This window comes from Corvus moneduloides, chromosome 5, assembly GCF_009650955.1.
Source record: "Corvus moneduloides isolate bCorMon1 chromosome 5, bCorMon1.pri, whole genome shotgun sequence".
Lineage (NCBI taxonomy): Eukaryota > Metazoa > Chordata > Aves > Passeriformes > Corvidae > Corvus > Corvus moneduloides.
Window position 1 is genome coordinate 49947309 of NC_045480.1, and position 60948 is coordinate 50008256.

General features: G+C 39.1%; 2 protein-coding genes and 1 long non-coding RNA gene across 14 annotated transcripts; 2 read left to right on the forward strand and 1 right to left on the reverse strand.

The window, feature by feature from the left end:
• Positions 1-16855: 16855 nt before the first annotated feature.
• GASK1B (golgi associated kinase 1B) lies at positions 16856-33786 on the reverse strand. Of its 2 annotated transcripts, none has more exons than XM_032109489.1 (5): positions 33516-33786; positions 31642-32925; positions 24467-24681; positions 20495-20721; positions 16856-20184 (listed from the first exon to the last, which is right to left on the reverse strand). In XM_032109489.1, exons 2-5 carry the CDS (start codon positions 32636-32638, stop codon positions 19977-19979), a joined length of 1647 nt encoding a protein of 548 aa, XP_031965380.1. In that variant the 5' UTR covers positions 32639-32925; positions 33516-33786; the 3' UTR covers positions 16856-19976. The 2 variants fall into 2 exon arrangements, with proteins under 2 accessions (XP_031965380.1, XP_031965381.1); XM_032109490.1 differs by having other exon boundaries at positions 31642-32982.
• LOC116444254 lies at positions 31430-36135 on the forward strand. The gene is made up of 3 exons (XR_004240254.1): positions 31430-31674; positions 35117-35250; positions 35786-36135. It is a non-coding gene; the product is annotated as an uncharacterized LOC116444254 (long non-coding RNA).
• Positions 36136-37808: 1673 nt separating this feature from the next.
• Positions 37809-55106, forward strand: TMEM144 (transmembrane protein 144). Of its 11 annotated transcripts, none has more exons than XM_032109791.1 (13): positions 37809-37881; positions 40132-40214; positions 41322-41518; positions 42679-42801; positions 43796-43895; positions 44494-44574; positions 46561-46642; positions 47364-47437; positions 48340-48458; positions 49748-49867; positions 50346-50443; positions 52370-52423; positions 53322-55106. In XM_032109791.1, the coding sequence occupies exons 3-13, from the start codon at positions 41380-41382 to the stop codon at positions 53403-53405; spliced, it is 1074 nt and encodes a 357-aa protein (XP_031965682.1). In that variant the 5' UTR covers positions 37809-37881; positions 40132-40214; positions 41322-41379; the 3' UTR covers positions 53406-55106. The 11 variants fall into 11 exon arrangements, 10 of the variants coding, with proteins under 10 accessions (XP_031965682.1, XP_031965689.1, XP_031965687.1 ...); XM_032109796.1 differs by having other exon boundaries at positions 37860-37881; positions 40135-40214; XM_032109794.1 differs by lacking the exon at positions 37809-37881 and adding an exon at positions 37889-37948.
• Positions 55107-60948: the final 5842 nt, after the last annotated feature.

Below are 60948 nucleotides of genomic sequence, written 5' to 3' on the forward strand. Positions count from 1 at the left end.
TTAATCTCTGCTGAAGTGAACATATTGTGAAAAACTGTAGGTCACTGAAGGAATTTATAAATGCTAACACATTTATTTTATTCAGAAAACAACTAATAGGTTGCTTATTCGAGCAGGATCTGTAGAGGTGGAAAAGTTACGATAAAAGATTTAGTCTTGACTGTGTGGGAAAGTTTTTTCGGTACATGACATTATGTCAAAAAATTGAGGCAAGAAAACCATGTGGCTTGTGGCTTTAACTGCTGTATTTTGCTTTGGCTTACCCTCTATCACTCCAAGAGGAGTTTTTGTATGCACAGCTGTGCACCTTGGCTCCAGGGGTAATTATGCTGGTATAACTGACAGTCTCTCTTGCAGGCAAACCCCTGGTTCTCTGAGGTCTGATGCACGGGGAATAGCTATGGCTTCAGGAACTTCCTGAAACATTCACCCCAACAGATCTTGCCTAAACAGCAGTTTAAAATATCTGGTGGGACATACTGAACTACCATTTGAGTGACGCACTGTGATCTTCTCCATCAAACCTAACTAAAGCAATTAACTGAATAGCATTGGTCTGACGGCCTTCCGATTTTGCATTTGTACCCTTCTTACAGGCACCAAAAGGATTGTGCCTGCTTGGATGAGCAGTGACAGAGAAAATGCTTCTTTCCATTTTCTCTGGCAGAAAAATGTCTCTCTGTAGTCTTCTTTTGCACGTGATATACATCCTTCAGCTTATCCAGGCTTTCCAATGTATCACTATATATATTTCACTATAACAGCCTCTGCTCTACTGCTTTTAAAATTTCAGCATAAATAAAACATTAATCATCAGTCTTAACTTTCCTGTATTTTTTGTCTTCCCTGTGAGCAAGTCATTACAGTATGTCTGATTATTAGGAACAAGGAATAAACATTTCCCCTCTGTGAAGAACAGGAAACAATGTTTGGAGAACAATCAAGTCTATTCTCCATGGAAAAAAATGTAGCAATAGGAGAGAGGCCTGATCTTTTTCCAAATTTAAAAAAAAAAAAAAATCCACTTTCATCTGAAGAAAAAGAAATTAGCTTATGTATTCACCCAGTCTGACCTCTTTTCTAAACATGTATTTCATTGTAAAGTACACTTAAATATCAAGTATGACTATGAAAAGAAACCAAAACACTCGGGGTTTTGGACTAGGTATTATGCTTTCATCTTGTGAAATTCTTGTTTATATCTGTCTGCCATGGTAAATTATGTTTTCAGCTGAGCATGAAAAAAAATGCACAAGATACAAAGAGGGGCCATTCCCCTACATGAAGAACACATGAACATGCACTGCCACCTGCACACAGCTGTGGTTTACATGGGAAAGTCATTCTGGGAAATAATACCAGCAAAACCAAGTGCTCTGACCACAGTCCAGCTGAGGTCTTGTAAACATTGACAGATCTCTGCGGTTTTCATTTTGTTCTGTATTTTTTCCTAATATTTATTAAATATCAGGGAAAAGAAAAAAAGTTAAAAGCCACCACTGTGTCTGGCAGCGCGTTGTGCAGTAGTACACCCGCTGGTTACTTAATCAGACCAGTCCAAAGCCATACATCTGTGTGTGTCTCCTGTCACCTGTCCCATCCCATTGCAGTTTGTATTACAGATCTCTGTTGCATGGCATAGTTCTTCCCTTTGTACTAATAACTAAGTCTTCAGAGTAGGGCAATATGTCATTTTGTTGCCAGAGCACCCAAGGGGCCACAATATGGTTCCCATTTTGGCCCAAAGGGAGGAAGTAATAGATGCCAATTTTTAACTGACGAACAATGCTTCCCTGTGTGTCAGCTCAGACATGTGGTTTGTGCATCTGGGAGCTAAACACGAGGTTTAAGCATTCCCACTCGCACCCCACACAGCAGAAATTTGATGGAAATTTTTCTCCTCACTGTGCAGTCCAACAGCTGCACTGGCTGTCGCAATATTGCCATTAAAAGCCCTGGGCTGGCGCTCCCTCCCTGGCCCCACAACAAGTGCCATGAGAACGCTGCCATCTCAGTACACCACATTTCAGAAGAAAAAGCAAATTTACCAGTCACATGCAGCAATGATGTTGCCAAAGCTGACGGTTTTAGTTTTGCCTTTTTGGGTGGTATTTCCCAACTTACAACAACAGAATCTCAGGGAATGGAGATGCCTTTTTAAACTTGTTTTAAAGCATATTTCCAGATCTTTCAGTTAGGGGGTAAGAAAAGTCTTGGAAAAAAATGAAATATACACATTTGTTGGGCACAGAAGACAGGAGGCCACAGCAAAGAAGCTAATACTTAATTGTCATATTTTTTAAATCAGTATTTTACCTCTGAACTCATTTTCACAGACAAAATCTTGGAGTTCAGACACCCGAGTTATTGAAACTGTAAAGGCTCCTTGCAGACCCTCTGCATGCTTAAAGCTGTCACATTTCCATCTTTGAGCTCCCAGCCTTCATGGCTGCTTGACAGGAACAGTGTAGCTGCTCTGATCTTACCATGACCAAAAACAAGATAACAAGAAAGGGCAGCAAGAAGATCTGAACTGTTTATTCAAAGAGGAGAAAAACATGCTGCAAAGGAAAATACAATGAGTGGTGCCTGTCAGGTACAAATTCCTACTTAGAGCTCACAGAACACTGAGGAAACATTGTTCTTTAAAAGGCTTCACACTTAAAAATTGCCACGAACCGGTAACCCTGAAACTCATTGCCATTATGCTACAGAGCTTAAAACACATCAAGAAGATGATTAATGCATATGGGAAAATTCAAACACTGACATGCACAAGGACATGAAGACGCTACAGAGAATTTGACCTAGTAAGCAGGAAATGTATGAAGCAGTACCTGCAGCATGTAAAGATTATGGGGGTTTTATTCCAGAAAATAATACTCCATTGGTGCTTGCCAAAGCACTCAGCCTCCATCTGACATCAGCATCCATCTGAGACCTTGTTGATTCATATGTGTAGGATAACCTTTCTGGCACATTCCTTTAAAATTACTGGTTGCGCTGTAGCTGTGTTTCAGATTTTACCCCCTCTAGAACCAGACAGTCTGTTAAATGCACTCAGCAAATAATATGTTTACTGACTTTCATGTTGTATTAAAAAGCTATTATTCAAAGGAATGTTCTCAATGGTTCATTCAGCTCTGGGCAAAGCTCTGCCATATGCACTGTTGTTGACTGAATTTGCAAATCCTCCTACACATGCAGCAAAATACCAAGGCATCACAAGAACAAATTAACTTTATAAATCTCAGTCACCTTTTTGCTTTCCTTGAAACAATGCTGCTATTTGGTTATTTGTAAAATTCCACTTGGGATATAATGATCTTTAGTCCCAAGATATCACTGCACTGCCACAGAGATACTAACTTTCACTTAAGCAATTAATCTTGCAAACTCAAAACATTTTTTTCTTCTTGTCTAAGAAATCTCGTATCTGGGGGCTACTTTAAAAATATAAGGAGCAAATCTGTAAGTAGTTGTCTCAAAACAGAGTGCAGAGCAAAAGACGGACAACTATATCTTAGAGATTTAGCTGAACATTTATCATAAACTGTGGGAATATTCTAGCAAGTTATAATTAGCATTCATTAATCACAAAAATTGATTTATATTTTCACTTTCCATGCAGGTTTTAATGCAGATTATGGACTGGATTCCACCCACCTTGTGGGTCTTTCCTATTTTAACCCAGTTTTCAAACTGGCTTTTTTGTTTTGACTGGCCTCTGCTTGATACCATTTGTAGAATTAGAGTTAAAAAAAAAACTAAACCAGAAGTTGGCAGTTGTACACTCCTTCGTATCTTTTTAATCATACTAAAGAAATTACATATGACTCAAAAAGTTAACTTCCATTTCCACTGGTAATGGAAAAACATTTCTGAATTAGCCTGATAGCAAAATATTACTGTCATTCTGTTACATCCTGCGAAGAATTGGGTGTGCAACCCCTTCTGACCAGTAGGAATCCTGAATCCACTTACCCACCTTCATTTTTTGCAACACTGGGCCTTGTTCTTTCTGTACCTCCTGCTAAGTGTCAAATATATTTTCCTTTTTTAACAATACAAAATTAGGGCTATCTATGGACCTGTAAAAGAGGCAATCCTCTGGGAAAACAATAGCACAGTGGTAGTGACACCGTTTCAAATCTGGCACTGCACAGCTCAGGGCCTGTTGGTTTTGGCACCAACGTAGGAAGGATTTGCCATAGAGACATGTCATAAAGTTCTTGAAAGGAAAGACAATGTTTGCATTTGGTGTGTTCAGGTATTGAAAGCTACCAGAAAGAGAGCTGCTGTGGCCATAACCTTTGCTAGTTTCATAGAGTCATAGAATATCCTGAATCATTGAGTCCAACCCCTGCCCTTGCACAGGACAGCCCCAAGAATCACTCTGGGATGTGATGCCTGAAAGCACTGTCCAAATGCTTCTCAAACTCTGTCAGGCTGGTGCTGTGACCACTTCCCTGGGGAGCTGTTCCAGTGCCCAACCACCCTCTGGGTGAGGAACCTTGTTGTAAAATCTAACCTAAACCCCTCCCGACACAGCTTTATGCCATTCCCTCAGGTCCCATGGTTGGTAACCACAGAGAAGAGATCAGTGCCTGTGCCTTCTCTTCCCCTCATGAGGAAGCTGCAGGCTGCAGTGAGGTCTCCCTGCAGTCTCTCGCAGGCTTAACTGACCAAGTGACTTCAGCAGCTCCTCGCAAGGCTTCCCCTCTTCCCCCATGTTCACACCTCTCTTTTGGACACTTTCTAGTAGCTTTATATCTTTTTTTTACTGTGGCACCCAGACCTGCCCCCAGCACTCAAGGTGAGGCAGAGCAGAGCAGGACAATCCCCTCCCTTGCCCTGCTGCCGATGCTGTGCCTGATGCCCCCAGGACATGGCTGGCCCTCCTGGCTGCCAGGCCACAATGACTCACATTCAACTTGCCATCGACCAGGGCCCCCAGCTCTCTTTCTGCAGCGCTGGTCTCCAGCCTCTCATTCCCCAGTCCGATATTATGAATGGTTGCATGTATGGAAATATTGCAATCAGCAAGCACAGCCCAGATACAAGACATGACTCCAGGCATGACATGAGAGCTTGTACAAAACTCTCAGCTGTGAGTGGAAGAGAGAAGACTGTGTCCTGTAGAAACTGCTCAGAACTTCAAAGCTGAATCTGACAGCAAAGTTGCAAGTCTGAGTGACAAGCTGGCTGTTGATGTTGCCCACAGTGACAGTGGACATGTCTAAGAGGATTTGAGGAAAAAGATGAATATCTTCATTCGACTTTAGCAGCTGGCAAGAATCCCATAAGATGATATCAGGCAGAGGCCAGTCAAAACAAACTGGAGGTTTGATATTTCAAGCCAGTTTAAAAAATAGAGACAATGAGGAACTGTTTGAAACAGTGATGAATTTTCAAATTACTTTTATAGTTTGTCTTGAATTTTTCCCAAAAGAACACTATCTTGGTGTGGAAAATGGCATGCAAAAGGTAAAAAATTCCTCCATTTCTGCATTTTCAAAGAATGGAAAAGGATATAGGATTAATATATATATTTGGTGCAAACTCACCTCCACTCCTCCTAAGTGATCCTTAGCAGCTGTCCATTTCACTGTCATCTCCCAACAGAAACTTTCATATGTTCATGTTCTGCCTTCCACAGGAGAAAATCTGACCTTGTCTGAGCTATACTGTATATTACATTTGCCACACTGCATACATGCTGTGCCTGGCCTCGCACCTGCTGGTGACTGCATGGATTTGCCTGGTGGTCACCATGCTGCTGGCTTGGTTTCACTGGACCTACTCTGTCCCTCTGGCTGGGGAAGGGGGACAGCATTTGTCCCTGCCAGCCTGAGCTGCCAGTCTGCCTCCACTCCTGTAGGTCCCTGAGATAAATGCATGGGGACAAGCTCATCTTCCAGTGTTCTCCTCCTTGCTCTCCCCACCCCCAGAAGTGCAATTCTTTCTCTGTGGCTAGTGCTGGGAACCTGCCTTTCAATGCACGGCTTTCAGCTTACACTTACTCTTGCTCTTGTCTTCTCTGCTTGGTTCCATTTTCCAGCTAACTGTAATGCAGCCCAGCCTAGATAAACAATCCCATACCTCAACCTAAAAAAGACAATTGTTTCCCAGTTCCTGTGTGGCTTGGAAGGTGTCAACATCCTTCTGCATGATTTTGGCTCTGGCATTGTCTGTCTCACAACGGAAGGCTCCCTTGCCTCACAATGTCTCCTTGATTAACACTGAGTTGTTCAGAGGATTTACAAAGTCTTGCATTCACTTCCCAGAAGAGCAAGAGGCTCAGGAGAAACTTTACTGATCACTTCAATCAAAGTGAGCAAAAGTTTTCAAGGAGATGCTTTATGGTATTCATTTTCCAGCGGCTGACTTGACTTGCCATGCTCCATTAAGACAGCCTTGTGTACTAAGCATGCCTCAGAAATGGAAAATTGTGTCTTACGGTAAATTAGACGCCATCCCCCCAAAAAATCAAGATTAATTCCTACAGGATATGTGCTGGCACAGTTCCAAGCAGCTGGATTTGCACAAAGCAGCCTTTTTTTCTTTAATAGATTCTGGTGAAGTTTTGTCCCTGTCTGTAAAAATTGCCTGTATTATCACGAAAATAGAAGCAATTGAGCTTTCCCTGACCTGATCTGGAGGAAACATAAAAAAGTTGATTTAGTTATGAAACCTATTCAATTTATGCTCTCAAAGTTCTTCACAAAAGCTTTGTTGAAAACTATTTGGGAAAGCAAAGAGTGCCTCAAACATGCTGTTAATTACCATCTGCTTTGTGGCTGTCACCCATTCTGATTCCTGGGGAGTGCTCTAGAAGTTTTCTGTGTGCAACAATTGCACAATAGTATCCAAACCAGACACAGAATTTCCTAATATACTCCAGTTTCATGCTGGAGAACTATTAAAAACAACTATTTGTATGGCTTTCTGGGATGCAAGGTTAGGTTTCCAGCATCATCATATTGCTTTTGCAAATGCTAGAACACAAGCAAGGCTCTGCCCTAAACAGAGATCCTCATCTTGCATGAATGTTTTTCTACAACAAGAAATATCTTTCAAATAATCATCCTATGTTGAGTAGTCAAAAGACATTTAAGGATTTATTCAATTTTTAATTAATGCTTTCATCCTGTTTCTTGTTTTCAGTCAGGTCAGCTTTAAAATGTTTATAAAGCAAGATTGAAAAGCTCAAATAGTGAGTTCTGCATGACTGAATTAAAATACAAAAATAAACAAAACTATAATTCTAATACCATAATTATCTAGATGTCCCTTTGGATTTTTAATTTTCTATGGGGTTTTGTTTTCTGGGATTCTTTTTTCCTTTTTTGAAGCCTGTCTTCAAAGTATTGCTCTATTTTGGATCTTACCTCTTGCTTTTAAACAACTTAATTTCAAATATGTCTATAAAACGTGATTTTTTAGGGTATCACTAATGTCATTCTCAACATTACATGTATTTCAACCCCTCACCAGATCTCTCCTTATTTGTTGAAAGTCTGATCAAGCCTGGATTAAGGGACTGAGGCTAAGGAAACATTCAACTAGAATGTAGGAAGAAGTCTATGTATCTGATATATGCCTCCCTTTATTGTACTAGGCATCTTCATTTTGAGCAAAGCAATTTAAAGAAATAGGTGATAGTTCTTGAGACATTATTTGATACACTTGGAAAAAATATTCAAATTTTCAGGTGCAGAACCCTAATCAATTGTAATAAAATGATAGCTCTGTTTCCATTTCTAATGTAGTTATTATCACAGGTCAGTACACCAGGGAAGAATCACCATTTCCCCAGGCAAATCAAAGTGCTATCCAAATTATATTCAATTAGACACTCAACTACACTTACAAATCTGTGCTCTGTTTGCAGAGAGACATGCAGGGCACCCTGAAGTGCAAGAGACCTGACAACTTGTACCTGAACTGCACACCCATTCCCACACAATATAACTTTTTCTTTCTGCCAATGCTTTGTATATGCACATAGTTTTTTAACTACTTGCATCCTACCTTCAGGCAGAAAGAAAATGACACACAACAGTATCTGTGTAAAACCTGCAGCTAGACCTCAGACAAACTCTGCATGCAAACTAAATCTGAATTTGAATCCTTCTAAGTTAACAAGTGTTTCCAAGACTCGAATAAAAACCATCTGAATGCACGTAATTTTTAGAGTGCTCTGCTTTTTTCAGTCCGTAACATTTCCTAAATGCTTTTTTATATGTACCTGTCGTGGATGTGTGAAAAGTTTCATACATTTGAAGTTCTGAACTATATCCAAGCTTCATGAAACAGGCCCATTTAACAGGAGGTAGATCTGTGTAGGTGTAGATAAACTACCTGACAGACAAAACGCCTTCAGCTCTGATTCTAGGCTCTAACACTGAAATTGCTAACTACTGAAACACACTTTCATCTGCTCTCAGAGCTACAACAAAAAACTATCACTACAGGAAAGCAGCTGCCTGTAGAGATACAGAAGAAACCCACAGAAATGTAGGAGATAAAAGGGAAATATGTGTTAACAAGAGCCAGTGCAAGCACACAGGGCTTCATTACAAGCCTTCTGGTCTCTTGGGGACTTTGCTTCACAACCCAACATGCCCTGTCTGAGCCAACCAGCTGGCAAGTGTCACCCCTTCCAGGACTTGGCTCTGAATCAGAATGGCCTAATTAAAGATTAATGCTCTCTGACAAAAACTAGTAACTGCTTCTCATGCTTCAGAGAATTCATAAAAATATTTTCATACTTTTATAAGAAAATTAAAACCATCTAATTGGATTGCAGCTTCAGGAACTGCAGGTACTCACCAGGACATCCTCTTATGATAGCTTCAAAGCTGATTTGAAGCTGTATTTTCAATCATTGTCAATCACTCAATTGACTGTCTTCCAAAGCTGCTATCAGATCCTAAGTCAGCTGTAACTCACAGCATTTTAGGAAATATTTTTCAATAGTATCAGCTTCATGTGAAATTTTCTAACTAGAGCTTAAAAACACGCATCACATCATCAAAGTGAGAACTGAAAGGGAAGCCAACTGTTTCAGTGTGTCATACTTTTACTAGAGTATATCTAAAATGGTAACTAATGAATGTCCATTTTAAGAACTGTTTGATTGCATCGTTTTGTAACTAATTAATTAATCTGATGTGGCATCTAAGACTATGTCTTTAATGAATTAGAAATCAAACAAATTATATGAATGAGCCCAGAAAAAGGTATTATGAGCAGGCAGCATCAGAATCAATGCACCGTTCTATCCTTAGATAGTTTTTCCTCTGTGATGCCAGGCAGAAATGACTCCCATTTTGTGATTAAAAGAAGTTTTTGTCTCAGAATTCATTGTAATGCTCGCACACACTTGCCAGCAGACATTTTGTAACAAGCAGAAAAATAGTTTTTCAGATGGCTATGCTGAAAAATGTTAAATTTTCAGTTTTCCAGCATCTGCATATTGTAAGAAAACTCACCCACACAAAACTGAGCTTTCTCCAAGAAAACTTTCTAGTATCTAAGCCTGTTTCATTTATTCATCTTTTCCATTCTATTTAGACTTAGTTTGCTGCTTTATTTTACTTCTTTGGGTTTTGATTTTGATTGTCTCCTTGGAGCAAACTGCTTGATGGCCTTCTATTTTGGAAATCATAGTTCTAACACACCATGCCGGGAAGAACAGATTAGCCTGACTCTCAACTGAGTGTGTACCATCATTATCAGAAGCCTGAGCCAAAGGTTACCATATTCCCTGGGACTCCTGCCATTTGGTCCCCAGGCAATGTTCTACCGGATTTTAAATGAGGAATGACCTCTAGATAAAATGGCTGCATCTAAACAGTTTAGACATCCTGTTTTAGCTGGAAATGGATGTTGAGCTGAAATTAAAGGGTTTTTTTCTGATGTAAATATTCTGCTATACTTGATCCATATGACTTTGCAATGGGAAACTGCAGCATTATGTAAAATGTAGCACACAGGTTAGCAGCTTTTGAACGGATTACAAAACCTGAACAAGTAGAGAGCTTTAAACTGACAAAAATACATGACACTGCATATTTTTATTAATTGAAAGGTGAAAGATGTGTCAGACAGCACTAATGTCCTTCCTCATGAACTACATTTGCAAATTCTAATTTATCATATCCTTTTACATAGGAGGCTGTTAAATTGGTTTAAATGAAAAACCACTCTGAACTCTATTTGCAAAATATGTCGAATAATACTTGGATCCACAGAATCGTACATCCTTGAGTTGGAAAGGACCTTAAATATCATCCAGTTCCAGCCCTCCTGCCATAGGCAGGGACACTTTCTTCTAGACCAAGTTGATCAAAGCCCCATCCAACCTGGCCTTGAATGCTTCCAGGGCTGGGGCATCCACAATTCTTCTGGGAAACCTGTTCCAGTGTCTCGCCACATCGACAGTGAAGAATTTCTTCCTAGTATCTAATCTAAATCTACTCTTTTTCAGTTTAAAGCCATTTTCACAGGTGAAAACTTCATGTGTGGATAAGAATATATTCATTTTTCATATGTTCTTGTAAGACCCTGGGAGAGCATTCACAGGATATCTCTGTGACATATCTTTCCATTAACTCCAGATATCTGGAGTTAATGGAAAGATGTGTCACACCATGCCTAATCTAGAAATTCAGTGTTACCTACTGTGCTTCTGAGATGATAGTACTTATTTTAGCAAGTATAGAATATATCTTGGGATCATTTAACATGCTGAAGCACCTTACACTAAAGTTACTGTAAAGAATTCTCTTTTAAAAAACCACCAGCACAAATGAGAATCAGAACCCCATTAGGAACACATAAAGAACTAACGTGGATAATTTAGTTTCCATTTTTGGGAAATCATGCCCAGGGGTGTATTTAAACATTGCTAATGTTTAGGGAGGAGCTGGGTAAACTGAGACAGAACCTAGATACAACCTACCATTATCTAATCTTCCATTAGCTATCTTCTTTCCAAATTATCTTGCTAGCCCCTTTATTGCCTGTGACTCATGATGTGAGAGACACATCACAAAACACAGAAGTCTGACTGGGCCATCTCCTAATCTAGCCAGAAGAATATGGTGAAAGCTGGATGTCTATATGTAGGCTGGAGGAGATCACCTATTTTCATTGGGAATTAACAGCTGCAAACTTGGGCCAAAAGGATCCTTTTCTGAAGGACCCTGGTGGTTTTTCTCCACTGAAAAATACAAAAATTGCATAATCCATATTCATTTCACTCCAGAATACTTGAATGGATCTTGGTGACATGGGAAACAATGGCAGAAGTTTCCCTGGAACTGGAGGTTCAGAGTTGACACTTAAAGAATGCAGCCTTTGCTTTCACTAACGCAAGTAAGGACTTAATTAAGGACTTGAAACATATGCATGAGAAGGAAGGAATCTAGCAAAGCTGACCATACACTGGGTTGCAACACAAGCCTACTGTGGCTCCAAGAGGTTGTAAGAGTGGCCCCCAGGGATGGGGGCTGGAGGAAAGCAGATTACAGACAGCTACGTGAGAAACTATGGCCTCCCTTTATCTGGATCCCGCAGTGAAAGTCATCCAAAGTGCAGGACTTTTCCAGGCTTTAGTCAACATATAGTGACTGGGAGGGTGGCAGTTTATAAAGAAATTTGGTCAAGGAAGTTCTCTTTATTTTCTTAAACATTCATCCAGTCCTTAAAAAGTAGAATAGTCACAATATTGAGCTCCACAAGCTGTTTTTAAAAACTGAATGAGTATCAGACCACATTTTCAGATCTACACTTCTGAAGTACGCTTTTCTCTGATGATCTGCAGTCCCTTCTTACAAGGCATATTTACACAGTTTTTGGTAGGACTTATTCCCAAACCAAGAGAAAAAATTACTTATTTTTCTTTGCTAATTATACTATTACCTATGCTAAAAATCAGGGAAAGCAAATAGGTTGAAAATTTGACCATAAACTATATGTGGGAGGCAGGCTGCCAAGAAGTACTGAAACACATGTAAGTTTTGTTTTCTTAGCAGGAAAGAGAGCAATTGTGAAAGCCTGGGGATATCTACACTGGGTGGTAAAGCTAACAGCAGAAAATCAAAGAAATCTTAGCACTAAGCCAACAGTGTAACAAAAAATAGGAGTCAGCTCTTCATGGCCATGCAGATTATCACTCTGATAAGACTGTGATAGAGAGTAAGAATTCTTTCCCAGTATGGTGTTGACACTGCATAAGCTTTAATCTGTTGTTCTTTGGCTTTCGGATCTCTTGCTTCGCAACACAAACACTAACAAATTGACAAAAGCTGTGTTTGCACATTAGAGCTACTTGCAAACTAGCATTTCAAGTTCAAGTTTGGACATACGAGCACGCAAAGCAAAATGAAGTGGAAAGCTGTGATTTTAATGGGGATTTAATCTCTTTTGTTCTTTGACCTTTTGCGGCTCTCAGAATACATCAACGCTTCTGTCGCATGAGTTGCCTTATTGGCTTAGTTCATGCTGATACAGCCAAGCAAGCATTCAAGTGCAAGTGCAAGTGTAGGGTTTGATGGTATATGGCACTGTTTCCAACAGCAAGTACAAGAGTGCTAGCTGCATTACCCAATGGGGTACAAATCCTGTGAATCGGCCCAGGCCCAGCTGCGAGCCCAAGCGCAGTGGCTCCTGCAGCTGGACAGAAAGAGCCTCAGAGATCAGTCAGAAAGTAACTTTAGAAGGAGTGGCTCAGGCAGCTGGCAGTGCACTGAGTCTGGGGGAACCGCCAAGCCAGCTGAGTATCTTTCCTGCAGAAGGTCAGAAAAAGGCAGAACAGCACTGAAACAGGACTATAACACAATTTTCTCTGACTATAACACAAAAGTCTGATTATTAAGAAAACAGCACACTGCATTTTAATGTATATAATAGGGCCGTTTATTTCCCCTTCCCTTTTAAGCCACAAAGCAACTAGCAACCCTGTAATGGAAGTCTCTAGTCAAAAGTGCAGCAGGAACTGAACTACAAGAGGAACCCACAGGAGAAAAAGAACCCACAGCAGGAGAAATGAGGGTCACAACAGTGATCAGTCAAGATGAAGCCAACAGTACTTTGTGGATTACCTGTGTGATAACAGGTCTAACATTCTTTCACTGAACTATTCGAGAAAAGAAAAGAAAAAAAACCCCAACAACTAGGCCTCTCAGATTTCTCATAACAATCTATCTCTCACATGAGCCCTCTTTGCAAAAATTCAGCTGGGTACACTCTAATAATATACAAAAGAAATAAATTGGGAGATTCTTTCCAAGCATTTTTCCATCCAGGCTGAAATTGAAATTCTGGATAGTAGCAGTGATATGTGCTATAACAGGAATATTATATGGAAGAAAAACATCTGAGTAAGGGAAAAAGATGTCATGTTTGTTGTTGAAATCTGAGAAATGACTGGTATCACAATGACACTTCAAATTTTTAGAGATCACCAAGAGAAAAATTCCTGGTTATTGATCAGCTGCAGAAGAGATTCACATTTTGTAGGGATCAGATGCAACATAAAAACTGCAGGTGTAGTGTTCAGACTTCTCCATGTAAGTGATTCAGTCCCAGAGGAGAAAAAGAGGGAGAAAAAGTTAAACCTATTACATTGAAAGAGTCAGCAAAATTTAGGAGTATACTGGGTAGTCAAACACACAGAGATGTCTGAGTTCAAAAACCTTCATGTTATAGGCCAGTGAGCTGTGATGGAAAAATTGTCCATGTGATCATTAAAAGTAGTAGAGTGAGTGAATGGGAGTTTGGGGAGAGAGCTGTTACAGTCATGTGGGCCTAATCATATCTCACATAAAATCCTCAGATATTTTCCTCACATAATGAGGGTTTTTAAAGTCAGATCTTGTCATATATAACAGGATGAATCCTTTCGTCTTCCTTCAGGATGATATTTCTGTAAGGCATGTCTAGCTTTTGTTTGGGTGTCACCTTTTTACTGCAACTATGCCACAGCTGTATTCAGAGCATGCTACAGCCAGTTCTCGCTTTTATTTTTGACTGCATATTTCTATTTCAGGAGACCTGCATAGGAAAAAAAACCCCAGGTGACCAGAAAGACCCTGTCTTAAGTACGGGATACATTCACCTATATCTGAAAATTAAGATGTGTGACCTGGAGTTGTTTCCGATTTCCCAGAGCACAGGAGCACGCTGGACTGCCAGCTTGCACCATCTGTCAGACATTCATTCTCACACTTCAGAAGGCTGGCTTTCACACAGTTAATAAATTCCATCCAAATCTCAAAGTTTTTCACACAGCCAGCTGAAGAATACCTCTGATAAGGCATGCTTGTACAGCTTAGCAGACCTCCATGGAATGCCATGCCAGCTTTTCCATTGAAGGAAATAGAGATAATGCTCCTGAACAGTGAATGCTGAAACCAAATGATTAAATAACAAGTAAACGTACTGCAGAAGACTAAAAAGGAAATAACTACTGAAACTGAATTAATTTTTAGAGAAAGACACTTATTTCAGTCAAATAATGGCACTGGTACAGCCAGTGCCAAATATAGATAGGACAAGGCATCACAGAGGGAAAAAAAGGTTTCTGCATTTTTGTTCATTTAGTCTTTTCCAAAAGAACAAAATCCATGGAACTGCTTTTGGAAAACTATCCTTAGGCATTAGGAGGTTGCCATCTGCTTTCTTTCTCTTCTTTCATCAAAGACTGAGCAGACTCACAACAAACCAAGCATCCCCGTACTTGCAGATAAAGAGAATTCTCTATGTATATTCTTATAAATAAGGGGAAGCCTGAAGAGCTTACAACATTGCATGTGGCTGAATAGCCTTCAAATACAAAAATACATGGAATTTCCTGCTGGGTCCCACCCAGCCCGGCAGTACATCTCAGACTGTGACACTCTGAGGTGAGCACATGAGCTTGAGGCATTACCTGTGGCCCCTTTCCCCTATATTCCTCAGCACCCAGAATTGTTGTATTAGGAAAGTTAGAGGATAAAAGCTTGCCTAATTCTTACAAAGTCCATATATAAACTTGCTATGCTTGAATTTGTCTAATCCTCTTTGAATGTCCTGACACACAGAAATATAGGTGAAATGGGCTGAAAGTCTTCAAACAACACTTGTAGATCCTGCTGAAAAACACTTGTAGATCCTTCTTGGATCCCACATATATTGTTTAGAGAACTTACATTCTAAGTTCTATATTCACACTACATTTCAGGAAACTCTCCTTGTTAATATGTCACTCTCCTAAGGTCTCCCTTTGACCTGAGGGTTCAGTTCTCCAACTTCTGAGAATACAGATTAACCTAACTGACTTAAATTGTTTTATCCTGGAAATGGGATAATTCAGTGAAATTGCAATTAATTTCCACAAATGCGTCTGATAGAATTTAGCCTGAAGCATGCAGTAATGTGAAAAAATACATAATATTTTTATTAAAACAGAACAAACTACTTTGTGTGGGAAAGAGAATGTTTTAAAATGTTTCAGCATCTTTCTGTTTCCCATTCGTCTCTCTTGGATCATAGCAAAAACTGTAAACTTCAGAGGCCAAAAGTTTTTAGGCTAATTTAACTCTGTGTGAGTCTCTATTCCACGTGGAGTTCAGTGTCTCTCTGCTATTCCTGTATTTGCTCATGGCATGCTACAAAGTTTGCAAGTCACTGACCAATACTTCTGTTCTGGCATTATAAATGGGCATGGCCTTTTCTGCTCAATGTTTGTGTAAGTAGCATTGCCAGAATGGCTAAAGAAGGTAGTAAATACCAGTGCTGCAGTAACCAGAAGATTCACAGCTACACTGAATCATCTCAGTGAGAAAGAGTTGCAAGTCTCATAAATAAATAGCTAGAAAATATTTCTACAGAAAGATCCTTATGATCTGTTTTGGATTGTTTCTATGAAGAAGCAGTTTCAAGGCCATAGTTCTTTCTAAACAGTAACTAATGATCCACATATTACAACAATATGCATTATGGTTTTGTTACTACAACGTAGAGATCTGAACTGAAAATCTGATAAAGATATTTATTTTGTATATTCCTACATATTACATGACAATAGCAGCAGAGATTCAAATGAGTCATTACTCGTGAAAACATTGTTACTGTTACTAATTAAAGGACAAATAGACTTTTAAAATTCACAAATTCCAAAATAAAATGGAAATTCAATATCTATTATAAAACTTTAAAAAAAATCTGAGTTGATATCACCCTGGAAGTTTAGCACAGATACAAACATATTGTTGTTTTTCTCTACAAAAGATTATATAAATGTGCTAGCAAAAGAAGAATCAATCCTCTGAGAACAAAAGATTCATCTATTATAATGTTTTGTTTAAACTCCACTTGTGTATACCCAAAGTTGGACTTATGCTCACAGATACAATTCTACATGTAAACAGTAAATTGTATAAACAGTTCACTCTTTATTAGCCAAATTGACCATTTTATAGAAACAAGCCAAAGTATAAATACATATACATGTATTTTTGTGTCTGCATACACACACACATGCATGAGAGCGTTCCCAGAACTGCTCTGGAAACCTTGTCCTTTAATGTACCCTAAATCTGTATTTGTAAGTTTGAAACCATGGAATAGTGTATTATAGAATACCCGCACAAGAAAAGAAGGAAACTGCTCTCACAGTGCTCCACAGTTTTCATATCCTCAGCTTCTGAAACATTTAAGACTATTAACTTGCTGGCAGGCTCCCAAGGAATTTTAAGGCATCTGTGCCTGTGCTACTTATTTTAAGCTCTGTCTTCCAATGCTATGAAATCAGCAAACTCTTTTGACTTTCTCAGTAATTCCATTTCATATGGTTCTGGCTTTCAGGCAGATTCAAGAATGACATAATCGCCTTTTCCCACCCACAGGTTTTGCACTGTTGCTGTTGGTTACACCCTTCCACGTAATATGCAACATGAATCTTTGTCTGATCCCACATGCCCAGAAATGGAAGAGAGCCCAGCAAAGAGGACTAAAAGCACAGTTTCTTGGCTTTCTATCAATCTCAATAGGTTGAGTAAGGCTTCTTTGGGATTTTTCCTTTCAGTTAATATTACTTTAGCTATAGTGCAGTTCCTGTCAGTCCAAAGTCATGCTACTTCCAAAGGATGTGAACCAATTTCCCAATAAACTTTACCCCTGCTACTGAAGCAGGTTCTCTTAAATGTAGTAGCAGTGTTCCTTCTGAATTTTTTACTATAGCATTTATCCAAATTTATGCACTCAAAAAATACAGAATTCTTCATTTTCATTTTAAAAAATGCTGGAACTTGGCTAGTGTGCATTCGTAAGAGCTATTGCAAGCATATTTTGCATTATTAACAATATTGGATTAAGTACCAAGCTCCTCAGCAGCAGGAAAAATATTACACAGAAGAAGCCCTTTCTGGAGTTTGTTATCAACATTAGAGAATTAGAAGCAATTTGCAATACTGTCTCACTGTCCAATATCACAAAGACTCTCCTGATTTACCTGAAGACTATGAGAGTGTTCATACACAAAAGAAATATGGCATGCTAACACAGCATAGGGAGTATTCCTTTGCCCTTTGAAAGTATCCAGAAATTTTGCTTTTTACAGTTATGCTTTTGATGCTTGGTCAAAATTTTAAGTACTGCACAGCATTGTGGCTACTCTTAAATCCAGGACTACTGAGAGGCATTGGTTCAGGTCAGCTTCAGGGCAATTTCATACTCGTAGGCAATGACATTGCTGCTTTAAGAGCTGGCACTGAACTGCCAGGCAAATAAAAAGCATGTATCATGCTCAAGGAAACACTAGTCCATGTCCAGAAGAAATGGAGAAGAATGCATCAAGTTATCACCATAAAAATAAATGACCCAGCCTGAAAAGATAATGGATTTTCTTGTCTTCTTCGGCAATGAGCCAGTTCTGGAAAAAAACTACAACTGGGCAAAGTGAGGCAGTGACTCAGCATCAGGATGTGCAGTCTAAAGATAGAAGAGTTCTCATGGGACCTTGTCATAATCAGCCACATTCATAACTCTGCTGGGCCCTCTGCTAAGTTCAGTACAGCTGAAAGTCGTGCCTTTCTCTCACTCCCAGCAGTGAGGGATAATGCATTTGAACAGGTATCTAGCAGGAAGAAACCTGTGAGATAGGCTAGAAAATGATGGCCATCATACAGTGAAATCTACTGCAACAGGAATTGTATGTGAAATAGATACTGAGGATTATTTTTTTCTCTAGACTCTGTTCACAGTGCAAGCCAAAGTAATACTTTTGTTTCCATGATGAAAATTATCTGGCTAATAAGTTACAATATTTTTAAGAAAGGGCTAAAATGAAAATCCTATAAAATTCTACCTTGGTGCTGTTAAAAAGTCCAAGGCACTCTAAAACACTAAAATCCTCTCGAGGCAATAGTTAAGTTCTAAGAAATTTTAACAAATTGATCTTTCCTTTGCTGACAGAATAAAATAAAAGATTATTTAGCTGACTAAGGTCTTAAAATTTTAGTAAGTGTTTTTATCTCTGCCTATAATGAGATCTATTTCTTCCAGTAATGTAATTATTGTTAATGGTTTTTCTGATACTAAGAAAGGAAACTGATTTTAGCTGCAGTGGAATTGTAGTTATTTAAAACATTAAATTCACCCATTCACATCAACAGTGACATGAGACATTTTAGTTTGTCATTTATAACATTACACAAGCACTTTCAAAAATCTTCCACACACTATATATTTTTACGACACATAAAGACAAGAGTAGCTATGAAAGTATCCAACTTCTACCATTACCTCATGGCAAAAAGATGGTATTTCTCTAGAAAAATGGTAAGAGTCTTTCTAAACAGACAGGTAGAAGGTATATGTCATGATAGGCTATATCAATTGATATTTTATTTCTGGAGCATTTCAAGGGTAAAAATCTGAAGTGCTTATCCAACCTTCCCTAACAACGTTACCTGTGGGAACACTTGGGGCTAGAATCATCACCCCACACTGGTCAGTCTTAACGGGAACCAAAGTCTGAACTGCTGGCTAGAGCTGAGCATACAAAATAAACATTTCCTCTGCTGAGTTTAACACTCATGTCATTAGGAGGTCTGCTTTTCTATAATATTCTCAAAAATTATTGTTAAGAATTTTGCAAAAACAAAACGTACACTTACTTAGCAGCATATTCACACAAAGCTAAAGCCATTTTTTTTAAAAAATACCCAGTTAATCAAGAAAATCTCAGATCATCCACCCACACATCAGAACAACTTACATTGAAAATAGTACATTGTAATGAGTGACTCATGACTAACTGTATTCCATACTGGACACGTAAAAACTGTATTTGTCAAAATAATTATTACTGTTAAAGCCATGTTCTCCTTGCTCTGTTTTTAAAATTCCCTCATGTGCAGCACAAACACTCCTGCATTTAAAAGAGTTTAGTTGTCAGATTTCAAAAGATCAAAATAAAATAAAGTAAAACAAGCCTTTGGAAATGTTGGCATTTTAGTATATCCAATAAAAAGACAAATTCCTGTACTATACATATTTCATCAAGTGTCATCAGTGTATCAAGTGCTTACACATCTCTTTTCCCATTTAAATTTGCAATAAAAACTTCTACTGACTTCAATTAGGAAAGTAAGAGGAATCCAGCCTAATGTACTGAAAATCCTGTTGCTAATTTCCAAACAGTTTAACTGAAAGAGTATTCATGGTGCCTACATATTACAGGATATTATTTATTGTATCATTTGGTTATTTTTCATTTCACTGGTGACATAGAAGAGACTACACTGTGTTGAGTTGCAGCTGACATTTAAATGTTGATTTTAAACCATGTAAGATTTCTTATTTAAAAGAAAACTTGAAAGTTTGGGGAAAAAATAATGCTATGAATTAAATCAATTTTACTGTCAGTTTTTTCCCCAAAAACATTTTTTAAAGACTTTCTTTCAGACGGAAACAAGACTGTTTCATTCATTCATGGGCAATACTTTGGCTCCATGTGCATTTATATAAGTAAGAAGAATTTTGGACCTCCTTTCTATTACATCAATAAGCTTTTCAATTCCTTTTCTGCCTCCTTGGCTCTCCCAGTATATTTTGTCAAGGAACAAAGACTGGAGCAACTTCTCACGTAAACGGTGGCTCTTCAGCACTGAAACTGCAGATGCAGGGAATCTGGAAAAGCACGAAGAAATTCATCAGTTTTTGCCATTACTCTGAATTGCAGTATTTATGTTGTGGTTTAGCAATCAATTGTACAAATATAGGCTGCAAGTCAGCAAAGGAAGTCTATGCATGCCTAATCATATGTATGTTAATTGTATCTTTTACAGCTGTGGGATTACTCATACATTTTTAGATACATCCTGTCAATGTCGTGGGCCAATGATATTTATTGCAGTAGCTTAGTGTCATATCTTAGTGTCATACTCAAACTAGGAAGAAATTACCAATCTTTTTACAAAATTAATAATTTAAAACTTACTCATCGATTCCTTGTAGGATTTTGAAGTCAAGATTGTCCTCATTTCTGTCAAAGAAACCCTTATTGTCTATAAAGGCCAAGTGCCTTTGGTCATGCCTTCTCTGAACGATGTGTGTCAGGTCAACAGCATCCTGATCATCACATTTCAGCTTCAGTCCTTGCTGCATGCAGGAATCCTCCTTGAGAGGCTTGAATCCACAACAGTTTCTGTCTAGTCGATTATAGATCTAAAACAAAGTAGAGCAGAGTGCCAAGTGGAAACAATACTGAAGTACTTGGGGCAAAGTGTCAGTGTTAAGACATCGCTCTCTAACACAGCTGACAGGAAAGCAAGCTCAGGACAAGTATAATTAAAGACAGCAGTGAAACGGTATTGAAGACCTGGTCCCCAGACCTCAGGTACTGCTAGAAGCAATTTCTTAGACTGTGTATTTTATCTGCTTTATAGCCATGATTTGTTATGTCAGTAGAAATTTTTTAAAAACAATGGAACAATACCACTGTGTAACTGGAATAACGGGATGGTGAATACAATTCTATTTTCTTTCTCAGAAGTTTCTCTTTTTACATTCTCTCTGCTGGAGAACAATAGAAATAGCACAGTCTGACACACACAGACGGTCTTCATTTTGTGGGATCTATTAGACTAACTATGCAAAATAACTGGAAATACCAATAAAGTTTAAGATGGTCTAAGACCATCAAAAGCTAAAAAATGTAAGAACAGTGTATTTCTAATCACAGAGCAGCCTCCCTGTGGTATATATTTTTATGACATGATGGTCTAGACTATTTTTTCCCATGCAAAACCTCAATTATTCATCACACAGCACTTAGCTGGAAGGAATACATACATCTGGCCTAACTTCAGTGGAGTAAAAGTTACGCAAATCTTTCTACTTGGTCATTTCTATTCCCTTTCATAAACAATGACAAGGCACATCCAGAGCAACTGATGCCATTTTAGGATAACCATCTAATACAGGAAGGATAAATCACTCCTTGGAAGTGTTTCTACTGCTGTTGACTCGATGAGAGTAAACATTCAACCTTGCTACAGCCTTGAGCACACAAATAGGCCCGGATTGCCCTTAGAAGTATCACCTGGGACTTCCACATGCCACACCTTTGCCCCTGGGCACAGGAGCCCCCTTTAAGGTCAGGCAGTTCAGCCCTCCTCTGAGCCCTTCAGAGGAGGGGGTGTGTGGGGCTGGTTTTCTGCTTCTTGTTCTGCTACATGGATGTTCCTGCGTTGTTGCTTGAGGTTCCTGCCTGGCAGCCTTGGAGCTGCTTTGTCTATGCCTCACGTTCACTGGGTTACAAATGGGGCTTGTGGCTTTCACCATCCTTCCTGCTGGGCTGCCTCTCCTGCTGCTGGCTCTGCCTGTCCTAGAGCGGCCTTTGGCTCCAGCTCATCTTCCCAGAGAGCAGACCTGCTCCTGCCAACAGATGTTTAGAGAGTGGAAGTCTGGTCTGGTGCATATAAGACTTAATGAGTAACTGATCAAAGGTCAATCATTTTTTCTGTCCTTTGTTGTTTACTGATAACTCTTCAAACTGCTCTAAGCACAAAACCATTACTGTTCACATCAGCCTTCTAAAATTACAATTTTATTTTTGTAACATCCCAGCAAAATGAACTGTTAGGACTCCACCTGATGTAGAACTTTTTTGCATGTTGAAATGAAAAGGCCACCTCTTTCATCAAATGAAAGTCTGAGAATTGGGTTTGTTTTGATTTTGTTTGGGGTTTTTTTTATATGTAGCTCTATTACTAGTAGTATTGCTGACAGTGTTCATTTCCAAACATCAAAATCCTGAGGAAAGGAACAGATTTCTCTTTCTCCTTTCATGAGCAGAATTCATTATCTGAAGGCTATAGAGCCCCTCTTGCTTCCAGCGTTCTAGCTCCTGGGTTCTTTTATTCAACGCATCCAAAGGTAAAAAAGTAAAGTAGTAAAGCAGAGTCCTTCTAGAAAGACTCCTTTAGTGTATAGACCCAATTCCTTTGCACCACACTTACTATACGCATTAAATAGACAAGGAGATCATGTTCTTACAGCCTCTTCATAACATCCTACAACATTTCAGTGCTAAGACATAATGATGGACCACTCTGGAATTGATGCATATAGTTTAGCATAATTTTTTGTCATACACTTATGTACATAAGAGGTCCAAACCCCCAAAATTAAAGAATCCATTTTGCTTGAGTATTTGCAGAAGGCAAGTAAAGGTCAACTAAGCATTTTATATCCTGCTCCTATGGTTTTGCAGCATTTGCAACCAGGGATTAGGAAGACCTATCAGAGGTACCAAACCTGTTCTTCTGAGGGAATTACATTTAATAGAGAATACTTTTCCCCATTATTCTTTATTTCTGAATGACTCATGAAGCACAGATTTTATTTTTCTTAATAAAGAACCCCTTCTTGGCATTTTTATTGTTTTCAAGTTTTTATATTTTGCTGCTGATAAACTTTGAGAGCACCCAGATAAAATTGTAGTCTTTAAGAACTATGAGACTCACTTTCACACACTTTCTGGTATGCATGTTCTTGTCTGGTAGGCAACTGGAGATATAAATCACTCTGATGCCAGCTACTAGTACAAGAGTAATTTGTTTCTTGTCATGCGAAGTTCAATCCTGTTGTATCTTATTTTAACCAATCACTCCTTCTAGATAATAGTTCTATTATGAATATTAAAAACTTGCTTTAGAAGACCTTGAAATTAGATATCAACATAGAACTCAGGAGAATTTTTTAACTGTTGAATGAGAAGACAATGATGGCATAAAAACATTAACTCTGACATAATCTGTACTGTTCCTATAGGGGTGCTACTATGTTCAGCAACAGATTAATCCATGTATGACTTTATACCCATTTCTAAGCATTACTTGCTCATAATGGGACTAAAGATGGAGTCATTAAACAAGTGGCAATCTATTTTTAGAAAAGAATTGAATATTCTGTTCAACATAAAAAATGTGCAAAAATCTAAGTAAAAGCAAAATCTAAGACATTCATTCACTCTAGAACAGGATTGAGAAGAGCAGGGATAGGCTAAGCATAAGCCAAGACATGATTTTGACAAGAAATGTGACTCTATTAAAAACTGAATTATATGAACAACCAAATATGATGCATAAAATTAATGCTTGCTGCAGTTTCAAATAAACCTGTAATTGCTGCAGGAAGCTCAGTCATCTGGACCTGTCTGGCAGGTAAGGACAGCTTAAAGTACTGCCACATCTCAGGAAACCATAAAATTATCTTCCAGATGGGTGGCTCAGTTCAGGCCTTGCTAACGCAGGGAATGTCTTAATACTCTACTACAGAACTGCTGTAACTGTGGCCACACACAATAGCACTGGGCAGCACCCCAGGTTGGTGTTATTTGGAGAGCTAATGATGATGCACAGTACTTGCTCAAAGAACAGCAGATTTATCATTCATCAGCTGCTGCTCTACTCTTTCTTTACTAAGTCATTGGCTAGGTTTTTGGTTTTTTTATTTTAAAAAAAAGAGAATTATCCACTACAACTGTTACCTTGCTCCAGACTGCAGCTCACCAAAACCACTTCAGTCACCTCTTGGGGCTGGGGAGGTGCAGGAAGGACCATACAGTAAATAGAGATTTACAGTTCTGAACACAGTCAAGGTCTCTGTTTGGAGAAACAAGGAGTGAAGGAGAAACGGTATGCCTGCCTCAAGGTGAAATAAATCAAGGCAAAAGCCTTTTTCTTCCTCTTTAAAAAGAAATGAGTCAGTTAGGTTCCTGCCTGATTACAAACTGCATTTTGGATATTTTAATCATAAGAAATAACCAGAAATAATTTCAAGCTATGCAAATGCCTCTCTTCCCCATTAAAAAAAAATGAAATACACTAAAATTACTTCTTCTAAAAATCCTATATTTGCTCACATGACTTTTGAGGCAAATAGTTGTGTTCAGTAAACATTTTACCTGCAATAGAAAATCAAAGAGTGCCATCTTGGACCACTCATGATGATGGATTTCAGTACAGCCCCACTCAGCTTTGGGAACTTTACCATTCTGCCAGCATTTCTTCTTCAATAGCTGCTGATATTGTCCCCATGTTAACCTCACTGAAGAATGGGTACTATTATCTGTTGGACTCAGTGAGGAATCCCAGAGAATAACAGGACAGGCTTGACCGCCTGAAAAAAAAGGAAAAAATATCATTAGTATAGTGCAATACTGCCAGTTTTATTTGATTGTTCTTTAGACATTGCCTAAGCATTAGTAATTATACCATTTTACAGATCTGGCAGGACTACCAGCCAGGGACTAGTATCTTGACAGCCTTCGGTTAATGTGGTCTTATCCTACATCCATAACCAGGCACCACAGGAATGGAAGCATAGGCATAAATGCCTTTGGTGTATGAAAGACTTTCTTTGTTTGAAGCAAGAGATTAATGTACAAAATCATACACTAAACCAAATTATTAAAAAGTTTCTAGGTAGGTTAAAAGTCTACAATGCCCCTGTGAATCAACGATGTATTTTCCCTCTGATTCCAGTGAACTGCTGATTTTCAAGAGCTGGAAACTTATGTCAAAGGGGTTTTCTTTGCATAATGGATATAGAGACACCACAAATCCTATACTCAAAGTGGATTTATTTTATTATTTTTTAAAACCTATAATGTATGACTCCACAGCTCTGAAAGGATATATGAGAACACTAGGGAGTGTGAGCTTAGCATGAATAAACAACTTGACGAGTTTGGGGTTTTTTACCTAGATATGAGATCTGTTTTGTATAGCAGATATTTTAGCCAAATGCTTTAGTTCTTCTGTGTAAAAAATATTCTTCTCTTCCCTGAAACTAAGACAGAAGACTTCTCTTTGGTGAATTCTAGTGCTCAGCTTCACCGCGAGAATAAACCTCATCAAAGAATTTAAAATGAGCTTTTCCAGTATAAGAACTGATAAATATATTTCACACGACATCAAGTAACAGACATATCTATCTTATTAGGAAACTGTCCTTTTATTCCTGATGCAATGCTACTGCTGCTTAAGCTGCCAAGGACCCATGACTGACCGTGGCTTGTACACACTAAAACAAAGAAATACTTTATATTTTAGGGTGTGTAGACAGAAGATCAAAATATGTCTTGGTACAGAGAGGAAGAACCATTTAACTGCAAAGTTTAACTGCTGTTTACTAAAAAGTGTTGGAACACATATAAAGCTTTAAAAAATTATTCATATTCATCTTGAAGTTCAAAGAACTGAGTCTACATTATTGCACAATTTATTGCATAGTTAAGTGCAGCCTAAATTGTCTCTTTGTCTTCCACATGCCCATGGAGACAGAGACAGATCTGAAAAAAAGCTTTTAAAAACAGATGAAGACAAGAGGTCCAGGTCACCTTCTTCAGAAGAAAACCAGACAGAAAATAGCACATGGAAAACAGGTATCAGTGCCAACAGCGAGGTGAAAGCTGCCAATGTCAATGCTCCATTTGTAAGCAGCCAGGACTGTGAAAAACAATCTCCATACAGCTGAATCAAAAAGCAACTTGTTCAAAGGATGCTGACCGTTGTAAAACAACAGGTAAGAAATTATCTTTGCCTATTCCTAGCACTGAAACATCCAAAGTTCCATCCCCCACTCGTCAAACAAGCATGACAGGCCCTGCATGCAATCCAGCCCAAGAGAAAAGCCAATTCCTTTCCAAACCAGAATGTACCTGATCTTCTCCCTGCCACGGCTTGAACATACAAGGTAGTCCTTCCAAAGCCAAGCCAATCCAACAACCCACCACCTCTTTAACTTCCTTCCCAGTTGTCCAATGTTTCCTAGAAACACAGAATGTCCTTCCATTAGGAGCATCAATCTCTCTTTCTTTATGGTCAGTATTACCTTTATCAGCACCATGCTCCACACTCGCCTCCACTGAAAAAATGTGCTGAGCACTCCTGAAAATCAGGCTTCTCTTCTGCTGAGGTGCCTAAGTATTTAGGTAATTCATTTGGGAAATCCTACCCATTTCTCCAGCTCTCTCACTCTGGCTTTATCATCTACATTGTAGATGACTTTAGCCAAGTTAGGTCAGCTATGGGCTAGGCTCCTTTTTCAAGACAGTTGGAGAAAGTCTATAAAAGCATTGGAAATCGTCACCAAAAAAAAAAAGGACAGCTTTCTTCAGGACCAAATCTGGTCTATTATTTTTGTATCTCCAGTAACAACTTATGTAACTATTCATGAATTCTGCCACGAATTAAATACATAAACAGTTTGCTAAGAAAACAAACATCTCCTGTCTACCCAAAAAGGACATGATAAACAATAGTAATATAAATACTTGAAAACTAAGAATAATATCATGCCAGTTTCCATTAAGATACAAAACCATTTTTAAAGACTAGTCAAATACAGGAAATGTTTGCATTCAGAGGAAATGGGAGCAGAAAAGATGAGCCAAAAAAAAATCTTTCAACTCTGTAATATAAATTGGATTACAAGAATATGAAACAGCAGCTTCAGTAAAGAGCTGTGACTCAAATTTTTGATACTTGCACAAAAAACATGAAGATGTTGAATTAAAGCAGATAAGGGGTCTGATTCATAGCTGCATGACCCCAATGAAATCAGCGGAGCTTTTCTGATTCAAACTTCATGAGGATGGGGCTGAAGGTACCTCAACAGTGAAGAGACCTACAGCCACAACTGGGAAGGTTGAGTAAATTTCAGAAAAAATCCAGTGTATTCTGTGTTTCATTCCTAGTCAGCTTTATATATTAACACAGAGGGCTACTGCTTTTCTCTGGCTGCAGCTGCACTGCACTGAATCTCACCCAGAGCTGATTGGCTTCATTTTATTTTTATACACCATTTTAGATCTATATATCTACTTAACTATCCAAAGGCGATCTTCAAAATTGTACGGGAAGGATTTTTCAAAACTCATATTGAAACCATCTTCCTAGTAATTCACACATATTTTTGAATATCAAAATATTTCTAAAAATGTCTTAGCTAAGTTGAATAAGCTAACACAGATGAAACCTCAGGCTGTTGAGACTAGACCACCTCAAGGTACTCAAACTGCTTCATGTGCCACTATGTGATGTATCACTGCGTGGCTTCTTCAACACAGGCATCATCTTAGACTTCCACATCCCACACCACTTTGAAAATAAACTGCATGCTTCTAAACTACATGTGGTTAAGAACCACATTTTGCTCTTCCAAACATTACTCTCTTATCTTGTGCTCTGACTTATAGCTGCAGCATTTTTTCTAACTTCCTCGAAAGAAAATATTTTCAAACTGGCCCAGAAGATCAACACGAAAACCAGAAAACTTTCATGAGGTAGTTAAACCCTTTCTCCAACTCACCATTGTCCACTGTAAGGCAGTACTCACCACTGCCACATTTGCAAGAGGTAGTTTAGTTGTCCACGTATTAGCAGGAAAGGATAATTCAGTGTGGAAAATGGCATACAGAGCATGATTTTTAGAGTTTAAGTTTTTAGGGAAAATATGCGGACCAGAAGCAGAAAGCAGAGAGAAGTTAGGCCATTTGTTTTTCCTTCTTCCCTATGCACCTCATGGCAATGTTCTGTCCTGTGCTCATATGGATGTCAGTATTAAGGAATGCATGAAATGTGCATCAGTTGCTCTCTAGACTGTGGACTGTATTATTGCTTATACATGAACTTCTTTACCCAATAGAATATTAGAAATATGTCTGTCATACCCCTTTGAGAGGTACAACACTATATGGAAACATTTTAGAGTACTCTGAATGCATAAAGGAGTGATAGATTTTTATTCTTTGCCCTGACATTAGTGATTCATATTGCATAACTTTTGATGGGATGGCAAGAGCAGGCTGATAGCACAGGGCATAACACAGAAAAAACTAGGACACCATTTATGATCATGCAGAGGCCAGTAAAGCAAAACAACAAGTGCAACCAGTGGAGATATCATGTCATTCATCTATTTGCACTAAACCAACCACGAAAGGTCTTACTCAAAGGAAGAGCTTCTTGCATGTTTGGGGGAAAAAGGAGGTTCTGGAGATACAGTGGGTTCAATCTTGAGCTATAACAAAAATAGAAAAGGTGAATGGAGTACACCAATGCTTATTATTCTCAATTCTCAGCACAGGATGAAACATATTTAGTCAGACTCAGAATATCAGAAAACCAGAGGGGAAGAGAGGTAGCCATCAGCACGCAGTAAGTTCAGTCCCTCAGCAAGTGGTGCAACAAAACTGCATAGCAACAGCTATTGTACGAAAAGCTGAATAAAGAGCCCAGCCCCGCTGCTACTACCCAAGAAGCCAGGGTGCTATTCTTATAGCTGCCAGCTGAGACAGAGAAGCCAGCCTGCCCCAGCCCACAGAACTCCAGCTGCAGCTCAAGCCTAACAAACACTGCCATCGTCCCACCCAGCAAGTGCAGTTACTGAGCTGGAGGCCATGCATGAAGTCACTTGACTTAACTTCTGTGCAAAGGTCATTAAGGAAGGGCTGTGACACCAAGCAAGGTCACTTATGTCTCTTCTATTCCTCAGGTTAGGGTTATGAAATAATGAAGTTTCTTAGTGCTGTGGTGTTAATGTGACCATCCCAAAACTCAGACACATAAGGGTCACGCTCCATTTATTCCACAAAAGACAATATTTTATGGTTATTTCTTGGTGTTTTACAAGTTTGTCCTTCTTTTTTTATAGGTGTTTGGAGACATTTTTCACATCTTGTAGGTAGCAACGCAAGTAACAAATAACTGCTTGTGTATGCACAAAATCATGCTCTTTTAGACTGCTATTCTCAGCTCAAAAGGGCTTTTCCTACCTATACTACCCAGGTTTTTTACATTCAGTCAATTCATTGTAAAAGTATGAGAGAAAGAGTTACCATACCTAATTTTTCCATCCATGATGGATGATGGAAAGATTAGACAAACCACAAAGAAATTCAACTTAAACACTTAAAGGGGTTTACAATTAACTAGGGAAGGTAAGGGCACCAGACAGGGAACCTGAATACAGTATTTTGCTAGACTTTAAAAAAGTCAGTGTCAGATCTGTGGGAATAAGAGAAATAGAACCTGTACAGGGATTTACTAAGCAGTTCTTTGAAACTGCTTTTGACAAAATGAATGACAGTTTTGAAAAGCCCATTTTTTAAGATTTTAATGCTACATCAAACATGTCTTGTTGGATCACATCACAACTGAGGCAAGCTAAAGGGATGTGTCGGGGAGAGAGATATGTCAGCCCAGAAATAGTGAACATTCATACACACATGCACAGTCTCTAATCCTGCATTGCTTGCTTTCTCATGTGAATAACTGATTCACACAAGCCACTCTGTAAAAACCTTTACAGTGCCCACCTACCTTAACTTAAACACACATAGGTCATTGGAATGAGCTAATTGCTCATTTTATTTTTAAGAATATATTTTTGTTCATTTTCTAAACACAGGTATTTTCACATTATGCCAAACACACGCATGTAAATAGTAAAGAGTTCAAGTAGTTATTAGGCATCTGAGTTCCAGCATATTTCCCGGATAAAGAAATAATGAGGGACAAGGTACAGTCACTGTTCCAAATGCTCTGTTCAGCCTTTAGCTGGAAAAAATGAAGTGAGACCAAAACAGTGTTATTTCTCTTCTCATCACCTAGCAACACTCCTCTTGCAATAGGAACTTAGCCAGTTATGAGGAAAAGGAAATTAGAAGGCAGAATGACACACTCTGTCCCAGACAGTCCAAAGCATACTATAAGGTGACAGACACTGAGCAACACAATGCACAATTAGCCTAATAGCAGTTTTCCGAGGTTTGCAGTCTGTCATCTCTGCAGCCACACTGTGCAGAGTTCCCCCAACCGAACTGCCTTAATGCCTCATGACAGCTCTATAGCAATAGATCTTGCTCCTAAAAATAAAATAGGCATAATGTATCTTCCATGCTCTGCAAGTATGAATAATATTCAGAAGCCTCCAAACTGTTGTTCCTAGAGATTCATTCCCATTGTTGTACAGGCTGCCAAAGGGAAGGTTTACAAACAGGAAGACACTGGAGATCACGAGGTTGTCTTCCTGCTGTCAAACTTTACAAAATCATTCTAGCATTACGTTTCTTTTTAAGAAACACAGACTGATATTAAAGTATTTAGTACAAGCTGATTTCAAAGCAAGAAATGAACAGCAAAAACACAGCTAGCTACTTTTGCAATGATTCATTAAAATTAAAATGCTACATAGTCCTGTTGGATTGTGATTTGTGACTGTACAAAAATAGGAGTTACACTGGAGAAGATAGCAATGTTTAAAGTAGACTTCTAATTCAAATCACAGGTCTGAATTCTACCTTTAATTTCACTAAAGGTTAAAAATCAAATTTTGAATTGAAAACTCTACAGTAATCATGTAACAGGCATATTGAGAGATTTACTCCGTGTGTTTCTTTGGATAATATATAGATGGGTGTAACGAACCTCAAAATGTACAGCGGGATTCACTGAAATGTAGTTTGTTTGGGTTTTAACTACCAGAGGAAAGGGAAGCACTTTTTAAAAAATTTTCAGTTCCCAAGGCAATTAGTACCACAAAAGAAGATTCAAGCTTCTGCAGGAAGGTTCCCTACCCCTCCAAGTAGATTATCCAACCCCTTTCCTACCACCTGAGAGATGAATTTTTGTGCCAAGTTTCAACAGTATTTTATTAAAGTCAATTCTAGAAGATGAGAACTTTATTTTAAAAAATCAGAAATGCTCATTGAATCACAGAGATTCTGGAATCTCTTTCACCAGTTTCACTTCAGGCAGTCCGCACAATGTCATGCAATCTACAGATTGCTCTTTCTCTTTTTCCTTGTTCCAGACTAGTGTGAGGAAACTGTTACTGCCCTCAGCAACTCTATGATATTTGATGCAAACTTTGGGGTATTCATCCTTTGGACAGGATAACGCCACTGTAGAAGTTACACACAGACACTGGATTTATTTCCCTGTAACAATGGGGTTAGTTCTCGGGCTCACAGGAGTTAAAAGGGGGTGGCTGCTGCTGCCCCACAGCTAACATGGAGTGGGAAGGAAACCTCTGCACCCCACCTGCAAGCTGAAAACCATAGGAACGTGTTACCTTGGAAGAACTCTGATCTCCTGCTTACAGAAGGTAAGCTCCTGTTTAGCCCCAAGATCCGGTCCAAATGAAAGGCAAACACCTCGCTCATGTCGAGAGGTCTTTTGACAATTCCACAGCGTCCTTGATTACAAGCAGTTCCCACAGTGCTGGGACCTCTTGCAAATACTACCAGGACTGCTTTGTGCGAAGGTACTTCTTGAATGCTCTCAATGGGAGAATCTGCCAGCATGCGCATGCTTAGGATGTCATCTTTGCTCATCCAGGAGGGAGAGCTCTCACTGTAAATCCTGATATTGCTTTCCTCAGGCTGGAGCTGTGCCTTTACAGCTCCAGAAATCCTCCCAGGTCTCTGGTGACCTCTCTCCTTGATAGCCATTCCTTTATGTCTGTGTTCATCCAGTTGGTACTTTCTTGCCTCCAGAGCAATTGCTGCTTCCATTGTGCCTGCAGCATGTGTGGCCCACCCTGGCTGTTGGGCAAAGGCCTCTTCCCAGCCCATAAAAGTGGCTTTTGAAAAGTGTTGCCCATAGAACAAAGGGGTTGCATTTTTCTTCCTGCGCTTTGGCTTCACTGTGCCTCTGATGTTGGCAGGCTTGCTGCGCTTGGACCGCAGGGTGATATAAACTACATTGGGTGGCAGCAAGGTCCCATTGCTACCAAGCTGGGGTTCCTGGAAATTGGGTGGTGACAGGGTGCCATCCAGTGGGATGCCCAGAAAAGGAGTTTGAGCTGCATCTTGGAGACTCCTGGAATTGATCTTTTGATGTCCTCCTTTGTGCTGTGGTAAAACATGACCCACTTGGCTGACAAGGAATCCCAGGTAGATCACACAGGCAGCGCCCACTAGCAGATTCCTCCTTGTCCTTGGGCGTCTGCAAGTCCAGAGCCTCAGTACCCGTGAGGGCCACAGGCAGCAAATAAACAAGTTTTTGACTTTACTTGGCTGATCAAAAGGGGTCATTTCTCTAGTGAATCCACATGATGAAAACAGCATAAAGTCTTCTGTACATTCCAGCCAGGAGGATGATGCATGATTTCCCTTCCCCAATTTCTGTTTCTCCTTTTCGAAGAAGCTTCCAGCATGGGTGATGGACAGAGGCTACTGATATGCCTGGGAAAGTGGTCAGCACTAAGGATGCTGACACTCCACCTTCTCAAACTGTTGAATTCTTATCAGCCATCACAGGGGAAGTGATTGGCTTCAGAGAATGAATGGAGCCAGCTGCGTAAGCAAAGTTTACTGACTTGTAGTCTAAAAGATCTATGTATCTTCTTTGCAAACTGCAAAAAGAAAATAGTAGCATTTCCTTTCGTTACTCACAAATAGCATCTGTGCCTCTGTATTTTTCAGAGAAAAGAGGTTCTAGATGAGACAGTATGCATGTAGAAATTTTTCAGGATACATCTTTTACTTTCTCAGTACAGTATAAATCAAACACCAAAACAATTAAATACAGGCTCAATTTGCAATCTCAGCTGGATATATTCCAGCATTAGAAAAAAAGCCGGTCAAACCCAGATCATTATCTTTTTCTTACGAGACAAAGTCTTAACTAAACCTCATGTTATGGAAATGCTGTAAATGATCCAAATACGAACCAGTGACTGTAGTAGTTAAATATGCACATATTCACTAATATAAAAATATATTAGAGTGCCAATTTCCCTGGTTGACTATGAATATAGTTCCCATAATTCATAAACACACACTAAAGTTGAAAGATGGTTAATTTTCTTCACTCTTGTGAAGCCATAAAAAGAATGTAGCTATAGTTTTTAAAATAAAATGACAGTGGCTTATATATCCTTTCCAAGAAACAAAGAATAAGTGCGTATTGTATATATAATGCTATAAAAATAAAATTTCTTACCTATTCAGCTTGACACATCCTTTGTTCTGGTAAACTCCTTAGGTTAATAAAAGTAACTGAGCAAAAGCTGGCATCTAGAACATATTTCACTTTTAAGTATGGTTCACATTTAGGTATTTCATTGCAAGCTAAGAACTGTTGGGAAGCTAACTTTACTGAGAGGTTGTTGCATATGAACTGCTATAAACTTACATGAACCTCACGTTATAAAAAATACCCCAAACCAAACAATCCCACACACAAAACCACAGCAACTTCTATTTTAAATTCTGTAATGAAAAGTCCTGTGAAGTATGTGCCTTTCAAAAGTGCATTCCATCTATTTCTAACTCCTGAGAGCCCCCTAGTGCACTGCATGCAAATGTACCGAAGAAATTCCCTTTTCTGCATTTAGTTTTTTAGTTTCTTTTATTTTAAAATACCGCCCACCCCCTGGACTTAAGAACTTTTGGGAATCATATATTGTTGTGATGAGAACTGAAAAAGCAGATAGCGACTTTTAAAACGCTATTAATCTGCTACTAAACAGCTCAGGAGCTCATGAGTGTCTCCTATTTGTGTATGCCCATATTTGTGCCTTCTGAAGTGAGGCACAGTATAGTCCCTGTACAGCTGGAAAAGTTGAGGATGACAGAAGTTAAGGGGAAAGCTCTGACATCTGACTCCTTTCCTAGTCTAAGTATAAAATAATAAAATGGATATGTTCACTGCAATTCAAAGTAACGGAAATATTCTCCTCTTCATAGGTAACACTAAAGGAGAATAGACAGTTAAGAAGTTAGTTTGTGTTTCATATTAGTCCAATCTGAATTTATAAAACTTTGTAGGTGGATTTTTTTAAACAAGCCATCACTTACCTTTACTTTTTGTCTAAATATACACTGTCAAGTTAAAATTTCAGTATCCGTGCCCATTACCAGTAAAAGAGCCTTCCTATCATCTGTTTTTTCCAAATCTGAGTTTTTTAGAGGAATTGTGATTGTATGAAATATCTCCATCCACTTCAGTTCTTCTCTCTTTTTTTTAAATTAAAATCTAACTGATGGGACATATCCCAAACAAAGAGAATTTATTCAAAAAGCTCCAGACAAGCTGCTTGAGTTGGAAATGTATCACACTGTTTTCAAATACCCAGTTCCTGCATGTACACAGCACCTGTCTATTACAACCAAGCAGAACCAAAGCACAGTACATTCCAGTTACTAACAGCTCTCCCCTACTGTAACAGTTCTCTGAAATTCTCTGTAATCTATGTAATCTTTCTACTGTTACTCTTTAAAGATTATCTGGAGGAAATTATAAAAGGATATGGAGAATTGTTCTTCACTCCTCATTTCATTTGTAGCCTTGAAATCATAAGGTGGTGTACACACTGATGTACAGTGTTGACTGCTGGGGTTTTTTGAGGCTTTCTAAAGCAATAGTATTTCCTTTATTTCTCATGTTCAGAAGAGAGAACTCATGTATTGGTATGTACTTTGGAATGGATGGTGGTAGAAAATCAACTAAATAGAATACAGAATCTTATTAGCTTAACAGATGTTTGCCTCTAATTTTGGAATTTTAAAAAGCAGAATATCAAGTGACTTTTTTTATGTCAGCCCTTGTGGTGTACAGCTCCAGTGCCCCAGCAGATACCACAAAATAATGAAGGCTGAAATGACTATTGAGTTGTCTGGAAAAAAACCCATTTCATCCTGTTTCACAAGAAACAAAGAAAATGCATTTTGTTCAGGTGGGTACTATTCTTCTTTCTGGAATCATTCTAACCCAAAGCTACTGCAAAGCACTAAAGGGCACTACTGAGCAGAAACAGTACTTCTTCCGTGGTCATAAAATACTTAAGACAAACTTTCAGAACAAACAGACTGAACAGCAGTTGTTGTCTGACCAAATTCAGGCCTACATTACTTCACTTTGCTACCTACAGCTAGCCTGTAATGTCTGTTAGATTTTGTATTTGTTCCTTGCTCTAAACTGTACCTGTGATATTGCCATCAGCATCCATTAAACTCAGCTTTTCATGTAATTTCTTCATATACCCATATTTCATGGTCAGTGTTGTACCTTCCTAAGGTTAGGAATACAGGAATATAAAAACTAATATAGGTAAATAGCAATGAATGGAAGAGGGGAATTTAAGAAGTATTTTCTAGTCCTTCACAGTTGTAAGTATAATGTGTAAATGTGAATGAATAGCTGGACTAACTATTTGCAATTTTTTGCTTGTTTTTTGTGGTTTTTTTTTTTTTGTTTGTTTGTTTGTTTAGCTTTGAAGATCACCTCCACCTATACCTGCATTTGTAGAGGTTTTCTGCTGGTGCTGGACAAGCTGCAGACTCTGAAGCAGCTGGTGGCCTGCACTGCTGCCAGTCTTCCCGTCAGGCAGTCTCTGCCCAATTTGCAGAGACAGGTGGAATGTGCCAATGCCCAGCAATCACAAGGTCCCATGTCTTGACTTGTGTCAAGATAAAGATCCCTGGACACCTGAAAGGATGTGGTTACAGGCTAGGCTCCTTAATGCATGTGCTCTTGCTTTCTATGTGCAGGCAGTTCAGTGTAAAAGGTTAACATTTTTCCTAACACTTTTTTTTCTGAATAAAATAACACAACATATATACTTGCACTTTAGAATTCTTATTTTTTGCAGGCTACATTTGTGATTATCATACAGAACATTATTCCTCTTGGCTGCATTATAGCTGTACTGTTTCCATAGAGACGTTCTGCTGTTCATCTCAATGACATACGAACAGACATTTATGTTAAAATGATTGATAAATGGTGCATTCCCAGCTTTACCAAATCCATACTACTGACATCTTATTCTTTAGAGAAACAAAGTAAGCCCTTATTACAGATGATGCAAATTTGATTTGCAAAATATGAAGCATTACTTTAGAAGGCTCATGCTGTGTTTGTAAGGACATCAATTTGGGCTGCCATCTGGAAACTGTACTTCAAGAGTACAGAGAGAAATGTTTGCATCGTGACTAAACATGCTGACTAATAGTCTGTGCTTTAACTGGTCTGGATCAAATCCTTACAGGGAAATCTGCAAAGATCTCTTCTTGACATCATGTGAAAGATTTTTTTTTCCTACTTGATTTTGGTTGCCAAACAACACAGGGGTTTCCAGACCAACAGGTGGTATTTTTTGTGCTTAAGAAAAAAACCTGGATGCCTTGACTGGGCTTGGGGGTTTTTCTTGCCTTGCTGCGCACCACAGGGCCAGCAGCTGTTGCATGGCCTCAAAATGTCCCTGCCTTGCCCGGGATGCCCTCCCCCCCTGCAGGTGCCTTCAGCCCCCAGCCCTGTGACAGCCTCCAGCAGCCAGCGAGACCGCAGGAGCGAGAGGAGCTGCAAGGAGGCCATGCTATCCTCTCTGAGAGCAGCCCCATCTTTGAACTACGTGTTCCTGCACAATTGTTGCCAAAACTTGGGTGCCTTTTCTGGAGCACAAGTCCTATGAGGAGCAGCTGAGGGAGCTGGGGGTGTTTAGCCTGGAGGAAGCTCAGGGGAAACCTTATCACTCTCTACAACTGCCTGAAAGGAGGGTGTAGCCAGGTGGGGGTCGGCCTCTTCTCCCAGGCAACCAGGGTCAGGATGAGAGGACATAACCTCAAGCTGGGGAGGTTTAGGTTGGACATTAAGAAGAATTTCTTCACAGAAAATATTGCAATATACTACCCAGGGAGATGGTGGAGTCACCGTCCCTGGAGGTGTTTAAGACTGGACGTAGCACACAACAGGTGATGGACTGTCTGGCAGGTGCTGGAGTCACTGTTCCTGGGGGTGCTTAAGACGGGAATGTGGCACTTAGTGCCCTCCATGGTTTAGTTGACATGGTGGTGTTGGTTCACAGGTTGGACTCGAAGACCTCAAAGGTCTTTTCCAACCATTCTGTGATTCTTCAGTTACGGTCACAGCACCGGCCTGTTGAGGCCACAGCCGCAATTCCACTGGGGAGGAAACTGTCTCATCCGCGCGCTTACGGCCGAGAGGGGCAAAGGTGCTTTTATCACGACATGAGCGCATTAACTTAAGGTTTCTCTTAGTGATTCCTCCCCGCCAGACGGGAAGCCAGCAGCCCGGGGCATCCCCTCTGCCACGGCGGCGAGAGAAAGGCAGTCGAAAACGACCCCGCACTCGCCTCCGCCCCGCTCCCGGACAGGGAGGAAGGAGGAGGCCAGTGGGCAGAGGCGGATGAGAGCAGGCAGCTGGAGGCGGGCCGAGCCGCGGGGCGGCGCAGGCGCGGGCGGGAGGCCTGTGCGCGGGCCCGGCAGGAGCGCGGCGGGAGCGGGTGCGGAGGGGCGCGGGCGGCGGGGCCGCGGCCGCACGGAGGGACGGGACCGGGGATCTGTCGGTACGGGCCTGTGCCGGCCGCCTTCCGCCCCGGAGCGGAGCCGGGCGCCCTAAAACTGGCCGCGGTGGTGAGCCGGGCACAGGGCACTGTGGGAAGGAAGGCGTTCGGCTGGAGCGGGGTCTCGCGTATCCCCCCGGGGTGCGGTGCCGAGCAGCCGGGCTGCCCTGCCGCGGCGCCCGGGGCCGAGGGCCGGGCCGTGTCCCGCGCGTAGCCCGGGCCTGCCCCGGCGCGGTAGCGCCAGCGAAGCCACAGCGGCTCTTGTGGAGCTCTCAGCTGAGCGTTTTCCTTGTTGCGTGATAGCACTTAGTGAAAACAGTGCCCGAAGAATGTCTTTTCAAAGACTTCACCTTAGGGAAGCAAAGATACATTTCTTGAGCAAGGGCCCCGTCAAGGGTTATGGTATCACTTTGGGGACGTTTCTCTGAGGCACCTCGGGACTGATAGAAGTGTCCTAAATTAAAAGTGAAAGTATCCTCCCTTAATGGCAAATGGATGATAGGAGAATGTGCAAATAAACAGTCAGTGTGACATGCAACATTTGAAAACACCCACTCAATTAGCAAAGAGGTTCTTTGGAATCTCGGCAGCAATTTGGATCACCATTGAGGTGAAAGCTCTCAAAGACAAGCCTCTTGATTTCGTCCCTGTCTGCAGAGACCGCAGCGATGTGTTGGTGTTGCAGTAAGTGAGCATCATGATTTGTTGTGGGTAGAAAATGGTGTCATATTTCTGAGGGAAGCGTGAAAATGCAGCCCGCAACACTCAGTGGGGGGAACCAGTGAACTTAGTAGGCTAAGAGCTGTGTGTGCCAACAAAATTCCAACATCCAACAACAAAATTGTCTTTCTTCTGCTGCGTGGGAACCCTGAAGTGCTTTTCCCGGTAACGGCAACTTAGCGGAAAAAAAGCCTTCAATAACAATATCAATTCCAATTGCCTCTGCTTGAGTTTCAGATACAACCACTATGCTTTAAGATCATAGCAGCTTCAGCAAATGTTCTGGTTTGGCATTTGTTACCTCTAAGTCTTTGGAGGCACATATGGAAGTACATCTGGCAATAACATAGGATTGAAGAGAACAGGCTTTTAGTGAACTTCCAGGAGCTCTCTGATGTGGAATGTATGTAGAAAAAGTATAGTCAACTTAAAGCTGTGTGCCGGTTTATTATTTGTTCTTGACATACAATAGCAAAAGTATTTAGCTTGGAAGGGACCTCTGGAGGTCATTGGCTCAACTCCCTGCTTAAAGGAGTGCTGTCATCAAAGTTAGAGCAGGTTGCTTCAGGCCTTGTCTGATTAAGCTTTTTCTTGAAGGATTTGAAATGGAGTTGAAAGCTGGGTCTGAAATTTAGCCAAATTTGGAAGAAAGTGTCACAAGCTTTGGAAAGTTACAGAGTTCTAACCAGTGTGAATGAAGCATACTCTTGCTTAGTTAAGTGGAAGCTGTGTTTCCTCTCCATTTTTGGGGTGAGGATTCTGGTTCTCCAATTGTGCAAAAGTCTTCACTGTGCACAATGCAGAGATTTTTGGAAGATACATTGTCCTGCAGCACAGTTCTCTTAGTAGATACAAAACTGAAATATTTTTAAAGTAACATTTCTCTATGCAAAACTGAAACGACTGGCAAACCACTTTAAATAAATAAGTCATTATGCAGATAAGATACTAACAACCTTTTAAATTTGAAGGCAGAAGTGGTGATTCCAGCAGTCACAGAGCTGCAGTGTAATCCGCTTTATTTCTACACCTTTAACAGCAGGAAGGTTTTCTGGGCAAAACCCAACTCTTGTGCCTTACTTGTCCACTAGATGAGTTAAATGTTTTCACTCAGAGATTCAAGTTTGATGGAATGAAGAAAGCTGATGTCAGCGTTGATGTGTCTTAATCTGTTCACAGCATGTCTTAGTGTATCCTGTGAAGTCAAGTCTCTGAAGAAATCGAAGCATTATTGCTTGCACTGCTCAGTGTCTACAGGTCCTGGGTAAAACACACTTTGTAGAAGAGTATTAAATACAGTTCTTGGAGAAGCTTATCCTCTAAGTAGGAAGGAAGGATGAAGAGTGAGGGAAAAAATATAAGTGGAAGCAGCTGTGCCATTGTAATGATGTGTCTTTTAAATGTCATCACTATTTCTCTTAAATGCTCAAGTTAGAAATACATTGGCGTCTTTCAAGGGGAAAATTATAGAAATTAAATTGTTATATTAGTTGTGGAATCAAACTTTTCATCTGCTAATGCAGATAATTTCAGCAGTCACTGGTGGCCCTGCTGAAGCTGTGGATGAAAGCAGATCAGCAGATACAGTTCTCAGTGTCCTAAGGACTGTGAAGAAGGTAAGACTAGGTAAAATAAGATGAAAGAATGTTCATCAGCTCAGTTCTTGTGCAGAGAGTGTGGTTACAACACCTTTTACAAGACGTGGCAAAATTTCCACCATCTTATTTCAGCTTTTTTTCTCCAGGCAGTACCTAGTCCACCTACAATGGGAAAGGGCAAACTGCACTGGGATGCTTTTGGATTCAGTGTAAATAGCATTACTTTGACAAGAGGATTGCATGTGTATTACTATAACTATATTAAGTATCCTGTTGCCATTTGAAGTTAAGTTTCCAAATGCTTTTCTTATATGTAGTCTTTCAAGTGTGGTATGAAGATTATGTACACAAAGTTCATGTTATGGTGCTTGTCCTCAGAGACACCTTTTCTGTCAAAGTTATAACTCATATCAAAAGTATATGTGTGGCACATCTGTTGAGTGTAACCTCAAAATGACTCTCCCACTTTCAGAAAAGTCAGAGGTATTCTGGGACTAAAACTATCATTGCCTTTATTATTATACTTACGTGGAATGGACAAAGAAATTTTAGAGGCTCCCTTTGCTCCCCACAGAAAAATGAACCTTTCTTCATATTTTGTATTAGCTAGAGCAATCCCTGTGGTTACCTTATGATTCCGTATTGATCCCAGTGTGGCACCTATAGAATCTCTGCACCTGTTCCAGACTGCTCGACTATGGGTCTGCTGTACCTGCTTCTGCCAATTAAGATTTTGTCTAACCCCGGGTTTTTTTGCACACCCCATTGTTACCCCCCTGCCTTGGCTACAGGAATAAGGAGTATTCTGATAGAGCATCTCACTAAAGATCAGTTCTCCCCATAGCCCTTGCAGGTTCAAGTCCTCATAACCTTTGAGTGCAGCTCTGCATTCACTTTCTGTGTCTTCAGACAAAACATACAATATTGATTGGGGATTATTATGCATCTGTTCTTAAGTCACTTTATTCATGTTTTATGGCAGGTTTTCATGCAGTTCTACAGTACACTTTGCAGTTTATTTCAGCTTTTAAGAGATCGATAAGTAGGGTCCTTTAAGTTTCAGATTTCTGAACTAGGTTGGTATTATTAATAGTCCACATACTTAATTCCACTCTTTGATTTCAGATTCTGTAAGGACCTGCAGCAAAACAACTCCACAAAAAGAAGCACCTTCAGAACAAAGATGAATATCGGGAAAGCTTACAGTGCTGTTAACATCAGCAATGGAACAGATCTAGCTATTGGCTTTACCTCTTCTGCAGTAGCTGTTCTTCTATTTGGGACAAACTTTGTGCCTGTCAAGAAATTTGATACTGGTGATGGTAAACTTAATTATATTCCTTTCTTTGGTTTGCTATTTTTGCTAATAGGAATAATATTTTACCAGCAAATTACTAGAGTTTCAAGGCTGTCATCACAGCCTTAATCCAGAGAGTGTGTTTAGTTTTGTCTGCTGTTGTTAGGGTATAAAGCAATAATAGAGCTTCAGCATGTGGCATATCTTTGAAGAGCATTTTTATATGTTGTGCACGTCGACAGTGATGATGTACATTTCATGAGAATTCCACAATGGAAAGTGAAATGTCCTTTGTTCTACCCTTGTGGGGATTCTCGGATACATACGGTGTTTTTATAAATAAGGTAGAACTTGTTGGACTTTGCAGCATTGCCTTTCAATTGCGACCCTAACATAAAAACAAAAACTGAAAGTCTAATAATTTTATATGGTGACTTGGTAAGAGGAAACAATTGTTCCTATTTCCTACTTGGAATATTATCACTTTACTAGGTTTGTGTTCGATTTCCATGTTTACGTGAAGCATAACCCGATTACCAGATCCCTAGATGAATAAATCTGCCATTATGTTATTGCAGTATAGTACCTGCATTGCAGTCTGGATATAACCTCTGCTCTTTGTGCCAAATATGACCCTAACAAGACAAACTTAGGCTTTCAAGGGAAAGTCTAGCACAGCTGGCATAAAGTTAACTAGTCTGCCTAACTGACCCTTCAGGAATCTACAGAGGTAGAAGAGATCTGTCACTGCCCATCCTCAGTGTCCAGGATTGGTGGAAAAGCTTCAGCTTTGAAGAAGTTTCATCCTGTGCATGCATCTGTGTTAGCAGCTACTGGGGTGGTGGGAGAAGTTTGCAGCAACTGAATGTCATCTTTGTCAGAAGTCCATCAAAATTTTCATGTGTTTAAGAATCAGAGCTTGTGTAAACTTTGTCTAGCAAAGTGTCTTTTGCAGCTCTGTAGGAAGAATGCATGGTAAGGAAAAGACTGACCGAATTATAAGCCACCCTACAAATACATCCTTTGAATAAATTGTAATGTGGTTCCCTGAAATTCACAAAGGAGGTGGCCACCTTTTGATTTTTTTTCTGTACTACTGTATCTAAGGTAAACATATTCTGGTAAGAGATTCACACATGCGGTATTCTACAAATTCTCTGTTGTGTGCCTTTGATTTTTCCACAGGCATGTTCTTCCAGTGGATTCTCTGTGCCTCCATATGGATTGTTTCTTTAGTGGTCAATTTGATCCAGAATTGCCCCCGGTTTTGGCCTCTGGCTATGGTTGGAGGTTTTGTGTGGGCTACAGGTAAGGAATAAGAGATTCCAATTCTTGAAACTTTTCCATATATAAGATAGTAGTTATTTAGTAGTGTCCTGGGGTGACTTTATGATGTGTATCCCATATCGCTGCCCTATGCCCAGGAATTAATTTTTATGCATTTTTATGCCTTTAAACTGAGCCTGAGAGGGGGAAGGAAAAACTGAGCAAAACTTTTTCAAAGCAGTTTGCAGTTTGTTCAAGGTCACACAGAGATAGGGACTTTTCTTTCCAGCTGTGGCAGGGGAGGGAGGAGGCACCTGGCTTGCGGTTGCCCATTAGCTTTTGGCCAGTAGTTCAGTTTCTTTTTCTCCAGAGAGAGACTGAGAGTTGAACTTTTTTTCCTTCCCTGGAATTTCGGATTTTCTCCTTTTGTACTGGACTGCTCAATATCAGAGCACATCAGGAGGACTTTCCACTGAGCGCAGAGGGCCTGGCCCTGGGCCAAGCCCCAGCTCTGAGGAGACCAAAGGGAGGACTCTAACACTTTCCCAGGTTTTTTCTCCACAGCGAAAGATTTTATTATTTAGCATTATTTTCCTTTTCCTGTGTGTTTGTTAAACAAATAGTTTTTATCTCTTTCACTTTCCTTTGAGGAAAATTTATTTTTTCCCAAACCTGGTGGGGGAGGGGGGTGACCTGCCTTCTTTCAGAGGATATATTTCTAAATTTGGCCAAACTGGTACAAGTAGTTATGCAGTTCTTTAATGTCTCACTGTTAATGGAACTGTACCCTTATAGTAAATACTGGTTTATTATGCTTATTTTGTAAGAGGCAAATTCACACCAAAAATAATGTTTAAAATTAGATGGAGGAAAAGTCTATGTTCAGTGTATTTATTTTTTTAAAATCCCTGTTTCTTATCACCTTGTAGCTTCCTAAATTTCTTTGCCTTCTGACCAGGCACAGAATCTAAATCAAATATAGACAAGATCACATTCTATTTTTTAACTGATTTCAGTTTTGGTTTTTGTATTTCAGGCAATGTTACAGTTGTCACTATTATTAAAACTATTGGCTTAGCTCTTGGTCTTTTGATATGGGCTTCTTTTAATTTGCTGACAGGTTGGGCAAGTTCAAGGTAAGTAGGTTTTAAATCTTAAGTCATTACATAACTAATGTTACCAATTCTTCATTAATAACTGCAGTGAAAACTCACCTGTAGAATCATAGAGTCATTCAGTTTGGAAAAGACCTTTAAGATCATCAACTCCAGCCATTAACGTAACACTGCCAAGTCTACCATTAAAGAAGATTTATCCTATGTATTAAAACTTTCTCCTTCTCAGTGGAGAGTACGCAAGTTAACTATTTTAGCTTTTTGTATTTCCTCTGTTTTAATAGAAAGAATGCCCAGTGATGTTATTGAGTCGATAAATAATGTATTTCTTAATGTAAAATTAGTACATATTTGGTTTTTTTCTTCTGCAATGTGATCTGATAAAATAATTTAACTTCAGTTTTTAAATATACATATTAAAAAACAACACACGTTAAATTAATTGTTTTTGTAAAGTAGACATAGCTTTTTGCAAGCCAACTGAAGCACTGATCTAATACTGAAAATATATATACTTAAGCAGAATTATTTACATGAGTCAAGACTTCCAAGGCTAGGTTATAATTTAACTACTTGTATAAAGTCTGTGCAACTAAGTGAAACTGGTTAAATGTTCCAGGTTTGGTTGGTTTGGAATTGACCCGGAAGAGGTATCAAGACCAATCTTAAATTATGTTGGAGCTGGACTTTCACTTATAAGGTAGAAATTGATCCTTATAATGCATTTCTGTTATGTAAAATATATATTTAATAACCAACCACCAGGATGATTTAACAAGAGAATGAATATATTGGAGAATTTTTGGCAAATCAATTTACTATGAAATTCATGAGCTATCCACAGCTAGCTGGTCAGTGTTCATGTAGAAGCAGACATGTTATCCCGTACAGGGATGAAATGGTTATCCATAAACACAGAAATATATTTTTATGCTGGTAGGCATGTTCAAGGCAAAGCAGAGATGTACGGATTACCTCCCTAGCTAGGTTATTCAAACGGTTCACTTTCCCCAAGTGCTGTGAGAGGACGGACTGACTAGAAGAATCTTGTTGAGAAAACCTCAGATTTCTGATGTCATTTCCCTCAGTCAGAGGTACAAATCTTAATCTCATAACTATAGAAGATGCCACAGAACCCCTTCCCTGATACTTTGGGGTCCATGAGAGGCCAGAGGCTTTGCATGTTTTCCTGTCTGTAATAGCTCCATGTCTTGTAAGTCTTAGGTCACACTTCAAGTTCCCACACAGTGTCTTCCTTCACAGTCTTTGGAAGGACTTTATTCTTTCTTTTTGCTTGGTTTTTATTTGTACGAGTGCAAACATTTTGGTCCTAACACAGAGGAAAGAGGATCTTTGGTTATGTAAGCAGTGTTCTTGCTTTCCAACTGGGTGGCTGGGAAGATGGCCCTAAATCCTAGGGGCTTTACTGTAAGTGTGCTGACAGAAGATACATGAAGTGCCTTTCAGAAAAGGAGGAACATGAAGATAATGAAGCTGTTTCTGATTGGTAGGAGAGAGCTGCTGCCTTAGAGTCATGATTTTTGGTTCTGCTTTTCTTCTTTCCTAAGAGTCTGCAGCTTTGTACCCGTTCCCGTTATACGTGGCACATTAGTTTGGGAGGTACTGAGAAAATAGAAGCAGTACTGCTATTCCTGCCTGATAAATTCATGCAGCTCATCACCTACTTCCTGTTTCTGAGATATCATGGAGGAGTGACCAACAGGGAAAAAGATTGTGACCAAACATGTGTTCCTGGCAAACTGCATAAAGGCTGTGCATGTTGCTCTGTGAAGCTCAGAAGCAGGCTTTTCATTTTCACCTCCTGTGTGGAATCTGTATGTTTCCTCTGGAGGAAGCTGACATCCTTTTATACCTATGCTTACTCTGTCAGTAAGAGATGAATCCTTCTTCAAATGGAAACATTTACAGTTAGAGGAAGAAATTCCTAGATCATTAAAATGTTTTTCATAAAAGTAAAAAACAGATCCTTCTAGTTCTGATTGCAGGTATTTACCTGATCTCCTGTAGGCAGGATTAGGAGTAGCAATATTACCCTTTCTTCTCCGTTTTATTCACTTAATGCACTGAGCGGCACTGAGCAATATCCCTTCTCTTTCTGCATGCTCACAACGCCCTGTAGCAGCAGTATTCCATCCCTCACGTATGATAGAAGGGTAAAAATTAACATTTTTCCGTGAGCATAGAGGCAATTCTGTGCAGGTTTGAGCTGTTCCTTATCTAATTTTCAAGCATGTGTTCCATTTATGTGTGATTTAATATGAAATGGCACTGTTAGCTACAGCATCTATTGTTAATGTGGTTGTAACTACATGCTGTTAAAAGAAGGTGTTTCAATCACATTACATGAGAAGAGAGATCTATAAAGTGATACAAAAACTTGATTTATTTCCTTATTTTCACTTAGGTTGTCTGTTAGCTAAGTTAAATTAATAACTTAAAATTATTATATTTATATCTTTCATAACTTATTACGATTACGTATATATATATATATATATATATATAACTTAAAGCAATTGCATTTTTTAAATATACTGAAGTGACTCTAGGGTTATAATGAAAACAAAGGAATATGCCTCCAGATAAAACTTTTGTCTCTGGACACTAAATGTTATGTCCTTATGAACTGACATGGTATTTATTTGGTGTATTTTTCTCTTCTGAGTGCTGTCATATTTCTTTTTATAAAAACTGAAGTCCAGAGTTCTTCAGCTTCATTAGAAAGCACACCTTTACTGAGAGAAAGTGTAAGTACTCTGCAGTTGTTACTTTACAGCAGTGAAAGTACGTATCCATTTTAAAACAAAAAATGTGTTTGTTAGTCAGGTTTGGTAGATTTATGGTAGACTACATAAAAAAACATAAATACATATTGATTGTATCTTAATCTGTGGATCTTTGATATCATTTTGAATATTAGCAACAGAAGAGGTATTACCAAGTGTTCTTTCTTGTTTGTCAGTTTTAGATGGCTTAGAAAGTCCATTTTCATTATGATGGAGATTACATAAAAGACAAAGAGTATTACTTTCAGAGAGTATGTGGAAAGAGGAAGCAATTTCAATTAAACGTTAGCTATAAAGCTGTGAAGGTGCTTAGGTGAAAGGCTGGATTTTTGCCCGGTTGCTGAGCCAGGAGACTGTCAAGAGTTGCTGACTGTCATCATCAGCTGTGGCACAGGTTGGAGGCCAGTGAGGGGTACCAGATTGGCTGTCACTCCTTTGGGAGGCAGTAGCAGAGTATGCAAAGACAGCTGGAGAACCACAGGCTCCTCCTACCATTGTGCCTTACTGTTAGAGGTCATGCTCAGTGGCTACCTGAACAGAGAGCCCTGAGAGTTTTCTAGCTGTGCTCAATACTCACTAGAGGAACCAGTCTACCAGACTAAAGCACAGAAGACAATTTGATTGCACATTTTAAGAAATCAAACTAAACTAAACTTGCATGAAAACTCTTGGTTTTTTGCAGTCTATTAATGATTCTGAAGATACCACTGAAGACTCATGGGTGAACAAACTTTCTCCAGTAAAAAAGAGACTCATGTAAGTTGCTAACAGTTTTTGTACTGGTACAGAGCAAGTAGCCAGAGAAAGTAGTTAAACAGTGTTAGAGAAGAATTTGTCCTGTGGTTTCCTAGCAAAGTCACACACTAATAAATAACAGGTTTTTACATAGTAGTGTAGCATGCAAATCTATATATGAATAGTTGCACAGTTATTTAGATTATTTCATTGGCTGGATTATTTCAACATTGAGTGTGTCTCACCTTACCAATTAGGTATCAGGTACTCCTGTGAAAAAATACCATTTGGCAAAGTAAATAACAGTATCAGCTCAGTAATTACAGAGCTGGGTTTTATCAGCTGGTTGATTAGCACTCCAGCATAGAAGAAGTCAGTGCTAATGACATGCTTCCAGGTGTGGTTTCCAAGTGAACACATCTGGAGAAGGCCTGGCAGTATGGTAAGGAGACAGTAGAAGTACTCCAAAGCTGAAGCAAGGAGATGGTGTGGGGAGTGGAGCCTACCAAGAGCACAGCAATCTGGAGATGGAGAAGGGAACTGAAGAGGCAATGAACCTGGGAAGTTATAAAGATTATGTAGATTGCAACAGCAAAGGTGAGGGTGGAAGCATTTTAAATTGAATTTTTGTTTGTTGTCCCCTAGCTCTGCTTTTAGGAAATCCTAGTTAATTTCCCATGTCATTAATCTAGATTGCTGGCTTTTGGTGCAGGAATTGTCTGTGTTGCTTGGCCACAAAGTGCAGTGAAATTAAGTGAACCATTTCTCTACTAGAAAATTTAAATGTGCTAAAATGTATTATTTTTATAGCTAGCAATTTTTTTATGATGTACAGTTTTTACCTGCAGTACTGGGCTTACATGTGTTTTCTACTTCTTTAATTCATGCTAGGCTGTTTTCTCCAATTTTTGTTCTTTTTAAAGAGGCTGTAGCCTGGCTGTAGTAGCTGGAATACTCTACGGTTCCAGTTTTATCCCAGTACTTTACATCAAGGATCATGGAAGAAGAAATGAAACTATATACACAGGAGCAAGTCAGTTTGGTAAAGGCTAATAGACTACTTCTACTTTATTTCATCATTTTTTAAAGGCAGAGGGTGAAAACCTTGATATGCCTGAAAATAAACCATGACAATTTATCAGTTCTGTACTACTTTAGATGTTGTCATAATGATAGCCCTAGCACTCCTTTTTTGTTAGAGGTGAATTACACCATTAAAAAGACTTGAGAAACATCCCAAAGACTACCATACGTAACTCACAGGTATGTTTCTGAAGGCATTAAATATTAGCACTCCCAAAATACAGAGTTTGTGTGAGTGGAGAAGGAGTTAAACAAGGGCACGAGCTTGCCAATTTCCAACAGCAATAAAGGAAGAGAATATTGGTCATAACTGATGAGGAGAACAGATATATGACAATATAAGTAATTAAAACCATGTCGTTTTTTAAATTGAACCTGTTTAACATAAGCCTAATTGCCAATTTCAAACTACATTCCCCCAGAAATGTTTTCCTTAAGGTTTAGGTTATACCTTGTCAGGTAATGCCTGCAGCTGCTTAAGAGCAAAGTACTGCTGAGAACACATAATGTTGGCATTGTCATATACAATTTCTCTTGAATACTGCAATGTATATATTCCCCAGCCAGGCAAAACAGATGTTGTCATTACCATAGCTGCCTTTCCTGTTGAGAATTTACAGCTCCAAGGAGACAAGGATCACTTTGCTGCATGCTTCTGCTTTACCACGTTGGAAATACTCTCTTCAGCCCATACAAAGTCCATAAAGGATTTATTATTCATAATTACAGTGATCAAAATTACGATACATCCTTCAAGATCAAAAAAGGGCAAAACTGAGCCATGTTTTGCTTACATAGTCTGTGCAGTTGTCTTGCCTATAAATGTAAAGAACAAAACAAGGATACAGGAATACAGGAACATAATTGTAGATGGTCAAGAGAGGTCGTAATTATGTAAAATCCCCACCCCAGTTTTGTAGCCTCAGCTGAGGATTTTCTAAAGTTTTTATTAAATTAATTGAGTAATGTAATAGAGTTCTAAAAATAACAACTCATAGAAATGCTTAGAAGCCTGTACTAAATGGTGGAGTCAACACAGAATTTAATTCATGTTTAATAGGTGTTACTGATTGTATCCATCCACAGTTAAACTGGCAACTGAGTTAGACACAATGAGATTTGAATTTGATTTCTTAGGAGTAGCACCTTTATGCATTTTTGTCCATATGAATGCTATCAGTGAAAATAATTTTGTTAAGATTAATAACTGGTATTTTTGCTAACATCATTATATAATTTCTCTTTCAGATTTAGATTATGTTTTTGCACACTTCAGTGGAATATTTCTTACAAGTACCATCTACTTTTTGATCTACTGTGCAGTCAAAAAAAATAAACCTTATGTTTATCCCCAAGCCATATTGCCAGGTATGTTTCTAAATTAGTAGTTCATTTCAGTTACTTCTTCGGACCATTTTGCAGTGATTAGTTCAAGTTGTGTGTTGGAATTGTAGTTCACCTTTCAAGTATCTTCATTTGACTTTTTGTCTCTTTTGAAGGGGCACTTCTATTAGGTTAATTAATTAAGGTTGGGAGACAGTGATAATTTTTGTTCTATTCTGAAACTAGAACAAAATGACATTGCAGATTTTCAAAAACTAACTGCCAGAGTGGAGAACATGTTGCCCAGAAAATTGTGAATTTTAATTAATTTGCTACTTCAATTGGAGTACCTGATTTTCATCCATTGAGCATTGATTTAGATTGCCAGAGCTAGCTTGTTAAAGTAGTTAACATACTAAAATACATAGATACAATTTCTGTATTATGCTATAAGTGTAAAACTTCCACAAATTGCTGCCTGGACCTTGCTGTGCATGTTTTTGATTGGGATTTATTTTTCTAGGGTTTGTTTCTGGTGTGCTTTGGGCAATAGCCAATTGCTGCTGGTTCCTGGCCAATCACTATCTTAGTGCTGTCGTCAGCTTTCCAATAATTACTGCAGTAAGTATATAAAGTAAAATTTCTAACTAGAATTAAAAGTGTTTTTTGGAATTGAGTTGAAATTATGATGGGTCTAGAGCATTTTTAGTCAAGAGTGTACAGTGCCTCCTCTGCTTGTCTGTGATAGTCTTTGGATTTTTAGGAACATGAGTGACTGTGACAAGCACCATCTTGGTCAATGTCAAGCATAAGAAAAACCAGAAGAATTGAGAGTGTGAGTCTTTAGGTTATGTAAAAGCCAAAGCTTTGTAAATGGAATTATATCAATATTAACTATTTAATTGAAGTGATTAAAAGAAGAATTATTTTATGCTTTCATCCCAGGCAGTATATTTTGGTCTGGATGTTTTTGAATTTGTGAATTTTATCCCCTAGTAGTTGTTTTGCTTAATTAAGTCAGGATTTTTTTCTTTTTACATTTCTTGAACAAACAGAACAGATTATGCACTACTGAAAATAATGTTCTTATGCAAATGTGTGGAAAATAGGTTGGCCTGTTCTGTCTCTGTGTTATTGCTGTTCATGATGTACCTTTAAAGCATAAATTCCAATCACTAGGTAAAAGTAAGCTTTGCATTTACTCTCTTGACGCTGTACTAATTGGTGATGCAAAGGTGGCAAATGAGAGTTAATAAATATTAAAACCAAAGTTTTGCTTAACAGCTGTATTTTGGAAGCAAACTAATGAAACAACTTTAATAGGGATTAAGCTTTGCCTCAAGATGCAGCAAGTCAAAATAAACTCTGCAGAATGCCAAAAAAAAAAAAAAAAAAAAAAAAAACTTGGGATCATTCTAATTAGAAATGGAAGGATTAATGGAAAGCTGCTTTAGTAACTTAGTTATTGGTATGCCTAAAGGGCAAGGATATAAAATAACAAAAGGAAAAATGTAAGGACAGCAGTGATAAGAAACTGCCTGTCTGGACTGCAGGTTCAGAACTGCTGCTTTATTTCACTGTGGAGAAAATTTTCGGAGAGGTATTCATCACATCCCTTTAACACTTTGTCTCACTTTTAAAAGTGCATTCCTCTCTCAGCGCACATTATCTAGAAAGTGAAATAACCCCTCAAATAATAGTTGGCAATGTTACTAGGAAACAGCACCCACACATATATTCAGCATGAGACACTTTTTCCTGTCTATATCTGTGTCCCATCAGCTGCATTGAGGATGAAGAGAGGAAGGTCACTGGCCAAACATCTGTCAAGTGTTTCTCAGAACAGCTCTAATGGGAAGCATTCACAGAGCCAATTTTTGTTTCATATTCAGATATTTTCTCATCAGAGATGAAAATTCAGATCATTGCTCCCTCAGGGGAAAAACTGTATTTTCAAGAGTGCCTGGAAGTTGCTGTTGTGTATCACTGTTTGCTGTTAGCCAGGAAACCTGTACAACAACATCACAGATAATCAGGAGTTTCCCTGACCTGTCTCCCTGGCTGGCTCTGTGCTTTGTCCAGATGCCAGCTATACAGGAAATACATCTATGTTCCAGTCTCTTGATATCATACTGAGTGATAAAATCAAACTTTGTCCAACTAGTTAGTCATGCTAATAAAGGAAATGTTAGGAAACATTGTGCACTCTAATTTGGACTAAAGTAAGGCATGTCATTTGGAGTCTACTGAAAGAACATGTAACAGCTGGAGCAGACTCCACAGTGTAATTTAGAAAGAAGTTGTGCCTACTGCAAAAAAAAAAAAAAGCAGTTTCTTGACTCTTTAGCCCTTCCTGAAGATTTTATTGTATCTTACTTAGTAAATATTTCACTGATGCTTATGCTTTTGTCATGAGTGCTTTACTTATACTGAATGGAAAGACCTAAATGTGTTATCCAGACAAAATTCAACCATCCTGAGAGCAGTAATGAGAAGGAGTGAATTTTAATGAAGTTGTGTAATGTACAAATTAATGTTATTCTTTAGGGTCCTGGCCTTGTTGCTGCAATGTGGGGAGTCCTTGTATTTAAGGAAATCAAGGTAATGTTATTAGGTCTCTTACCTAATATCTCTTGCTTGTCTCTAGCTCTAGAAACAGCATGACTTGGTATACAGCTGTATCTCAGATTTCTCCTCCTTGCAAGTATTGCATTATGAAACTGAAAGTGATATCATGCAATTTAAAATTTTCCAAGAAACATGAAGAACTGCGAACAATTTTTACAGTAATTAAGATTTTAGTTCCATAACTGTATGAGGAGCAGTGGATGTAGATGAAGACTGTAGCACAGCCAGGAGGCAGGATGCCAGGAGCAGCCTGAAAACAGTTTTCATTTGAGCCAGTTCTTTCAGTGGAGGCAGGGGAATGAGCAGTTGTCCCAGTAATCACATCAACAAGTAGATTACATTTTTAGGGTCAGGTTCAACAAAGGATGCAAAAATCCAACAGAGGTTAATTTGCCTTTGTAATTACAGTGTAATGTAAAGATCCTAAACTGATACAGCAGTGATTGTCTACAACAAGCTAATTTACTGGATTTTATAGGGCAGAAGTTAGTTGTCTAGTGGAATCTGAAGGACTGAATGCTAGCAGCGTAATACCAGGTTCTCTTTGCCAATCTGTCCAGGATCCAGAGGTACCTAACTTGCTATTAGAGACGATCTTTCCCAGTATTTTTGGTGACTGTGTGTCAGGCATCCTTGGATCTAGAACTAGAAGTTCTGTGTCTCATACCTACAGATTAGTGTTACACCACAGTAGAAGATCATCATGTTCGTTATCCAAATCTTTCTAACTCTCTAAGCCTTTCATTCTGTTCATACATTTTAGAATAATCTCTGCCTAAATGAAACCTAGTACTTTGTTTTACTTTTTTTTAAAGTGGTATCAATAATGACAAGATGATATTTTCATTTTTCTCTTCTGTTGCCTATACAGGGACTGAAAAACTACGTGTTACTGTCAGTATCATTTTGCATCATTTTGGGTGGTTCACTTTCGACAGCTTTTTCTAAAGTCTGAAAGGACCTTCTGGACCAGTAGATGGTGCTAATGTTTAACACAAATAGAAAGACAATGTTGGTAGGTCACAATACATAATATTTTTCCAAATGTATGTCCAACATTTACCCTAACTTGCTATAGACAAGTGGAAAATGAAAACATTTGGCATGAAAGAAAATATGGGAATGTTTGTTTCTGCGTTTCGTGGAATAGTAAGAAAATCAAAGGACTTTATTAATCAAAGCTAAATGATTTTATTGTTACTAATTATTAGTTTTTTTCATTCAGGTGCTAAACTTCATGTCATCATAAATTGCAGTTTACTGTTGTGATGGTGGATAGTGATTTTTGTTCTTAGTCTGTAATACTGTATGTGTTTGCAAGCTGATTTGTTTTATTAAAACATTTTGTCTTGCTGGCAAATATAAGATACGTCTTGAAATATTGCTTATGAAACTGATACACATGAAGGTAACAAAGCTTTTCTTTTATTTAGAAGCATTATTCTTTAAAATCATTACTTTGCATAAAAATGTTATCTTCCAGTCACTTCAGACTTGTGAAGGAAATAGAGTTAAAAGGGTGCTGGAAAATAAATTACTTTTGTTTCACAATGTTTTCCATAACTACCACCAACACTGTTTTCCTACTTGTGGCAGCTAACCTTTATATATGCAGAGCATGTTGTCTGAATCTCCCCGTAGCCTTTTCTTCAGTACATTAGACAACTCCAGCTCCTGCAGTCTTCCCTTGCTTGTAACTTGCTTGTAATTTCTCTTTATCTTTCCTGATAATAGAACGGTTTGGCTGCAAGGGACCTTAAAGATCATCTATGTCCAACCCCTCTGCCAAGGACAGGGATGCAATTCATTAGGCCAGGTTGCTCAGGGCCCCATCCTACCTGACCTTGAACGCTTCCGGAGATGAGGCATTGGCAGCTTCTCTGGACAGGCTATTCCAATCTTTCACCATCATCTGAGTAAAGAATTTCATTCCAAAATCTAATCTAAACCCAACCTCTTTCAGTGCAAAACCATTGCCCCTTGCCTTGTCACTGTCTGCCTGTATAAAAAGTCCTTCTCCCTCCTTTTTATGTACCACTTTAAGCTTCTGGAAGGCTGCAATGAGGTTTCCCTGAAGCATTCCCCATGCTGGTCTCTCACTAAGTGGACTGCATCTGACATGGCAGTCAGGCTACAGTCTTTCAGAAACCAGGAAGTGCAGCAGTAAGATTATTGGAAGGATCCCCTTCCAGTTTGCAAGCTCTGCTCACAGTTACACATCACAGCTTTTTTGCCATCATGGCTTGATATTGTTAACATGTTCAAATTGCAACCATAGTTTCTCCTTTCTCCCTTCCACCTTTCTTTGTCTGCTCTTCACCAGATTTGATCTTAGAACTGTTACTCAACCTGCTTTTTCCCATCTTGTGTTGTTTATTCCTACCTGGGTGTCAGAACTTGGTGTCGGAGAGGTTTTTCCCCTCTAAGGCATTTCTCTGGTTTTGGTCTCTATGTTAACCCTGTCCTCCAACAAGGTGGCAGCATTTTTCAGCCAGATGTCGTCTGCAAATTTAATAAATGTACTCTCTAACTGCTGTAAATAATTAATGAAAATGCTGTGTGATACTAGCCTTTACTTGCATTTTGGTATCTAATACTGCTTACTTTTCAGGGAACGGTTGATTAACCTTTGAATACAATTTTCCTGTGTCCTACAGTGCTTTTATTTAGACTGTGTTCTCGGAGCTTTTACATAACATGTGATGGAACTGTTCAAATCAAGGTACATGATGTGCTCCACCCTATACCTGATACTGGAGAGAAAACTGGGAGTTTTTTCTGTCCAGTACCCAGGTCAGGCACAATTTCTCCTTGACAGATGCTTGACTGTTACTTACCTAGCCACTATTCTATTGACTCAGGCAAGGAAAAGTAATCTATTCACTGTGTTTCTGAAATAACTTGAATTAATTTGGACATTTATTAATTTCCTTGTTTCTGTTTAATTTCTTAAAGATCACAGTCTTAAGGGTTCCCATCTTAAATATTCCAGGAATATAGTCTGTGCCAGAAAGTTGGTGATAGACAAGGAATTGGCAAAACCAAAACGCAATATCCTCAGGCTCCTCAGATTTACAGATATGCTTTAATATGGCAGTTCTTCCCCGTGAGTTTTTATTCCAGTGTCCCTGTTCACAGTTATGTTGACAGTGGCCATGATCTGTTTATGACTGAAAGAACAAGGGTGCTGTTCATTTCTGTTTACAGTGTCATTGCTGAATAGGGGCAAATTATCTCTTATTTCCACACAGGTACTGACAAAAATACTAAACTTTTAACTCACTATTGTGCTAAAATATTAAAAATGCAGTACGATATTTCTAAAGGTGGTGTGGTTGCAGCACTAGTGCACTTTGATGCACCAATGCGGCTGCTCAGGCAGGATCATCTGTTTAGTTTACCACCACCTGTTAGATCACCTGTCACGTTTGGCTAAAGTCTGCAAGTACACTCTGGTCAGTGAGGCACATACTCCTCACTAGTCTGTGTGTTGGAGTGAAAGCTTCTCTGGACTCAGGCCCAGAGGGAAGCCAAAGCCCAGGGGTTGAATTAAAACCTCTGGACAAGCTGAGATACATGAAGTCACACTAAAGTGAAATAGAAATATAGATTTTTAACTTTTAGTAGAAATATTTGCTAGGTGCCTTAAACATTAAAAAGCTGCAGCAGAGACCTTAAACACAGTTCTTACTGCAGCAGTGTTGCCTTTTCACAGAATCCTTTACTTTAGACAAAACACAGATGGAACTATACTGTTCACATTTTTTAGATAGAGTGTTCACATAAACAACAAGAGCTGATAGAAACTGTATACGCAAATCTGTTACATCGTACCTGGGTAACACTTGTGTAAGGCTTACAACTGTTAGCATTAGACCAGGATATGTTAAGAAAAGAAAAACTAGAATAGTGTGTTAATCTTATTGGTCAATTAACAAATACAATTTACACTTCTATGAGAAAAAATATAGAGTATATAGAAGAAGAAGCTGTTTTCTGCCTGCTGTTTGCTGTTGCTGCTTAGCTTTATCATGTAACCCCCTTCAAACTCTGCCTTCAAGAAAGCTGTGAGACTATGAAATAAAGAACTTAGCAGACCAGCAGTCTGCTCTGTTCTCTTACCCTACTCCGAGAAAGAAGGGTAACCCATCCAAGCTCAACATCTATGTGTAGTAATTCATTAATGTCTCAGTCCTGCTCCCTAGGAGGTGCAAAGGCAGCAGCAGGACAACCAGCCTTGGGCAAGCAGGTGACAGCAGCAGGGGCAGAGAGGCAGGTCCCTGCCCTGCACAGCCCCTCTCCTGGCCAGCAGGAAGCTGTGCTCTCAGTGAGCAGTCAACTCTGCAAGAAACGTTCCTCCTGCTTCAGAGGGCCCTCCAGGCCCGGCGCAGGCTGTTCCAGTGCCCCTGCATGGAGGATGGCCAGAGGATGCTGATTTTCCAGCCATGCTTGCCTGTGCCTGGTCCATCTTGCGAGCAGCATGGATGCAGGCACACTACCAGAGTTTTGAAACTCGAGGGCTTCGTGGTGTCTAGAATTGTGATCACTTTAGGTAAAGAAATGTCACTTGAAGATAAAGAAACTCGGATGCAATATTCCATGCTGAAATGGCATATGGGAGATGTCATAAACCTTATATTCTGTTCATCATCTCTATAACAGCCATGATTTTAAAGGCTAGGGATATGATTTACTACGGGAAAAAATCTCAACCAAACCAGTAACCAGAGGGGTTTTCTTCTTCACAACTAGACATGGATCCAGCTCAGCTATGTAGAAGGTACAGGGTTCTGTGGCTGCCGTTATTTCCCTGGTCATGAGAGGCAGTACTACAGAAGAACTTCCTTCCCTTCTGCTTTCCCTTCCTGCCCACCTCTACCTATTCCCTGGGATAGATGATCTTAGAGGCTCTACTGTCTCTCTTGAGGGATGCTCTTAAGTTGGGCACAGCATCCATGTACTGGATATGATTACAGGAACAGTTAAATCCTCCAGGGCAGGAGCACCTTTGCATGTCCTAGTTTTTGTACAAGATCGCTGGCTTTCTGAAAAAAAAAGACAAAAACCTGAGCTCCTGTCCGTAGTAATTGCCATGTAAATAAATGTTTGTAGTTTGATGCAGTTCTCCAGTCTATGTTTAAAGCTATCAGATGTGCAGACTTAATTGCTGACTGCTAGGGTGTTCATTAAAATTCTTGCTTGTGACAGCTCAAGTGTGACCTTTATTAAAATGCTTTTTACCAGCTATCCTATTGGATTTGACTTGTTGACTGCAAGAAAAAAATCCCACCTCTTCCATCACTTTTCTGTAAAAAATCCCATGTGGTCTTCCAAAATAGTTTTTGTGATGTTCACTTGGAATATGTTGTATAAATATTCCACTCATTTCTGAAATTTTCTTGGTCTTGATGTTTCTAGTTAGAAATAACACTGTTACTTCTTTCATGCAAGGGTGCTGGATTAACAGCATGTTTATAGAGCTATTTGTACAAAACAGTCTGGCAGTAACCGGGTTTAGTAAGAGAAAATTCTACAGCTAATACAAATTATCATGGTTCTGTTTATATCAACATATTTTTGTATAAATGGAAGAATCACATTTCTTGGAGAAAATTAAACTTTCAAATGTTTGCTTAAACAGATTTTAAGAATATGTTTGAGCTTTAAGCATTTTTCTCTGGTAATACTTAGAGGTAAAGAAGCCTGTAAAATATAGGTAAACTGGGAGTTTCACAAGATTTTTGTGCAGTCTTTTGAACCAGGGGAATCAGTGTCATCTTTTTTTAGAGTTACCTTACCTGCTCATTCCTTCCCCTGTGTTTATTATCAATGGGTATTTTGAGGCTCACTGCCCTTTCACAGTTTTATTTCTTCATATTCTTAGTAAAAATGATTTTACCTGGAAAAATAATTTAAATACAGTTGTTCCTGTCTTCAAATGTAAACAGTAAAAACTGGCGCTTTTTTATTCCTATATAAATTTTATATTTTATTTATAGCATAATTTTCTTTTTCAACTGATATTCAAGGTAAATTAAATACTATTTCAACTGTCTGACCTGATCGTTGGTCTTTCTTGCATCTGGCCTGAAAATAAAATGTAAATTAAGATGCTGTATGCTAGCAATTAGTGTCTGTTTTCTTTTCATTTTGACCTTGTTTTCAAATAGAAAACTGATGTTTAATGCCCTATTCCGTAATTACTAAATGACTAATGGATTTCACTTTCCTTTAGCTATATGTAATGCTGATAAATAGTGACTATGGAGCATCTTATTTTAATTGCTGCTGTTGAAGTGGTGATTTCTTGCATTCTTCATGCTTATCATAGAACATTTTTAAAAATCTAAAATATATTTCATTTTTAGCGTACATACCAAATAGTTCTTGAGTCTCTTACTGCATCGAAGGGCCTGTTTGAGAGTCTAACCTGAGAGAGGAAATAAAGGAAACAGGACCTGCATTAGTCCTGCTGCTGTCAGTGATTCAGGCAGTCATTGTGCAAGTAACTTGGAATGATCTCAGGTTTTGGTATTCATATAGAAACAAATTCACTGGTACTGACTTAAATCACACCTAGAGGTACATTGGTTATTTCCTACGTCCTTGCATTTTTCATGCTGCAGATCTTCTAAAAACATTTCCCACAGAACTGGGAAACAAACCACACATCTCCCAGGGCCAAAGCAGGGAAGAGGTGGGGAGGGAGAAGTTTTTCACGTCACTGCTTAATAAAATGAGAGAACCGGAGGCAGCAATTTTTCTGTGCCCCTGGGTTTGCTACAGTGAGGGAAACTGTCACAGCACTCTGAGCTAGTCTCCCTGAGCCTGTAGGCAAACCTCCAAGGACACGGTTTATTGTTATCATTCAGGGACCAGAATAAAAATGTTATTTGTGGATAGAGGCTGGGGAGAGCAGCACTTGTTCAGGAGCTGCAGAATGGTAACTGCTCCCCACCTGTATTTGTACATCTGAGCTCTGATCCCAGCTAAGGAAGAGCCCAGGGAATACAAAGGCCACAGGCTCTTCGCAGATCCATCTTAGGAGAAGGGCTGATCTAGTCCATACCTGGATAGCAATATTTCACATCAGGTGATGCCCTGACTCCGCAGTTTATTTTCCAGTTGACTTTGTGCGCAATTGAAAGGTCGGAACTTGTATAAAAGCGTATCATGGCTTCTGTTCCTTGAAGCATACTGCGCTCATCATGGTCAGAGGAAATGGTTCAACTGTTGGCTTGTCTTGCTTCCAGATGTACTTGCAGTGAGCATGCATGACCTCATCATCAATTTCTGCTTCACATGTTTGTGTCTAGCATTTTTGAGTGAAGTAGTTGAAATTTAGTCCATAAATCCAAAAGCTAGCATTTCTAGCTAACTAAAGTTTTATGTGATTAAAAAATGGCCTTGTTTGGATGTTTCTAGAAGTTGGCAGCATATCACATTCCGTGATGTCGGTAATGTGATCAATGAGATATTTATTACAAATAAATTAAGCACTTGCAACTTGTGACTTGCAACACACATTGTGTTTTCTTGACTTTTGAGAGGCTAGTCAGCACAGTTTCTGCCTGGACTCTTCTAACTTTGCAGACATGGAAGTAAAATGCTTGTCTTTTTTTCTTCTTCATTGATTACACTGATTATAGTTTAGAGCCAGATAGATTCCTTTTCTTAACTTAGTAGGCAACAATTCATTCAATGAAGCAATAGAGAATTTTGCAAGAAAGGAAGATAAGCTGAACTTTGTAGATGTACTCCTATATGGGTTTGGTGATATCAAGCCATTCTATTCTTTAGAAAATCACACCTTTTCTTACTTTTATTTGGTGTCCCCAACGTTTCCTTTTTTAATGGGAAATAGTGGTAATCCAGTTAGACTGATCCAATTAATAAACTTCTGCTACTGAATCAGGATTTCACTCGTGGTTCATTATGTGGGTCAAGTTGATTAAAGATTATGCCACTACCCAGCTGTTTGCTAACAGACACCTTGCAGCAGCACCAATGGATAGGATTATGAGGGCAGTTGTGAACTTACAGGCAAAAAATCAGCTACATTAACTTTCTTCACTGTGAAGAGGTCACCTAAGGAAATTCTGGGGATGGGGAATAGCACTTTAACCTAGCACATTAAGAGTATGTCCCTGCTACTTTTAATCTGATTGTTGGGACAGAACTGCTCCTTCCTAAAACCTTTTTTTCCCCTCTTTGTTTTACTTTGGTGAGAAGATTTAGCTTATTTTTTTTTACCTGAAGCTGAGCACTTTGCAAACATCTGTAAATTTACTATGCCCTTCTAGGCCTGCAAATTTATTTGTGGCTTATCCTATTTAGTATAATTTCCATGCCTTTACAGATAAAATCTTGAGTTTATTAGAAAGTCAGAATCGTGGCTGCTCTAAACAGTTTTGCATATGATTTGTTCTTTATCAGCTATGCCTTATACATTGCATATTAAATATTGTTTGCTGTTCATGGCTGGGGCTGTTTAAGGA

Coding starts and splice junctions, on each gene's coding strand:
- TMEM144 (XM_032109789.1), top strand. CDS start 38,411: ATGCAACATTTGAAAACACCCACTCAATTAGCAAAGAGGTTCTTTGGA. Junction 41,519..42,678: donor GAAATTTGATACTGGTGATG/GTAAACTTAATT, acceptor ATTTTTCCACAG/GCATGTTCTTCCAGTGGATT. Junction 47,438..48,339: donor CCAGTAAAAAAGAGACTCAT/GTAAGTTGCTAA, acceptor TTCTTTTTAAAG/AGGCTGTAGCCTGGCTGTAG.
- GASK1B (XM_032109489.1), bottom strand. CDS start 32,638: ATGCTGTTTTCATCATGTGGATTCACTAGAGAAATGACCCCTTTTGAT. Junction 24,682..31,641: donor GAGATCAGAGTTCTTCCAAG/GTAACACGTTCC, acceptor CTTTTTTTTCAG/GCGGTCAAGCCTGTCCTGTT. Junction 20,185..20,494: donor ATCCTACAAGGAATCGATGA/GTAAGTTTTAAA, acceptor GTGCTTTTCCAG/ATTCCCTGCATCTGCAGTTT.